Source organism: Aegilops tauschii, chromosome 1 (genome assembly GCF_002575655.3).
Source record: "Aegilops tauschii subsp. strangulata cultivar AL8/78 chromosome 1, Aet v6.0, whole genome shotgun sequence".
NCBI classification, from domain to species: domain Eukaryota; kingdom Viridiplantae; phylum Streptophyta; class Magnoliopsida; order Poales; family Poaceae; genus Aegilops; species Aegilops tauschii.
This window is the reverse complement of record NC_053035.3, coordinates 343,862,065-343,934,153: the sequence shown is the minus strand read 5'-3', so window position 1 is coordinate 343,934,153 and position 72,089 is coordinate 343,862,065. Positions and strand designations below refer to the sequence as shown.

General features: G+C 45.4%; 2 protein-coding genes and 1 pseudogene across 2 annotated transcripts; 1 reads left to right on the top strand and 2 right to left on the bottom strand.

Moving 5' to 3' along the window:
* Positions 1-681: 681 nt before the first annotated feature.
* Positions 682-7,199, bottom strand: LOC109761405 (UDP-D-xylose:L-fucose alpha-1,3-D-xylosyltransferase MGP4-like; annotated as a pseudogene).
* Positions 7,200-21,567: 14,368 nt separating this feature from the next.
* LOC109761403 (histone-lysine N-methyltransferase, H3 lysine-9 specific SUVH4) lies at positions 21,568-37,886 on the top strand. Its single transcript, XM_020320217.4, has 15 exons — positions 21,568-22,497; positions 22,652-22,717; positions 24,767-24,844; positions 24,921-24,975; positions 25,100-25,209; positions 32,136-32,315; positions 32,850-32,948; positions 33,397-33,495; positions 34,335-34,384; positions 34,488-34,576; positions 34,826-35,027; positions 35,220-35,325; positions 35,638-35,820; positions 36,253-36,483; positions 37,476-37,886. The coding sequence occupies exons 1-15, from the start codon at positions 21,700-21,702 to the stop codon at positions 37,587-37,589; spliced, it is 2,460 nt and encodes an 819-aa protein (XP_020175806.3). The 5' UTR covers positions 21,568-21,699; the 3' UTR covers positions 37,590-37,886.
* A 2,076-nt stretch (positions 37,887-39,962) lies between these two features.
* Positions 39,963-41,255, bottom strand: LOC109761404 (uncharacterized). The gene is made up of 2 exons (XM_020320218.4): positions 40,808-41,255; positions 39,963-40,721 (listed from the first exon to the last, which is right to left on the bottom strand). The coding sequence occupies exons 1-2, from the start codon at positions 41,162-41,164 to the stop codon at positions 40,269-40,271; spliced, it is 810 nt and encodes a 269-aa protein (XP_020175807.1). The 5' UTR covers positions 41,165-41,255; the 3' UTR covers positions 39,963-40,268.
* Between the last annotated feature and the right edge of the window lie 30,834 nt (positions 41,256-72,089).

Below are 72,089 nucleotides of genomic sequence, written 5' to 3'. Positions count from 1 at the left end.
CCGGATCCCACGAGATCCATCGGAGACAAACCTCCACACACCTTCCGACGATGCTTGAAACATTACCGGGACGGGGGCTAGGCGGGGAGGACCTTATTCTATCTTCAAGAAGCCGATGCCGCCTCGTCTTCTTGAAAATGGCACTCCACGTGATAATCCTGATGTTCATGTGTGTTGATTTTCGGCTGATGTTTTGAGTGGTTCACTTTGTTGACATATAAATTTATTGCCTAGTCTCTTTCATCAGATTGGTTTTTTGGTTGCATTGCCTAGAGCATGCACTTCTACATGGTATTAGAGTTAAGAGGTCTTGAGTTCAAGACCCGGCTCGTGTAATTAAATCACAGCCTACTTTCGGTCTACGTTTAGCCTCTATGCACTTGACCTCAGACACATATGAGTTGTGTTGTTTGAGATGAAGCGTCACGCTGAACAAAGAAAAATATTAAGTTTCGTCCTAACTTTCGACTAATCAAACTTGTTCCATACAAGTTGATGCATATGTTTCCTTTCATGACCGAGAAATGTTCAGGTTACGTTTGTTCCTCCGCAATTTTCAGATTATCTTTAATTGTGTGCCAATAATTCCCAACGTTAGGTTCAACATTACCGTTTTCTGGTTTGAAGGAAGAACGTTTATACTGCAACATTGCCACGGCCGCGCACACACACGCCTCCGTAAGAACAGAGAAAAATCACTAAAAGTTTCAATCATCTTTACAGATATTTTTTTACAGATTTTGCAATCTGGACGCGATCGAGCCACCACACAGTTGCATCATTACGATTCGACACATTATTTTTCTTCTTGTGGTAAGCTAGTAGTAGTAGTAGTTACACTTGTATATAATCCGCCGGCTCACAGCTTGTTGGTCTTGGCCAGGTACACGACGGCGCCGGAGGTGGCCACGGGGATGACGACGTCGTCGGAGAAGGACTTGAGACCGGGGACGACCCTCTTGACGAGGAGCGCGCACATCGGCGCGCCGAAGAGGACCACGAGCACGTCGAAGGCGGCTTTGCCGAAGCTGAAGCTGTGCACCGTGACGAGGTTCTCAGTGATCGTGTGGAACTGACCCTTGGTGAGGTTTACTCCATCCGGTTTCCTAAGAGCCTGCACGAGAGGGAAACAAAATCCTTAATACTCCCTCCGATCCATATTAATTGACATTGGTTTGGTTTAGTATAAAGTTATGATGGCACCGAAACGTTTTCTTTTTAGCCATTTCGAAAGATTTGAAACCAAAGAAAGATACTAAGCTCTGTTGAGAAGCTATGTCAAATAAAGCAGAGGAGCCTCCTTTATTCTAAAAAAGAAGAGGGTATATCTGACCTTGTACACTTCCGCGAGTTTATCTTTTGATGGCATCCTGTACTGCAGCTGCCCTTGTTCCTCACAAAACTGTCTGAAGTGGAATGCAAAATAACAGATAGAAATTGTTAGATATTTTTCTTAAATATAAAACACCATCGATGAGGTTTCAGCTGGCTGAATATGTTTGAAATTCTGAATGGATGAGGAACATTTCGGCATTGACGGCATGCTATGAATCTGACCAAAGGCTATTAGTACTTTCCCGCAAAAAAAAGGCTATTAGTACTACACTACTCCCTTGGGTACACTAGACGTTTTGGACATTGACTCATTTTTCAGAATATAACTTCGACGATTAGTTTGTACTGTAGTATATGTATCACGAACAACAAAATTATTATAATATTCAGAAATCACTTCTTGAAATAAAATCTATACATATGGCTTTCAAGTTCCCAAGCAAAATATTTCAAAGTTTCCGTTGTTTGACTTGAGATAACGTTGTTTTTTTTTCTGCGTGTACCGTTGTACCAAGGGAGTAGTACCTGTTTATACGCATGCGTGAACTTTTAATCCGTAAAGGCGTAGGAATCAAATGAGAATTCCTGCATGTATCCAATAGTAATTCAACTGTAATACTACTAATATGTAGGATGTAGATATACTAAAACAAAATGATGCGTTGTACTAGCAGCTCCCTAGCAACGCTCTCTAACTCTTGAGAAGAAGGCTTACTCGATGAGTTCGAAGATGGCGTGGTAAAACTCATCGAAGGTTTTCGTAGGCTCGACTTTATCATAGTTCTTATCCATAAATTCGATGAGCTGCTCCTTGGCGTTATTATGGTTGGCTACAGCCTTGCCGTCCTTGTCGGCCTTCTGCGTAGCCCGCCCGGCCTCTACCAGAAACATCACTCATGTTAGAAGCAAAACCAGCAAGCATTTGCAAAGATGAATGACCCGAGATCGCGCGACCGGGTAGATAGTGTTCGTCGATGATCATACCTTGCTTTGCCTTGGCGACGGCCTGACCCATTGATCTGATCTTTGCCGACGTAGGAGGGTGGGTTTCCTTCCTGCTGTGGTGAGAAGAAAGGAGGTTTCTTGTGCACATGCAAGCACGGGGGCTGGGGGGGAGTATATGTGGGGGGCGTGCGTGCCGCCGGTGTTCCTTGTGTGAGGCCAAGGCAACGGCGTTGCTCCTCCGGAAAGCAAAGCGGGGGAGGCATCAAGGAAAGGGTCCAACAACAGGACTTGTTCTGGCTCCCGGCGACGCTAGCTTAGGATTCTGTTGCTATAATTGGAGGCGTATCTGAAAGATGAGAATGTTGATTATGGAAACTTGCACGGTCACAAAATCAATATGCCCTTTATAAAGAAGCTGATAAGCAATAGTACTTGCAAGCGGTCTAGTGTACAAAAATGCTGCGCTTTTTAATAACAATAATGGTACAAAATTTTCACAAAACTACAATGCTATACAGACCCAGTGAATTAATCAATGGACTTACACTATACTCATGTCCACAAAATCTCTTCATTCATGCCTAAGATCTTACTGGTCTCCTCGACCAGCCATTTCCAGTTACAAAGATGTACTTCAGAAAGATGAACTGCATGAGAAAGCGTAGCCCCTGAGGGCCTTGATGTACAAATGGAAATGGAGTGCTCTGCCTACGGATCTGGTGTTCGAATTCGATTGTTGAATTCCATGTGGTGGATCAAACATCTGGTTGGGCAGACACCATCCACAAAACTGTGATGCTGCTGCAAGGATAGATGTACTCCAGCCTTTACAGCTTGCTCATATTTTACCAAGTGGTGACTCGTCACCGTGTTCATCCACCAGCCAGAGTTTATGATCACGGAAGCGTTTTATCTTCTTCTCAAACCCTGTTATGTAGTTGTTATGTATAATGACATGCTTGCCCTTTGTCTCCTTGACCCATGTTTTATTCTTGAAATATAGACCTCCAGTTGGAAAAGCGGACTGAGGTAATAGATACACATCCACCTGCAAGCAAATCTTATATTAGTAGTTTTACAAATGACATTATCTGTTGTGGAGGCAGCGATGCAGGAAAATATTCTGAGAAAACAGAATAAAACCCTTTGTCATGCAGCATGACTTAGAGAATGTAAACTAAAACTTAAACGCAGCAACGATATTGATAAAAAAACTGGTAATTATGTTACTCCCTCCGTCCGAAAAACCTTGTCTCAAGCTTGTCTCTCAAATGGATGTATCTAGCACTAACTTGATGCTAGATACATCCATTTGAGGGGCAAGCTTTTTCGGACGGAGGGAGTATGTTTATTGGGAATTTATAAACATATAGGTAACAGTTACGAGCTTCCTTGGAAAGGTTATTACTGAAAAAGTACATTTTAAACATGGCAAAGCTTAGTACAACCAATGCATGTCAACTTAAGTCCACATTAAAGATAACAGTGTAGAAGCTAAAACCATGCCGAAACAGTTACTTGGGTCCACATTTTAGATGAAGTACCACATGGAGATGGAGATGATTAAAACGGATATCGAGCAAAATGGAATCAGTCAAAGTTCAACTTCAACCACCTTCTCATTCAAATTTCAATCTATTAGGTGCCTTTTCATGATGTCGTTAACATATTTGTTGTTGTAATTCAGCATGGCATATGAATGATTAACTAACAATTGTAAGTGTTTCTCAAATTGTTCTCTATCTATCCACTACAGCAACTCCCATAAATGGTTGATGCTTACACAGCGAACTCTATTGTCTAGATAGTAGAAAAGTTGTCGGCAAATGTTCCACCGATAAAATGAGAAGTCCTCAACTCCACATTGCCCAATTGTGCCCCGTCCCAGTAAAATAACATGTACACGTGGATAACAGGACGTTGAGGTTGATAACCTTGGTTCTCTGCTCGAATGCACGGATACTTCATGGACCTAGCGTATCCGTATCGGATACCATATCCAATACGGATTCATCCCCGATACGTGCTGGATACATATCCTTCCGAGTATCCATGAATAGACGATTTAAAATAAAAAAGATACGCTGGTGCGTTTTGGATACGGCCCAGCCACCCAGCCCAGTTAAGAGGGAACCAGTAACCTAGTTCCCCAACACCCCATCCTTTCCCTCCCCACTTCGTTCCTCTCGAGCTCCACAACAGGCGGCGACGGTAACGAGCTCCTCCTCCTTCCTCACTGACTCCGTGTCGTCCTCTTCATCGAATACCCTTCACCCTCAGCCCCTCTCACACAGCACCAAGGTATGCTCTCAGCTCCGATGCTCCTGCAGTAACACCGATGTATGTGTCGCAGCTCACATGCTCGATTAGCAGCTCGAGGGCATGCAGGATCGAGCAGTAGCTCGCTGGAGGCAACCGGTGGTGGCTAATCCGGTGCTCCGTCTCCTCTCTCCTCCCCCTCTCTCATATAAATTTCTATCTAATGGGCAGCTATCCTCCCTACACTACAAGAATATCTGTTTTGGTGTTCTTCTGCATGATATTAATATGTAATCTGTACCTTGGCCATGTTTAGGAAAAAAAATCAAACTAATTTGTTGTTCATACTGCATAGTAAATAACTATTTATCATTATTTTTATTAAATTAGTCAAGCGTATCCCCGTAGTAGCACTTTTCAAAAATGATGAATTTACGTATCCGTATCGGTGCATTCTAGGTTCTCTGGCATTGCCGTGAAGGAGATAAGGCATGCAGGATAGAAGAAAGACTGGAAAGATGACTTCTTGCTAGATCTCAGGAGATCATTACCGCTTAGATATATATAATATCCATCTTCTAGACTGAATACAGACTAATCTTATCTCAGTATCCCAACCTCGCACAACAGAGATTTGAACTGTTCCCTACTAGCCTAGAGACTTCGGTGGATCAAAACTTGAGCACAAGTCAAACATCATTCTGTCCTCTATGAACCTACTATGCCTAGTGCCGTGGCGGTCGCGCAGTGTCCACCTGGACATGAGCTTGATCACTACCTCCCTCCTGTATGAGGCCATGGCGAATCTGGTACGACTCATATGCACGACATCTGACTCGAAACTCTTATCTCTTAGTAACATGACCTTGCACAATAAACAGAATTTAAACCAATCATGACTGGCCTAGGGAGTTTGTTCAACCTAGGACTTGAGCCTGGTTGGACAATTCGAGACACAAAGAAGTGAAGAACTTAAGTCCAAGTTCAACATGACTCCACCTAATGCTGCTACGTCATGTCCCTCAAGGATGCTAGTCTCTCCCTACCGCTTTCCTTGAGATAAAGAAAACACTGGCAAAAAAGATAAGATAACACATAACAACTGCAAGGACACAAGCTCACACAACCGCAATGATGTACATGTAGAGGTATATCCATTTAAGGCACACGGTATATTGATAGTTTGACAAACCGAAATAACACATTAGCACATGGCACCACACAAAAAATTATATATTAGAAGTTTGGAACATCAGTGCTATTTCTAAGGAATGTACAGGAAAGTATTGGTAAAGATTGTGTACATTTTTAAACAAGCCTATATACAATCCAGATTGATATCAAAATTTGAGTTCCTCGGTACTTCAACTGGTCTAGACTACAGAGCATACACGAAAATCAATTTCAACTTTAAGCAGCCCTGAACCCATTGACCAGATAACTCCGTGTCACTAGTTTGTTTAAGCGAAGAAACAAATGCATATGCTCAGTTCAAGCAAATGCAACGAAATAAAGTTCAAATTCAATTGCCACAGAAAACATTTAGACGTTCATGCCTAACCTGCCCAGCAGTCTTTAGTAAAGCCCAGTTGAATGCTGGCTGATCATTTGATTTCGCTTTCCTCGACCAGGGCTGTTCCTTGAGCTCCTCAATCCACTTCCTCATCAACAGCTTTGCCCCTTCTGTTGGCTGCAGGAAGATCATACAGCTGCAAATGTATGGCCGCCCCTTCTTACCTGACGGCGGCAGCGCATGTGAATGATTCAGTGGCTTCACCTGCACCAACAATTTCCACATCATCAAATGCTCTTCCAACAGCCCCAACAACAAACACAACAACTGTACGTACTTCAGTCATGTCGTCCATGAAGTACACGTCGTGGTTGCCGACTAGATATGGAAACGGGTCGGCAAGCCACACCATGTCGACGTCATTGTACATGACGCTGTACCCCAGCTCGAGAATCTGCAGCAGGTGTCGCGGCCGCCGCGAGGTGAAGTTAAAGAAACCCTGCACACAAGAGCAGGCAGAGTCACGCACATGGACATTTCATCAAACAGCTTGGGTTGGTGGTAACCGAGATTTCTCCCCACCTGTGACCCGAACTTGTGAGCGGCCTGGGCATCGGGCGCGGGGGGCACGAGGACGGCGTGGCCGGGCCATGCGGCATTGATGCGCTCGAGGGTCTCGTAGTCCTCGGCGATGACGAGCACCTGGTTAGCGCGGCCGGCGCGGCGGACGCTGATGAGCCAGTTGGAGAGGAAGGGGAGGTACGGCCCGGAGATGGCGGCGAGGATGATGGTGCCGTTGCCGGAGGCCGCGGCGAAGGCGGCGGCGTCTTGGAGCGTGTAGGAGCGCCACGGGGAGGCCGGCGCGGAGTGGCGGGGCGGCCCCCAGGGGAAGAGGAGGGCGAGCAGGAGGAGGAGCGCGAGAAGGGAGAAGAGGTAGGGGAGCGTGAGGAGGGGCAGAGGGCGGGAAGGAGCGGCGTTAGCGGGGCCCGTGGAGACGGGGAGGGAGTCGGCGCCCAGCGGCTTCTGGTGCGGCCGCTGGTGGAGTGACATTGCCGGAGATCGGGGTTTCCGAAGGTGGGGGGCTGGGGCTAGAGCGTGAACTGTGAAGTGGGAGAAGGAAGCACATGTTTCTCCGTTTTCCAGCAAAATACGTACATCTACCGGTCCTCGGGCTGTAGATCTACTTTGGTGCTGCTTTGAGAAGAGTTTTTTCTTGGGAAAATACTTTGAAAAAGTGAAGAAAAAAACACACTCTAGTCGGTGAATTTGTTCGACCATTCCATTTTGATCGATGTATACTCGGAAGTGTAAATTATGAAGCATGGTTGACGAAATATCTCTCGTTATGACCAATGTGCTCGAAACCGACTGTATTCGACAATGTTTCGTACCTGGACACACACCTCACACTGGTACACCGATCAATAAAATCCACAAAGTAACAACAATTTCTTCAGAAGAATTACGAGCTACAACTCCTACACTGGTTGTATTGGTACTTTTCACAAACTGGCGTCAATATTGATCTTGATATAGTCATTAGGGGAAGGTGCCCACAACACATGATCTTTTAACGGTGCATAATCAGCTACAACGCCGGGTCTCGGAGCTCGCGAGGGACTCCTGAAGGAAATATGCCCTAGAGGCAATAATAGAGTTATTATTTATTTCCTTATTTCATGATAAATGTTTATTATTCATGCTAGAATTGTATTAACCGGAAACATAATGCTTGTGTGAATACATAGAAAAACAGAGTGTCACTAGTATGCCTCTACTTGACTAGCTCGTTGATCAAAGATGGTTATGTTTCCTAGCCATTGACATGAGTTGTCATTTGATTAACGGGATCACATCATTAGGAGAATGATGTGATTGACTTGACCCATTCCGTTAGCTTAGCACACGATCGTTTAGTATTCTGCTATTGCTTTCTTCATGACTTATACATGTTCCTATGACTATGAGATTATGCAACTCCCGTTTACCGGAGGGACACTTTGTGTGCTACCAAACGTCACAACGTAACTGGGTGATTATAAAGGTGCTCTACAGGTGTCTCCGAAGGTACTTGTTGGGTTGGCGTATTTCGAGATTAGGATTTATCACTCCGATTGTCGGAGAGGTAACTCTGGGCCCACTCGGTAATGCACATCACTATAAGCCTTGCAAGCATTGCAACTAATGAGTTAGTTGCGAGATGATGTATTACAGAACGAGTAAAGAGACTTGCCGGTAACGAGATTGAACTAGGTATTGAGATACCAACGATCGAATCTCGGGCAAGTAACATACCGATGACAAAGGGAACAACGTATGTTGTTATGCGGTCTGACCGATAAAGATCTTCGTAGAATATGTGGGAGCCAATATGAGCATCCAGGTTCCGCTATTGGTTATTGACTGGAGACGTGTCTCGGTCATGTCTACATAGTTCTCGAACCCGTAGGGTCCGCACGCTTAAAGTTTGATGACGGTTATATTATGAGTTTATGTGTTTTGATGTACCGAAGATAGTTCGGAGTCCCGGATGTGATCACGGACATGACGAGGAGTCTCGAAATGGGCGAGACATAAAAATTGATATATTGGAAGCCTATATTTGGATATCGAAAGTGTTCCGGGTGAAATCGGGATTTTACCGGAGTACCGGGGGTTACCGGAACCCCCGAGGGTTTAATGGGCCTACATGGGCCTTAGTGGAGAAGAGGAGGGGCGGCCAGGGCAGGCCGCGTGCCCCCTTCCCCTCTAGTCCGAATTGGACAAGGAGGGGGGCGGCGCCCCCCTTTCCTTCCTCTCTCCCTCCTCCTTCCCCCTTCTCCCACTCCAACTAGGAAAGGAGGGAGTCCTACTCCCGGGAGTAGGACTCCTCCTGGCGCGCCTCCTCCTGGCCGGCCGCCTCTCCCTCCCTTGCTCCTTTATATACGGGGGCAGGGGGCACCCCATAGACACAACAATTGATCTCTTGATCTTTTAGCCGTGTGCGGTGCCCCCCTCCACCATAATCCACCTCGATAATATTGTAGCGGTGCTTAGGCGAAGCCCTGCGTCGGTAGAACATCATCATCGTCACCACGCCGTCGTGCTGACGGAACTCTCCCTCAAAGCTCGGCTGGATCGGAGTTCGAGGGACATCATCGAGCTGAACGTGTGCTGAACTCGGAGGTGCCGTGCGTTCGGTACTTGATCGGTCGGATTGTGAAGACATACGACTACATCAACCATGTTGTGCTAACGCTTCCGCTTTCGGTCTACGAGGGTACGTGGACAACACTCTCCCCTCTCGTTGCTATGCATCACCATGATCCTGTGTGTGCGTAGGAATTTTTTTGAAATTACTACGTTCCCCAACAGTGGCATCCGAGCCAGGTTTTATGCGTAGATGTTATATGCACGAGTAGAACACAAGTGAGTTGTGGGCGATACAAGTCATACTTCTTACCAACATGTCATACTTTGGTTCGGCGGTATTGTTGCATGAAGCGGCCCAGACGGACATTATGCATACGCTTACGCGAGACTGGTTTTACCGCCGTGCTTTGCACACAGGTGACTAGCGGGTGTCAGTTTCTCCAACTTTAGTTGAATCAAGTGTGGCTACACCCGGTCCTTGAGAAGGTTAAAAAAACACTAACTTGACGAACTATCGTTGTGGTTTTGATGCGTAGGTAAGAACGGTTCTTGCTCAGCCCGTAGCAGCCACGTAAAACTTGCAACAACAAAGTAGAGGACGCCCAACTTGTTTTTGCAGGGCATGTTGTGATGTGATATGGTCAAGGCATGATGCTAAATTTTATTGTATGAGATGATCATGTTTTGTAACCGAGTTATCGGCAACTAGCAGGAGCCATATGGTTGTCACTTTATTGTATGCAAATGCCATGTAATGCTTTACTTTATCACTAAGCGGTAACGATAGTCGTAGAAGCATAAGTTGGCGAGACGACAACGATGCTACGATGGAGATCAAGGTATCGCGCCGGTGACGATGGTGATCATGACGGTGCTTCGAAGATGGAGATCACAAGCACAAGATGATGATGGCCATATCATATCACTTATATTGATTGCATGTGATGTTTATCTTTTATGCATCTTATCTTGCTTTGATTGACGGTAGCATTATAAGATGATCTCTCACTAAATTTCAAGATAAAAGTGTTCTCCCTGAGTATGCACCGTTGCAAAAGTTCTTCGTGCTGAGACACCACGTGATGATCGGGTGTGATAGGCTCTACGTTCAAATACAACGGGTGCAAAACAGTTGCACACGCGGAATACTCAGGTTAAACTTGACGAGCCTAGCATATGCAGATATGGCCTCGGAACACTGAGACCGAAAGGTCGAGCGTGAATCATATAGTAGATATGATCAACATAGTGATGTTCACCATGAAACTACTCCATCTCACGTGATGATCGGACATGGTTTAGTTGATTTGGATCACGTGATCACTTAGAGGATTAGAGGGATGTCTATCTAAGTGGGAGTTCTTAAGTAATATGATTAATTGAACTTAAATATCATGAACTTAGTCCTGGTAGTGTTAGCATATCTATGTTGTAGATCAATAGCTCGCGTTTAGCTCCCCTGTTTTATTTTGATATGTTCCTAGAGAAAACTAAGTTGAAAGATGTTAGTAGCAATGATGCGGACTTGGTCCGTGATCTGAGGATTAACCTCATTGCTGCACAGAAGTATTATGTCCTTGATGCACCGCTAGGTGACAGAACTATTGCAGGAGCAGATGCAGACGTTATAAACGTTTTGACAAAAGCTCGGTATGATGACTACTTGATAGTTTAGTGCACCATGCTTTACGGCTTAGAACCGGGACTTCAAAAATGTTTTGAACGCCACGGAGCATATAAGATGTTCCAAGAGTTGAAATTGGTATTTCATACTCGTGCCCATGTCGAGAGGTATGAGACCTCTGACAGTACTTTGCCAATAAGATGGAGGAGAATAGCTCAACCAGTGAGCATGTGCTCAGATTGTCTGTGTACTACAATTACTTGAATCAAAGTGGGAGTTAATCTTCCAGATAAGATAGTAATTGACAAAGTTCTCTAGTCACTATCACCAAGTTAATAGAACTTCGTGATGAACTATAATATGCAAGGGATAACGGAAACGATTCCCAAGCTCTTCGTGATGCTGAAATCGACGAAGGTAGAAATCAAGAAAAACATCAAGTGTTGATGGTTAACAAGACCACTAGTTTCAAGAAAAGGGCAAAGGGAAGAAGGGGAACTTCAAGAAGAACGGCAAGTAAGTTGCTGCTCAAGTGAAGAAGCCCAAGTCTGGACCTAAGCCTGAGACTAAGTGTAACGCCCACGATGCGGCTATATCTCCCACGTGTCGAGGCACGACTTAGAGGCATAACCGCATAGTGGTTTTGTCGCAAGAAGGGTCATCTTCACACAATCCCATGTAATGAACAAGAATGGGATAAAGAGTTGGCTTACAATCGCCACTTCACACAATACATGAATAAATAACATACATCATCCAAAATACAATCATATAGACTGACTGCGGTCAAAATCCAGATGAAAATAAGACAACCCAAATGCTAGATCCCCGATCGTCCCAACTGGGCTCCACTACTGATCATCAGGAAAAGACACATAGTAACGACCACGTTCCTCGTCGAACTCCCACTTGAGATCGACGCCATCATCTGTACTGGCATCGTCGACACCTGCAACTGTTTTGGTAGAATCTGTGAGTCACGGGGACTCAGCAATCTCACACCCGCGAGATCAAGACTATTTAAGCTTATAGGAAAGGATGGTGCAATGAGGTGGAGCTGCAGCGGCAAAAGCATATATGGTGGCTAACTTGCGCAAATGAGAGCGAGAAGAGAAGCAACGGAACGGACGTCATCTAGCAATGACTAAGAAGAGGTCCTGAACACCTACTTACGTCATACATAACTCAGACCGTGTTCACTTCCCGGGCTCCGCCGAGAAGAGACCATCACGGCTACGCACGCAGTGGATGTATTTTTAATTGGGTCAAGTGACAAGTTATCTACAACCGGACATTAACAAATTCCCATCTGCCTCATAACCGCGGGCACGGCTTTCGAAAGATAATACCCTGCAGGGGTGTCCCAACTTAGCCCATCATAAGCTCTCACGGTCAACAAAGGATAAACCTTCTCCCGGAAAGGCCCGATCAGTCTCGGAATCCCGGTTTACAAGACATCTCGACAATGGTAAAACAAGACCAGCAAAACCGCCCGAATGTGCCGACAAATCCCGATAGGAGCTGCACATAACTCGTTCTCAGGGCACACCGGATTGTCCAAGCTTCCGATAGGCCAGCCCAGAGTTGCCCCTGGTGGCCACCGGCGACTGACAGTTTGGACCAATACTCAGAGGAGCACTGACCCGGGGGTTTAAAATAAAGATGACCCTCGGACTCTAGAAAACCCGGGGGAAAAAGGTATAGGTCGCAAATGGTAAAACCAAGGTTGGGCCTTGCTGGAGGAGTTTTATTCAAGGCGAACTGTCAAGGGGGTCCCATAAATCACCCGACCGCGTAAGGAACGCAAACTCAAGGAACATAATCCCGGTATAACAGTAACTAGGGCGGCAAGAGTGGAACAAAACACCAGGCATAAGGCCGAGCCTTCCACCCTTTACCAAAATATATAGATGCATTAATTAAATAAGAGATATTGTGATATCCCAACATATCCATGTTCCGACATGGAACAAACTTCAACTTCACCTGCAACTAGCAACGCTATAAGAGGGGCTGAGCAAAAGCGGTAACATAGCCAAACAACGGTTTGCTAGGAAAGGATGGTTAGGGCTAAAATGGCTAAAATGGGAGACATGATAAAGCAAGTGATAGGTAGCGGAGCATGGCAATAGAGCAAACAACTAGCATAGCAAAGATAGAAGTGATTTCGAGGGGTGGTCATCTTGCCTGCAAGATTCTCAGAGTTGTCGAAAGCTTGATCCTCGTAAGCGTACTCGACAGGTTCCTCGTTCACGAACTCGTCTCCCGGCTCTACCCAAGACAAGAACACAAGCAAGCGGAACCACAATCAACAACGAGAAATGCGCAAACAACATGATGCAAAACATGTATGATATGCAAGATATGATATGCGATGCATATGCGTGCTCCGGAAGGAAAATGATGAACATGGCAGTAACTTGGCAAACCAAGAATGCCACTGGAAAGATTAGATGATTTCGGTCGAAATCGATATAAAGATCACCGGAATCGGATGCACGGTTTGCAAATGGCAAGCAAAACAAGAATGACAAGAATCTGCGATTAACAGCATGATAGCACTTAAAATGCAACAAGTAGCAAAGCTACAGCACCCCAACATAGCAACAAAGCACATGGCAGTAATCTACAGGCGATGCTTGACAAAAGATGAACACTGAGCTACGTCTAGTTCATAACATATCAAGCTCAAACAAGCATGGCAAAAGTGCAAAAGATTACAGGTTCACAGACTTGGTGAAAAACTGGACATGGCAGAAAACAGCATCAGGTAGTAATGTTCTGAGCATGAAATCAACATGCTACAGGAACTTAACATAGCAAAACAAGGCATGGCAGTGTTCTACTAAATGCACATGACAAAAGTCCCTTACTGACCATAAGCCAAAAAGGACCAGAAGATATGATGGCAAGCATGTAAACATAGCAAGTTTCGTTATCAGTTTTCAGACTTAGCAGAAAACAGAGCATGGCAGAAATATTAATATGTAGGCCTCTTTGTGAGCTTGATGCACTCACTACAGAGCAATGAATGACAAACCAAGCATACCTACAGCAAGATGGCATGTTTATGAAGCTATCCATGGCAAGAACAATTGCATAGCATGTATGGATCAACTACAATAAGCTTGGCAAAAATGCATGTCATGTTAAGAATCTGCCAGAAATATTTTATAGCAAAAGTAGAGCAAGATTGAGTCATGCTATGGCACTCCATAATTGCAAACAATTGCAGGAGTGGATCAATTACAATAATATCTACAAAACATCCTTACTGAACATCTCCAAAATATGCATGGATCTCTCTGTAGCATCAAGTTTACATGGCAACAAAATTACAGCAGACAAGGACTCGGAGAAATCACTAAGTCCCTGAAATCAGAAATATTACGGGGCCTACTTTGCATGCTTGTGCTAGTCACCACAGAGATCACAAAAATACATGGACTATACCACTGGAAAGATGGCATGGCATACTTCAAAATACATGTAGAGCTCATGCTCATAAGATGCACAGATTAAATGATACAAAAATGACAAATCTCCAAGTTCTGATAAGAACCAGAGATTAACAGCAACTAGCCCTCTTCCAACGAATATTTGGGCATCAATATGACCTCTAATGAACATGGTGCAATTGAACAAAATGAAGAGCATCACAAGGCGAACAATTTGACATATTATACGCGCGAATCGGAGCTACATGCACGAAATTATCACATCAGGAACAGAGGCACATGCTGAAAAAAACTCAGGACTTAGAGAAAAAAGGAAGCGAGGGAAGTCAACGGGCACGTACTGGATCGATCGGATCTGGATCGAGAGCTCGAGCTCGGGCACCGGTGGCCGGAGCTCGCCGGAGGGAGGAAGGAGGGCGGCGCGAGGGCGGCGGTGGAGGCCGGCGGCGGGGACCGGAGGGGAGGCCGGCGGCGGGCGGCGGCGGAGATGGCGGGGCCGGCCGGCGGCGGTGGCGGCGGGCGGCGCGCTGGGCGCGGAGGCGGCGGCCGGCTCGGGCCCGGGAGGGCCGCGGTCGGGCTTGCGGGCCGCGGCGGCGGGGGAGAGAGAGGGTGACGTGGCGCGCTCCGGTTGGCCGGGCGGCGCGGCGGACGTTGTCCGGCCGGAGCGGACGCGTCCGGCGTGGCGCGGAGGGAGGAGCTAGGGTTTCGTCTGCAGTTTCGTTTTTCGGGATGCCCACATATAAATAGGTAGAGGAAGTTAGGAGACTCCAAATAAGGTGCGGTTTTCGCCCACACGATCGTGATCGAACGACCTAGAGCATGGAAGAGAGTTTGGTGGGTTTTGGGCTGGTTTTGGAGGGGGTTTTTTGCTGGGCACTCAAATGGACTTTGCGGATGCCCGGTTAGCCGTTGGAGTACCAAACGACCTCCGAATGGAACGAAACTTGACCGGTAGTCTCCGGGTGGTATAAGAAGACCACTTGACAAGCCTCGGACCATTCCGAGAAAGTTTGACACACGCACACGAAAGAAAACAAGAGGGGTGCACCGGAGGAGATAGGAGCGCCGGATTGAAAAACGGACAACGGGGAAAATGCTCGGATGCATGAGACGAACACGTATGCGAATGCAATGCACATGATGACATGATATGAAAATGCATGACATGACAAAATACAAAACGAAAGACAAAACCCGACAACGGAGGGAAACATATCACATAGCCGGAAATGGCAAGAGTCAGAGTTACAAATATGGCAAGTTACATGCGGGGTGTTACACTAAGTGCTTCTACTGCAAACGGACTGGTCACTGGAAGCGGAACTGCCCCAAGTATTTGGCGGATAAGAAGGATGGCAAAGTGAACAAAGTTATATTTGATATACATGTTATTGATGTGTACTTTACTAGTGTTTATAGCAACTCCGCGGTATTTGATACTAGTTCAGTTGCTAAGAGTAGTAACTCGAAACAGGATTTGCAGAATGAACAGAGACTAGTTAAGGGTGAAGTGACGATGTGTGTTGGAAGCAGTTCCAAGATTGATATGATCATCATCGCACACTCCCTATACTTTCGGGATTAGTGTTGAACCTAAATAAGTGTTATTTGGTGTTTGCGTTGAGCATGAATATGATTTGATCATATTTATTGCAATACGGTTATTCATTTAAGTTAGAGAATAATTGATGTTCTGTTTACATGAATAAAACCTTATATGGTCATACACCCAATGAAAATGGTTTGTTGGATCTCGATCATAGTGATACACATATTCATAATATTAAAGCCAAAAGATGCAAAGTTAATAATGATAGTGCAACTTATTTATGGCACTGCCATTTAGGTCATATTGGTGTAAAGCGCATGAAGAAACTCCATGCTGATGGGATTTTGGAATCACTTGATGCTTGTGAACCATGCCTTATGGGCAAGATGACTAAAACTCCGTTCTGCGGAACAATGGAGCGAGCAACTGACTTATTGGAAATAATACATACTGATGTATGTGATCCGATGAGAGTTGAGGCTCGCGGCGGGTATCATTATTTTCTGACCTTCACAGATGATTTGAGTAGATATGGGTATATCTACTTGATGAAACATAAGTTTGAAACATTTGAAAAGTTCATATAATTTCAGAGTGAAGTGGAAAATCATCGTAACAAGAAAATAAAGTTTCTACGATTTGATCGTGGAGGAGAATATTTGAGTTACGAGTTTGGTCTTCATTTGGAACAATGCGGAATAGTTTCGCAACTCACGCCACCTGAAACACCACAGCGTAATGGTGTGTCCGAACATCGTAACCGTACTTTGTTAGATATGGTGCAATCTATGATGTCTCTTACCGATTTACCACTATCGTTTTGGGGTTATGCATTAGAGACAGTTGCATTCACGTTAAATAGGGCACCATCTAAATCCGTTGAGACGACACCATATGAACTGTGGTTTGGCAAGAGACCAAAGTTGTCGTTTCTTAAAGTTTGGGGTTGCGATGCTTATGTGAAAAAGTTTCATCCTGATAAGCTCAAACCTAAATCGGAGAAAAATGTCTTCATAGGATACCCAAAGGAGACAGTTGGGTACACCTTCTATCACAGATTCGAAGGCAAGACATTCGTTGCTAAGAATGGATCCTTTCTAGAGAAGGAGTTTCTCTCGAAAGAAGTGAGTGGGAGGAAAGTAGAACTTAATGAGGTAATTGTACCTTCTCCCGAATTGGAAAGTAGTTCATCACAGAAATCTGTTCCAGTGATGCCTACACCAATTAGTGAGGAAGTTAATGATGATGATCATGAAACTTCAGATCGAGTTACTACCGAACCTCGTAGGTCAACCAGAGTACGTTCCGCACCAGAGTGGTACGGTAATCCTGTTCTGGAGGTCATGTTACTTGACCATGATGAACCTACGAACTATGAGGAAGCAATGATGAGCCCAGATTCCGCGAAATGGTTTGAGGCCATGAAATCTGAGATGGGATCCATGTTTGAGAACAAAGTATGGACTTTGGTTGACTTGCCCGATGATCGGCAAGCTATAGAAAATAAATGGATCTTCAAGAGGAAGACGGACGCTGTTAGTAGTGTTACTATCTACAAAGCTAGAATTGTCGCAAAAAGGTTTTCGACAAGTTCAAGGTGTTGACTACAATGAGAGTTTCTCATTCGTATCTATGCTTAAGTCTGTCCGAATCATGTTAGCAATTGCCGCATTTTATGAAATCTGGCAAATGGATAAACAAAACTGCATTCCTCAATGGATTTATTAAAGAAGAATTGTATATGATGCAACCGGAAGGTTCTGTCGCTCCAAAGGGAGCTAACAAAATATGCAAGTTCCAGCGATCCATCTATGGACTGGTGCAAGCATCTCGGAGTTGGAATATACGCTTTGATAAGTTGATCAAAGCATATAGTTTTATACAGACTTGCGGTGAAGCCTGTATTTACAAGAAAGTGAGTGGGAGCACTACAACATTTCTAATAAGTATATGTGAATGACATATTGTTGATCGGAAATAATGTAGAATTATTCTGCAAAGCATAAAGGAGTGTTTGAAAGGAGTTTTTTCAAAGAAAGACCTCGGTGAAGCTGCTTACATATTGAGCATCAAGATCTATAGAGATAGATCAAGACGTTTGATAAGTTTTTTCAATGAGTACATACCTTGACAAGATTTTGAAGTAGTTCAAAATGGAACAATCAAAGAAAGAGTTCTGGCCTGTGTTACAAGGTGTGAAATTGAGTAAGACTCAAAAGCCCGACCACGGCAGAAGATAGAAAGAGAATGAAAGTCATTCCCTATGCCTCTGCCATAGGTTCTATAAAGTATGCCATGCTGTGTACCAGATCTATTGTATACCCTACATTGAGTTTAGCAAGGGAGTACAATAGTGATCTAGGAGTAGATCACTGGACAACGGTCAAAATTATCCTTAGTGGAATAAGGATATGTTTCTCGATTATGGAGGTGACAAAAGGTTCACCGTAAAGGGTTACGTCAATGCAAGTTTTGACACTGATCCAGATGACTCTAAGTCTCAATCTGGATACATATTGAAAGTGGGAGCAATTAGCTAGAGTAGCTCCATGCAGAGCATTGTTGACATAGAAATTTGCAAAATACATACGGATCTGAATGTGGCAGACCCGTTGACTAAACTTCTCTCACAAGCAAAACATGATCACACTTTAGTACTCTTTGGGTGTTAATCACATAGCGATGTGAACTAGATTATTGACTCTAGTAAACCCTTTGGGTGTTGGTCACATGATGATGTGAACTATGGGTGTTAATCACATGGTGATGTGAACTATTGATGTTAAATCACATGGCGATGTGATCTAGATTATTGACTCTAGTGCAAGTGGGAGACCGAAGGAAATATGCCCTAGAGGCAATAATAGAGTTATTATTTATTTCCTTATTTCATGATAAATGTTTATTATTCATGCTAGAATTGTATTAACCGGAAACATAATGCTTGTGTGAATACATAGACAAACAGAGTGTCACTAGTATGCCTCTACTTGACTAGCTCGTTGATCAAAGATGGTTATGTTTCCTAGCCATTGACATGAGTTGTCATTTGATTAACGGGATCACATCATTAGGAGAATGATGTGATTGACTTGACCCATTCCGTTAGCTTAGCACACGATCGTTTAGTATTCTGCTATTGCTTTCTTCATGACTTATACATGTTCCTATGACTATGAGATTATGCAACTCCCGTTTACCGGAGGGACACTTTGTGTGCTACCAAACGTCACAACGTAACTGGGTGATTATAAAGGTGCTCTACAGGTGTCTCCGAAGGTACTTGTTGGGTTGGCGTATTTCGAGATTAGGATTTATCACTCCGATTGTCGGAGAGGTAACTCTGGGTCCACTCGGTAATGCACATCACTATAAGCCTTGCAAGCATTGCAACTAATGAGTTAGTTGCGAGATGATGTATTACAGAACGAGTAAAGAGACTTGCCGGTAACGAGATTGAACTAGGTATTGAGATACCGACGATCGAATCTCGGGCAAGTAACATACCGATGACAAAGGGAACAACGTATGTTGTTATGCGGTCTGACCGATAAAGATCTTCGTAGAATATGTGGGAGCCAATATGAGCATCCAGGTTCCGCTATTGGTTATTGACTGGAGACGTGTCTCGGTCATGTCTACATAGTTCTCGAACCCGTAGGGTCCGCACGCTTAAAGTTTGATGACGGTTATATTATGAGTTTATGTGTTTTGATGTACCGAAGATAGTTCGGAGTCCCGGATGTGATCACGGACATGACGAGGAGTCTCGAAATGGGCGAGACGTAAAGATTGATATATTGGAAGCCTATATTTGGATATCGAAAGTGTTCTGGGTGAAATCGGGATTTTACCGGAGTACCGGGGGTTACCGGAACCCCCGGGGGTTTAATGGGCCTACATGGGCCTTAGTCGAGAAGAGGAGGGGCGGCCAGGGCAGGCCGCGTGCCCCCTCCCCCTCTAGTCCGAATTGGACAAGGAGGGGGGGCGGCGCCCCCCTTTCCTTCCTCTCTCCCTCCTCCTTCCCCCTTCTCCTACTCCAACTAGGAAAGGAGGGAGTCCTACTCCCGGTGGGAGTAGGACTCCTCCTGGCGCGCCTCCTCCTGGCCGGCCGCCTCTCCCTCCCTTGCTCCTTTATATACGGGGGCAGGGGGCACCCCATAGACACAACAATTGATCTCTTAGCCGTGTGCGGTGCCCCCCTCCACCATAATCCACCTCGATAATATCGTAGCGGTGCTTAGGCGAAGCCCTGCGTCGGTAGAACATCATCATCGTCACCACGCCATCGTGCTGACGGAACTCTCCCTCAAAGCTCGGCTGGATCGGAGCTTGAGGGCGTCATCGAGCTGAACATGTGCTGAACTCGGAGGTGTCGTGCGTTCGGTACTTGATCGGTCGGATCGTGAAGACGTACGACTACATCAACCGCGTTGTACTAACGCTTCCACTCTCGTTGCTATGCATCACCATGATCCTGTGTGTCCGTAGGATTTTTTTTTTTGAAATTACTACGTTCCCCAACAACTCCTCTGCTGCACGGCATAGGCGTCGTTCCTCCCCGGCTCTGCGGTGGGGTCTAGCTTAGGATCGATGGAGTCCAGAGCGCGGCGGCAGTACACCTTATGCTCCCAGATCCCGTCGAGGGGACTCGCAGGTGCAGAGCGTGGTGACAGTGCACCCCATGCTGGTGTAGAGCGCGACATCAAGGGGACACGTAGGTGCAGAGCGGGCGTCGAGGGACGCGCAGGTGCAGAGCGCTGCGTTAGGTCACCCCGTGCTCCTAGATCCTGTCGAGGGGACTCTGGCTGCGGCGAGGTCCGATAGCTGGGGCTCTGCACGCCTAGCCTAGAGCGACAGAGGAAGCACCACCGTGTCTGGGACTCCGGCCGCAACAAGGTCAGGCGGTTGGGCGCTCTCTCCCATTCTGTCAAGGTGCTCTGGCGGCAGCCTGCTCGTCTTGCGTCACAAACCATAGCGACGAGGAGCGTCTGGCGTTCGAGGCGGCCTGCTCGTGCTGCTTGAGCAGCTGCGTCTCGGACCAGAGCGCGAGCGGGTGAGCACGGCGGAGGCGCTGCTCCGGCGTTGTCCCGGCGGCTACCTCGTCTCCCACGGCATGGTGGGTGGTCTACACCGAGATGGGTGGGTGTGTGTGTGCGGGAGAAGAGAGAGGAAAAGGTGGAGAGAGATGGGATGGTGGGTGAATGGTAGATGGACCCAGGTCGAACATGAGAGGACACATACGGACGAGGATGACACAGAAAATGTCCGATTTGTGTCCGCTTCGAGCCCAAATCGCGAGAAAATTTGATCCGAGTAAACACAAAACACCGGAAAAAAATGAGATGGATCGTTGCCTTAGACCGTCTTTTTTGTCAGTTTCGATCCAAACAAAGTAACAAACGCGCCCGAACGAAATTGGGTTGTGGGTTGGAGTTGACACAAGGTACATATTTGCTACCACTTGTAGTATAAACCAAACATACCCTAAATCCCCTCCGTTTCTTTCTAGGATCGATCCGACCCACCCAGTGGTGCTGGACGGCGATGCCGTGCCGTGCCGTTCGGGCTACTATGCTCGCGGCCGTCCGATCCGCACATCGCCCTTCCATTCAGACATCCCCAACGACATTCCATCGCGAGCTCGCGAGGGCAGTCTGGTAAAATCCCCATGTCCCCCAAGCTTTGCCGCAAATGGTTAAAGAGCAGTGTCCCTTCGTGGCTTCGTCCACCTGCCCCTCCCTCTCTTTCTCGTCGCGTCCGTGTCCTGTCGCGCACCTCGCTTCTCTCCGCCCTCACCCAATCCCTCACCCAATCCCTCCCAAAACCCTCGCCGCCGCCCCAAAGGAGGAGCCTGAGCGCGATCCCACCGGCGGCCGCCGTCATGGAGGTGCCGGGCTTCGCCGATTCTCCGTGCCGCCCGAGGAGCGCGCGGTACGCGGTGAAGGGGTACCCCAACTACGCGGAGGAGCCCGACTTCTGCGGCCCCGCCACGCCGTGCCGTCCGCGGACCGCGCGGCATGCCCGGAAGGGGTGCCTCGACTACGCCGAGCCGCCCGATGCCCGCGCCGTCCACGCGCCGTGCCTCCCACGGAGCGCACGGGACGCCGACAAGGGGTGCCTCGACTACGCCGAGCCGCCTGATGCTCGCGCCTCTGCCGCGCCGTGCCGTCCACGGAGCGCGCGGTATGCCGAGAAGGGGTACCCCGACTACGCCGAGCCCGATGACTTCACCGACTTCGCGCCGCGCCGCCCACGGAGCGCGCCGCACACCGAGAACGGGTGCCCGGACGACGCAGGGTCCGTCGGGCGCCTCGGGCACAAGAGGGACGAGGGAGGCGTCCCGGTAAAGAAGCCGGTGCTGCATTACGTAAGGAGGAAGCAGAGGGAGGCTGCCAAGGCCGCGGAGACGGCGGTGGACATGCTCGTTCCGTTGCTCCAGGGCATGGAGGTGGAGTCCGACGCGGGGGCGCTGGACGGGAGAAAGAGGCGCAGGACGGTCACCGCGCCCATGGCAACGGCGATGACTGCATGCGAGGTTTTAGCGCTGCCCAAGGACAACGAGGAGGTGGCGCCCGTGGATGGTGGGGCCGATGAGCATGGCGGTGGCGGCAAGAGCTGGAGGTTGCGTGTGAAGGAAACGCTGCGGGCTTTCAGCAGTAATTACCTTCACTTTGTGCAGGTCTCCCGGTCTCCTTAATTTTCTCGTTAACAAAAACATACTTCTGAATGTGGGCGCTGGGCATATTAAGGATTGTTAGTTAGTTTCTGAAAAAACAAAAGGGATTGTTAGTTTCCTATAGTGTTTTTAAGGCCTGGCATGGTTTGTGTCACAGGAGGAACAGCAAAGGGAGCAGGCTGTAAGGCAAGAGCTGAAGGCCTCCAGGGCTCTCAAGCGTCAGGTGTGGCATTCTGTATCTTCTATGATAAACGTACAGTTTTAGCTGTGAAATTAGGGTCTCTTTGACCATGAAAGATTTACATGTACTGGTTGGTTGAACGTACCATGAATGCACAGTTTGAGCTGTGAAATTCGGGAGCATGAATATGAAGTTCATTCAGTTTTTTCACGCCATTCAGCTGAGTAACCTCGTACAGTCGTACTGTTGGCTGTTGCACAGAAAGTAGTCCGGCAATCATAGTGTTTGCTAATTTTCAGTTGCCTGAAATTCCATAAATCCCAGTCACCTAGAAGTTGCACAATTGGAGTAGGGCCAGGAGCTACTAAAATTGCAGTAATATGTGCACTTTTAGTACTGTGATTTTAGTGCTATCAGGTCTTTCCAGCAAAATGATTTATTATATGATCATATAATAAAATGATCCTATGTGCATTTTTATATTGAATCTGTAGTAGCTATGTGTGCATACAGGAAATATAAGGTGCGCGGAGCTTATAGTTCCCTGCTTGTTGCCCTTTTTTCTTGATCATGTCTTCATTCTGAAACGTATTGCTTGTTTGCGTTACCAGGTTTTTTCTCCTAAAATATTTTGCAGTCATTGTGCACATGGAAGCATATTGCTGTGTTGATCTACTGATTCTTATTTGAGTGTTTGCTAACCTGTTTTATATAGGCTTCTCTTTTTTTTTCTGAGATCACAGAGGCTTCTCTTTGATAAAAACATGTTTGGTAGAATGTACAATATGTGGTGAGTTCTGTGTGTTAGGCATTTCTTTCTAAAAGGCTTTTGTATGATCCTATTTCCATTTGTTTCTAACATTTTGTACATCTCAAATACAAATCATATTAACCCTAAAAAATACAAATCATATTAGTAATAGTCCATGTTGTGCATGTGATTAATAATCGGGAATTATGATGCGCGGACGTGTGGCACCGAATCTTACAGCGCGTCGCACTCTCCAGCGTGTGATCGACCACACTGCCGAGTCTGTGCAGGCTGATAATGACGTGCTGACGGCCTGGCCGACGTCCATTGCATCCAGCGCATCTAGGGGATTCGGCCCGTCATGCCATAGCGCAGTCCTTAATAATTAGGTGCATTTTGGTATTATAGATGCTTTACATATTTCTGTCCTCCGTTACTTACTCCAATATACTTCATTCTAAAATTTTGAAATACAATGGTTAACTTGGGTCCATGCGCGCCCCTTATGAAAAGTACAAATTTAAAAAATAGTATTAAAATTTAGGGTAACAAACCTGGTCAATTGTTCTACTCACACTCTTTTTTCTTTCTTAAGTTAAGGAATTTACAACAAGTCTCTTGCAAAGAAATCCTAAGTATTTTTTTGGTCAGGCGACACCCAGATTTGAACTGGGGAAGTTTTGCAAAGAAATTATATCAGTTGTACTCTTGTCGGAAAAAAAAAACAAAATCGGACATCCAAATTACTTCAAACATGGTTTTTTAAGCACCCACTTTGTCTTTTTTTGCCAGAATACTGTGTCATTTCTTCGTGAAACTTCACACGTTGACAGAACATGGGTCCATGCTCACTCTATTTTTTTACTGTTCATAAGGGGTGCGCGTGGACCCATGTTCCAAAGGTCAACTCCTGAGAATTCTAGTATCTTGCAGTAAGTTTTCCTTAATTAAAATCTACATGGCTCCTCCCGTGTTGGAATTCGTTTATTATCTGTTTCCTCAAGACATAATTTACTTTGAGTGGTCCTGTCGATGATTTTTGTTTATTTCCTCATACAAATGTTTGATTTTATCACTTATGGAACAATAGATTCTGGGTAAATATGGGAAAACCAAGCCCTCGGCAAAGCATTAGCTCAAGAGGGTAAAAAATGCTAGGGATCGCAAATCAAAGATTGAAATATAAACTTTGACCAGTTATAACCCCCGTCCACACCGGCCCCTATCCACAATAAAATGCATTGCTGTATTTTTATTTTATTTCTGGCAGTTTGATACTTATTTCATCTATGAAATGCTTGGTACGATTTCGTAACCTTCTTTGCTTGTGAACATGGAAGGCTAACAACCAAGATGACGAAGGTTTTGAAGAAGTCAAACGGCCATCAAAGCGCCCTGATTTGAAAGCATTAACAAAGGTACCTTCTTATTAATGATACTTAGAATTGTGGATTATAAATATTGCAAATTTATGTGAACCTGGAAATAAAACAGATGCAAGCGACCAATGCCGTACTTTATCTAGAGAAGAGGATAGGGCATCTTCCTGGTTAGTCTTTCATTTATTTTCAAAGAGGAAAATATCTTATTGATTGATGAAACAGTTCTTGCTTACTTTCTTACTAGCTTTATAGAAATAACAATGTGAATTCGCTCATTGTCTTCTTTCTTAGGGGTTGAGGTTGGAGATCAATTCTACTCACGTGCTGAGATGGTTGTGCTAGGCATACATGGTCATTGGATGAAGGGTATAGATTATATGGGTTCGAAACATCAAGATAAGGTAAGGCTAGTGGCATGGATATTTGAAATTAGCTGATAACACAGTAACACATTCGATAGTTCTATAGTGACCATGACATATTGGCTCATTAAATATGAAATCGACATTCAACTTGGTATGCTCTTGATTTATTTGATCCTAACCAAATTTGATCTGTATGCACTTGATTCATTTCATAATAGAAACGATAGCCTGCAAAATTTCATCCAAAAATATGGCTATCTGTGTTCTACGAAAAAAATGGCAAAACGATTTTTATGAAACACAAATTTCATATGTTTGATGATTTTTCGCAGGTTCTCATTTTATAACATACACCCACACCCATGATTTTTTTTAGAATTTGCGGGGACACTGGGAGACAAAACCACCCTTCACACCGTGGCCCCGGATTTTAGGGCTGTTTGCACCTTCAAAGATTTAGAAAGAGTTGGGGAATATCTATAGACTTAGGGAATGCTACAAAATGAATAACTGATTAGAAAAAACATGACAATTTGTGTTCTGTATTCCTTACATTCACAAAAAATTCATGTGTTTTGGGAACTCCAAGATGCAAAAACAAGCTAGGGTACAAGTTAGACAATTCTAGAAATTTCAAGGTCTAATAACACATATGGTTTCATAGTTCAGTGTTAACTCGAACCAAGGACCATGATCTAGGGTTTCGGATGAACTTTTTTAAAAGGCTCCCTGACCTAGATGTAAAATTAAACTTCAGTTCAGTATTGAATACATAAGAAGACGGGGAAATGGTTGCTCAAACAGAATTCACCCATTTTTCTTAGCTACATGCCCAAAAAGAAGGTTTGAACAATACGTCGCTCCTCGACGGCTAAGCCATGAACTAATAAATGCAATTTAACCCCAAATGTGACGGTGTCACCCACAAATCTCGATTAAAAGCCGGTAGAAATTATTTGTAGCTTTAGTACTCCCTAACACATGCTGCATGGCTCCTCTCTTTTTCCTCCCAAGCTAGCCAAACCCTAACATATGCTGCATGGCTCCTCTTTTTTTCCTCCCAAGCTAGCCAAACCCCATATTGTGAAATTAACACGACAATTTTTTTTCTCGAGAAAACGCAGAAGATTTGCGTTTCATTGCATTGAAAAGGAAGGGGTTTCAGTTACCTAGGAGGCAATTATATAGAGTGAGGGTGCTGCAATTAATGTACATCCCAGGTCTGGGGAATGAGGGCACGTAGGCCCAACGCGCCGGCTCTGGCCCAAAGGGTCGCCTCCTCCTTGATTTTATCCAGTAGCGTAGCTATAGAAGGGCTGGCTCTGTCGAAGACGCAGTCGTTCCGATGCTTCCACAGCATCCAAGGAATGAGTAGTGTCGCCGAGGCGAGGCCCTTGCGCATAGGCTTGGGCGTGTGCTGCCGCACGGAGAGCCATCAGGTGTTGGTTGATGGCTCGCTATCAGGTGGGTTGCAGGGAACCCTTAGCCAGCTCAGGATTTCATACCATACCTGCCGGGAGAACGGGCAGGCGAGGAGGAGATGCCGGAGGGTCTCCGGCGCCTGGTCACAAAGTGGGCAGCACGCGGGGTGCTGCAAGCCGCGACGGGCGAGGCGGTCAGCGGTCCAACACCGGTCTAAGTGGGCGAGCCAATGGAAGAAGCGTACCCGGGGCGGCGCCCAGCATTTCCAAGTGAGCTTCCAAGCATCACATGCGGTGGATCCGTGGAACGTGGCAAGGTAGGCAGACTGCACGGTGTAGGTGCCTTTGGAGCTCCACTTCCAGAGTAGATGATCTGGCTCGGCGGAGAGCGTTGTGTGCTCAATCATGTGCCAGAGTTGCAGGTACTCGCCGATCTCTTGAATCCCAATGGTGCCCTGTACGTCGCGCGCCCAACTGTTGGCCTGAAGGCCATCCGCCACCGTCCGCAGCTTGCGGCGTCTCTTGGGGATGCAAGAGTATAACGCCGGCGTGATCTCACTGACGGAGCATCCGTCAATCCAGCGGTCCTCCCAGAACAAGGCGAGCTGGTCGTTGCCTATCTGCATGGTGGTCGAGGCAAAGAAAAAGGCGTGCTCGTCGGCGGAGAACTGCAGGTCAAGACCACTCCAAGCCCTGGCGTTGCCGGTGCGACTTAGCCACAGCCAACGTGTGCGGAGGGCGAGGCCTGTGCGCTCGAGGTCGTGGACACCAAGTCCTCCAAGCGAGATCGGCCGTGCGACGCGCTGCCAGTTGACATGGCAGTGGCCGCCGTTGGCTTCGGCGCGTCCGGCTCAAAGGAATCCCCTCTGTATCTTCTCCAGCGCCTTGATGATCCGCTTCGGTGGTGCTAGCGCCAGCAGCTGGTGGATGGGGATGGCGCTGAGCACGGCCTTGACAAAAGCAAGGCGGCCAGCCTTGTTCATGAGGCGCGCCTTCCAGGTAGGCAGCATGCCAGCAGTTTTGTCAACCACGGGTTGGAGCAGGGCAGCGGATGGGCGCTTGATCGTGAGCGGGATGCCAAGATATGTGATAGGCAGGTCCACGATGGGGCAGCCAAGTGCGTCGATGATGGGCGCCACGTCGTCAGCGTCGCAGCAGATGAGTGTGGCAGAGCTCTTCAGGAAGTTCACCTGGAGGCCCGACGCGCGTCCGAAGAGCTGCAAGACTCCTTTCACTGCCATGGTCTCGCCCTGGGTGGGGTGGCAAAATAGGATCACATCGTCCGCATATAGCGAGACAGCCGGGATTGGGCGCCGCGGGTGAAGCTGCTGCAAGATGCCCGTCTCGGTGGCTCGGCGAAGGAGACGGCTAAGTGTGTCGACCGCGAGGACAAATAGCTGGGGCGAGAGGGGATCGCCCTGTCGAAACCCACAGCGATGCCAAATGGTCGGGCCGGGCTTGCCGTTCAGGAGCACCTTGGTGCTGGCCGACGAAAGCAGAATGGCCAGCCAGTCCAGGAAGCGGTTGCCGAATCCGTATTGGCGCAATACCTCGAAAAGGAACGGCCAGCTGATCGAGTCGAAGGCCCGTGCCAAGTCGAGCTTCAACAGCAAGCGGGAGGCCTTGAGCTGATGGAGGAGGCGCGCGGACTGCCGGACGAGGACGAAGTTGTCATGCAACGAGCGTCCAGGGATGAACGCGTTCTGGTTCGCGCTGACGAGGGCATTGAGCTTGGGCGCGAGACGCAGCGAGAGGACCTTCGCGAAGATCTTGGCGACGAGGTGGATGAGGCTTATCGGCCTGTAGTCTCTGAGACAGCGAGAGTCCGCGCGCTTGGGCAGCAGCGTGAGCAGCGCCTGGTTAAGGCAGCTGAAACCACGGCCCCAGAGCGCGTAGAGCTGCTGGAACACGTCGATGAGGTCCTGCTTGACGATGGACCAACATGCGCGCAGGAAGTCAGCGGTGAAGCCGTCGGGGCCGGGTGCTTTGCGCGCGGGCAAGCGCTTGATGGCCTGCCAAATCTCCTCGGCGTCAAAAGGTGCATCAAGGTCGTCGAGATTGGCAGGCGTGATGAGGGCGAGGAGGTCCAAAGTGCACTCCCGGGGCGCGGCGGTGCCAAGCAGAGCGTCAAAGTGCGCGTAAGCTGCCGCGGCCATGTCTCCCTGGTCCATGATGATTTCCTCAGGCTGTGCACCGTGTTCTTCTGCCGCCTATATGAGCATTGCCGGTGGTAGAAGGATGTGTTGGCATCGCCGTCTTTGAGGTTCGCAAGGCGGGCCCGTTGGCGAGCGATGGATCGCTCCAGGGAAGCAAGGCCTAGGTAGGAGGCCTTGATCTGGCGACGCAGCCAGTCTTCGTGCGGGGACAAAGCTCTACTCTCCAAAGCAGTGTCAAGCCTTAGGAGAAGCTCGCGGGAGATTGCCAGCCTGAGGTGCACATTGCCCACGGTCCGCGAGCTCCAGCTAGTGAGCTGGCGCGCGGTGGCCTACATGCGCAACATGAATCGCCGGAATGGGTCCGCCACGTGGACGGAGTGCCATGCAGCCGCAACGACGTCGTGGAATCCGTCGAGGCGAATCCAGAAATCCTCGAAGTGGAAGCGCCGGTGTGGAGGTGCTATCGGAGAGCAGTCCAGGATCAGGGGGCTGTGGTCGGAGACGACGGAGGCGAGGCAGCGTAGGAGGCACGCGCTATGAAGCTCCTCCCAGTCCGTGGTGCAAAGCACCCGGTCGAGGTGGACAAGGGTCGGAGGCGACTGCTCATTCGACCAAGTGTAGCGTCTCCCGCTGAGGTACACTTCTTTGAGCGCTAGGTCGTTGAGCACGCGTCGAAAGCGACCCATCATGCGGTGGTTGAGGTTGAAGTCCCCGCGACATTCTTTGAACGGTATATGACGTTCCCGTTGTTTTTGTCCTCGTCGCGATATATGAGGTTGAAGTCCCCGCACAACATCCACAGTCCGGGGCACTCGTCGCGAATGTCGCGGAGCTCTTGCATGAAGGCAACCTTGTCGTCGTCAAGTTGGGGCCCGTAGACAACGGTGAGCCACCATGGAGTGCCGAAGCCAGACGCGGTGGAGACCTTAGCAGACAAGGCGTTGGTGGTGAAAAGAGGATCGGTGATGGCCACCTCTCTACTCTTCCATGCCAACAGGATGCCGCCACGGGTCCCGTCCGCGGGCAAGTACACATAGTCGTCAAAATCCGAGCCGTCTCAAGGACAACCGACGAGCAAACTAACTGCATCTTAGTTTCTTGGAAGCAGGCGATCGATGCATTGGTGGTTACAACAAGCGACCGAATGGCGGTGCGGCGAGCGCGCGCGTTGAGGCCGCGCACGTTCCAAACCAGAACCTTGGGGGCGTGATCCATGGAGCAGAGATCGACGAGCAGGCGCGCCGGCGTAGCTAGGCCCCGATCGGGCTGCCAGCGACCACCGTGGTGATCGGCGCAACGGCGGGGTCGGAGCGGAGCTCGCGGCCTATCAACGCGGCCATGGCCGAGAGGACAGACATAGGGAGAGGCGTCGCAAAGAGCCCCTCGTAAGTCTTCATCTCCGTGGCCGTGATCTTCTGGTCTAGCCCAACGATCCCGAGGGTGCGCAGTACGTGGATTTGCGCACGTCTTTCGGCGGTAGGTGGAGCAGCCGCCTTGCATGTCGAAGCCGAGCCAGATCTTCCACGTCGCGGGGCAAAGTTGGGCGGGCATCGCCGCTGACGTTTCCCGGGAGTTGGAAGTGCGGCGTCGAGCTGCTTGGTGGCAGCAGCGAGGAAGTCGCCAAGGGTCCAGGTTGTGGTTGTAGTTGCGCCAGCGCGTGACGTGTACGGCGCAGGGTCACTGGGGGCGAGGCGAAGCGCGTTGGAGTTCTCTCCACAGCGGGGCATGCAGCTTGGGTCGGGTGGGTGCATGCAGTCTGGGCCGGGTGGGCAGGTGGGCCGTCCAGGGGTGGCTGCGGCGTGGATGCGTTATCCAGCGCAGCCTCTCCCTCGTGTGGGGCCGCAGGGGAGGGGTCCATGCTTGGCGCGCATGGCGCGGCCGCGGGAGACTCCAGAAGCCCTTCCTCGTGGTCGCTTGGCGGGGCCTGCTCCGTGGCTTGGACCGGTGGGCCAGCATGCGCTAGTGGAGCAGGGTCCGTGGACCGGTCGGCGTGAGACAGCACCGCTGCGGGCGCTGACGGGGGCGAAACACCACTTTGCCCCGACAAAGGATCATCCTCGGGGGTGGGGATGGGCGAATCGGGCACCTCGCTGTCCAGCGACAAGTGGCCTGTGGGGCAGTCCTGGCCTGCGGGGCTGTCAGGATTGGCCTGGGCCGGCAGAGCTTTTGCAAGGCACCGGTCCTGCTCGTGAGGCGACAGCAGCGGTGCATGGTTCTCAGCCAATGGGGGCTGGCCATCAGACGTCGTCGGGCCCAGCAACTCAGGATCAGAGGACGGGCCAGCGGGCAGCGGTGCAGCCTTGGCGATCCTTGCCGCATCAGCAGCGCGCTTTTTCTTTCCACCGCGCCTCCCTCTTTTGGAAAGCCGACGAGAGCGCAGCTGCCCGCCTGCTGTGGGCCAGGGCTCCATCGTCCTTCCCTGGGTACAGGCATGCAGCGGCATGGCTGCGTCCGTACGACGACGTTGGGCGGGCCATCGGGCGACGACGGCGATCCCATCGGCGCGGCCACGGTGATCGGAGGCGCGCCAACCGATGGAGTCGACCGCCATGCCGTCCGCGCGGCCGTCGCGGGCGTCAGACGTGCGCCGTCGCTTGCGGCTACGGCGGCGGCCTCGGCCGCGACCAGACCCATCTCGGCGTGTCTCCTCACCGGCTTCGCCACCCGACGCATCATCAGTAGGGCCGCCGCCGTTGCCGACAGCAGTCGAGGCGGCAAGCGCAACGGCGCCATCGGTGACCATGATAGACACGGGGTAGCTCAGTGTGCGGATGGTCGGCAGCGAGCCGCGTCTGGTGGCGGGGACGGATTCCACGATCTCCAGGACGGCCGCGCGGCGGATGCTGGCCGGCTCGTGCGTGCGCGCCGTCAACCGGAATACGGCGAGGTCGGCGCGCGAGCGCGTGCTCGGGTGCAGTCGCTCAATCCAGCAGCTGGAACTGAAGTGAAATAGAAGTCAAGTTCAGTACCATAGTAGCCTACGAGTAAAATTTACTCAGGAGTGTTGCCTTTGTTTAAAAATTGGTATGTAAGTTGAAATATGATGCACTTCACGGCAATGAAATGATTTGACAGCATGCCATATAGAAATAGGTCATTGAACACTCATATAATGTCATTGTCTGTTTATATATATATACACACACAACATAAGTGGGTAAACATTTTAATGTCTTGATCGTACAAATATTTTCTATTTTTTGAGTAAGTTCATGTTAAATTATTTTATTTCACAGGACTTTGTCTAGCTGTTAATATCTGGTTGTATATTTTTTTCTTTCTGATGTATTATCTGCAAAGCTCTATTGATCATATTATTTGTTAATATATCTATTCCATAAGAAAAAATGATTTATGTGGTAGTGTTGATCACTTGATTAAGCAGCCAGGGTATCAAGATTTAATTTTCCCTCTTGCCACCTGCATTGTAATGTCGGGGGCATATGAAGATGATTTTGACAAAGCTGACGAAATTATTTACACTGGCGAAGGAGGGAACAATTTGCTTGGCAACGGTCACCAGAAAACTGAACAAACATTGCTTCGGGGAAACTTGGCACTGAAGGTTAGTTCCCGGGTTTCCTTTGATTTTTATATTGTGCAAAAACCTATCTTGTTGTTTCAGTTTTTCTTTCTTTCTTGTATGTATAATCTATAGTCACACTTCAATTATAATGTGCTCAGACTTATTATTTTCTTGTTCCCATATAACATTTGTTTTCTTTCTTTCTTATATTTTTAATCTTATTTGAGTTGATTTTTTTTTCAAAAGGAGGTTAAAACCCCCAGCTTGCATCATTGCATTGCACACAGCCATTGATTGCATCACCAAGTTTAGAGTAGCTTATGCTCATCCTTTTCCAAGAATTAGTTCTCTTCCAAATGCTAATAGTCGCCTCTTACTTCTATTAAAGGTTGAATAGCTTCCATTGCAATTACCAGTTCTCTTTGCAATCTACCACCTCCGTCTCAAAATATAAGACGTTTTGCGGTTCGTCTTATATTTTGGGACGGAGGTAGTACTTCTCACAGTTTTTGTTCTTCGTATTGATTAACCTTTTCTGCTGGCTCTTGAGTGACATAATTTAATATTGTGCAGAATAGCAAGGATAATGGCAACCCTATACGGGTTATTCGTGGCCATATAGAAAAGAACAGCTACACTGGAAAAGTGTACACCTATGATGGATTGTACAAGGTTTTTATCTCCTAGATAATCTTCATATCAAATATCTGTTTGGTACCAAGTGTATGTAGGCTGATAGTTTTGAGCTAATCATCTAAACTAGCGAATTAGTGTGATATTTTTATTTTGCCAAAGAGTCACCTAGTGTGATCTTATTATCAAATATAACCTCTGTCTGGAATTAACTGTCACTGAAATGAGTGTAGACGCGTTTCAATGTGTAGATACACTCATTTCAGCGACAGTTAATTCCGGACGGAGGGAGTATATGTATATCTATTCAAATATTTCTTCCATTAACTTCAGGCTCTAGTCTGAAGCAAAATTAAGTATTTCATCAGCGATAGTTGCAGTGATCTTGCCTCCTGTTATATGTCTTATCTTTACTGCTTCTGAAACTTGAACATGTCTCATGATTGCATCTTGAGTAACTTATTTTATGACTACAAATGTTACATAGGTAGTGGATTGCTTGTCAGAGAAAGGAGTGCGCGGGCATTTGGTTTTCAAATTCAGATTGAAGCGTCTTGAAGGTCAACCACCTTTGACAACTTCAAGGGTAGAGTTTACAATCTCAAGCTGATTTCAGCCCCCTATCTTGTTTTCGATATCTCTGTATTCTTCTTTTTGCAGTATAAAAGCATTTGTATCAACATTTCAATCTACTATAGTATTATTATTGACTGAACTAGGTTCCAAGATCATGGTTGTAATCAGATGCTCATTTGTGGCTGGATTTTTGTTGAATGCGTATGAAACAAAAATCATGCGGAAAGTAAAGAAAACTCGAAAATAACCGAGTTGACTGGGAAACCGCTGTGAACTCAGAAGCGTTCTAGGAAACAGGAGATATCATTTTTTTACTGCTATTGTTCTTACAATTCGGGATCACAGGTGTTCTTAGAATCCTGAATCACACATGTAGTTTGTGCCTTTTCTTTACTGTGTATTTTTCTCACAGAAGAACTTGTTGTGCTTGGATCTTTCAGTTCAATTATCCAGCAATTTCCTAGTACTTGATGCTGGTCAGGAGTCTGAAGATTCAGCTCCCCTCTATTAAATTTCTCACCCTCTATAAATAACATAATATCGACTCTCTTGACTGACAGACTATTGTACTCATGTTTCAAATCCTACGTTTGAAAAGTGATTTCCGTTCCACTTAGTTTCCTTTTACCATGATGCTTTCTTTAGTACTCCCTCCGTTCCTAAATATATGTCTTTGGAGAGATTTCACTATGAATCACATACGGATGTATGTAGATGCATTTTAGAATGTAGATTCATCCATTTTGCTCCGTATGTAGTCCATAGTGAAATCTCTACAAAGACTTATATTTAGGAACGGAGGGAGTACTTATTTACCTTTTAGCTTCTTATAAACACATATATGTGCAGGTGCTGTTTAATCGTGGAGATGTTCACATGCCAATTTCTGAATTACCTGGGTTTGTTATTTGAGCACTGACCATATTGATTTATCCTCAGTATTCATACTCTTTTGTCTTTTCCCTCCGGGTCTTACTATTTGTCTTTGAGTTTGTTCAATAGGTTGGTTTGTCGGGACATCTCTTATGGGCAAGAGAACATTCCAATTCCTGCTACAAATTTAGTTGATAACCCTCCTGTTCCTCCATCTGGTATGCTACAAACTTCTATTTATCCCCTTTAACTAGCTCTCCTGTCCATCGTTTTACCTGTTTTTATCATATATGTGATTTTGGCCGCTAATCTTCTGTTCATGCCGGATGCTTGCTTGTTGCTTTTAATGTTTGGAATTAGCTGATCTTTTTCTGACATGTGTTACTTGTATTGCTTGAGTTTCTTGCTTTTCACAAATATTCAGCACACACACTATAATGATTTTATCTGCGTCATGCCTTTTGTAGGCTTTGTGTACTCTAAGTCACTGCAGATTCCAGAATATATCAAGATACCAGCTGACAGTATTGGTTGCAACTGCAAAGGAGATTGTTCTAGCTCTACACACTGCTTGTGTGCTGTTCACAACGGTTCTGATCTACCATATGTGTCCAGACAAAAGAAATTGAGTGCTAAGCACGTGGATTCTACACATAAGAATATTGGAAGGTAAAATTTTGCATTGAAGATCATTGGGCTTTTAGCATAATGTAATGTCAAAAAACATGTTTATGGTAATATTTGCCTACAATGGGAGGTGGCAATGGCGCTTCAAGTTTTCAGGGAACGAAAAAGAATGTTTATCATGTGCTCTTTGTTCTTGGGCTGCAGCTCTTCTTTAATCAGTTGTGTAATCTTTAGGTTGGTGGAGCCCAAAGCAGTTGTGTTTGAGTGTGGTGCTAATTGTAGCTGCCACTGCAGCTGTGTAAATAGAACATCCCAGCAAGGATTGCAATACCACCTAGAGGTAATACTTTTCGTAGTCTCTTATTTTCTTTTATGTGTTACTCCGTGTATCCTTATTTCCTTCAGTCAGGTTTATAAGTCGAGCAAGGGTTTTAGGTCTTTAATTTGACTACCAAAACTTGTGTTATATGCCCACAAAATATATCTTCAGATTCGTCGTCGAGTGAAGTTTCTAAATATCTTCCTTTGGCATATTAGACATGTTATATGTTAGTCAAGTTAAAGACCTAAAATTTCATGCCTGACTTATATACACGACTGGAGGGAATATATTGCATTGCCTTGGAGATTAACAATCAAAATGTAAATTCAGGTGTTCAAAACTGAGCTAAAAGGTTGGGCTGTAAGAACGTGGGACACTATTCTTCCTGGGGCACTCATCTGTGAATACACTGGGGTATTGAGGAGGAACGCTGAAGTTGAAGGTTTGCTGGACAACAACTACATATTTGATATAGACTGTCTTCAGACCATTAAAGGCCTGGATGGGAGGAAGGTAATGCATTATTCTCTTCCGTTTGCTGGTTTCAACTTTGGAGCTGAATTGTTGTATGCTCAATGCCTCGATTTAATGTTATTTCTCCTAGTTGCCAACTTACCATAATAAAACCAAGGATATATTACTGTGATGCACTACTTCTAGTTCTCAATACAACTGTTCTCTGTTAGAAGGGAAAGGTGAAAGTGATATCATAATTGTCTTCGACTAGTAAAGTTGTTTACCTCATTGCTTGAAGCTTTGATTTGCATCTTTCTAGAGCTAGTAATTGGCCTAGATTTGGTTGGGACAGATGGAGCAGCATATCCTGTAAAATGATCTACTATAATGTCCTCCACCTGAAGCTGTCATTTTCTTCCCTTTCCACAGTGTCATGTATTGTGTATTAACATATCATTACCATGATATTTACTCGTTATTTTTCTACAGCAAAGGTCTGGCTCAGAACTGCATATGGCATCTCTTCAAGACGAGCATGACTCCGAGGCTTCTCAAGCCCCAGAGTATTGCATTGATGCTGGTTCCATCGGCAACATTGCGAGGTTCATAAATCATAGCTGCCAACCGAACCTTTTCATCCAGTGCATATTGAGCTCACATAGAGATATCAAGCTAGCAAAAATCATGCTTGTTGCAGCTGATACCATACCACCTCTTCAGGCGAGTCTTTGTGACTAAAACTTAATTGTTTTTTTCAAAGAAAGTTAACTCTGTAAGATGTTAACCATGAAATTCAGTGATAGTTGAATCATAACTATTGAAGCCTTATTGTTCAGTTATTTGACCTGTTAACCTTAATGTGTTGATTAGTTAGTAATTCATTCATTTTCCCATGGTACGTTTTACTTTTTGCCTGGTCATCCTAAGTAGCACGAACTTACTATATTGATGAATTGATATATCTGATAAACACATAGATGTCTTAGAGTAGAACCAACTCCCAGAAAGGTAAACTTGTGTTACTTTAAAACTCGGTGAGATAGTTGAATCACAATCACTCAAGCTTTATGTTCAGTTATTTGTGGTACTTATTTATTTTCATTTAGTAATTCATTCATTTTCCATGTTACATTGCTGCTCAACCATGTTTGTGGTATCTCAAAAAAAAACCATGTTTGTGGTAGATCATCTTAAGAAAATTGAACTGCTCTTTGCCCCTATTTGTATTATTAGTAAGCTGTTACCTCTGTCTAAAAAGATAGATGTTTCATGAATAGCACTGAAAACGTGAACATGGCCATTGCTTTTGTCAAGTATGTTTACAGAATTATGAAATAAATTTGTTTCAACGTCATCAAATATTTGGTGAAATGTCTACAGCATCATTTTAATATTGCCGACCCCAAAATTTCTAGATACACTAGAGATCAAAGTGAGACAATTTGATCATACACATTCTAAGGCGTTATGTTTTTTTAGATAATGGAAGCTTCTTTTTTTACTCCCGGCCTATGGACCATAGATACATGCACCCATACTAAGGCGATATGTATTTTATGAATTGGTTTTGCAAACTGCTGTTAAGTTGACCATTAGTAGATACTGAAACATAATCAATTATATCAATTGCACAAGTGAGGGCACATGACACCTTTTATCTTCCTGCTGTTTCACCTGCCTATGGATTGCTGACTTGACTGTACTTGTTGCAGGAACTCTCGTATGACTACGGGTATGGCATGGACAGTGTCATTGGTCCAGATGGCAATGTTGTCAAGTTAGCTTGCCACTGTGGTGCCTCTGACTGCCGAAAGCGGCTCTATTAGGTTATTTGACAGCGCCATAGTGCTTCATGGGAAACTCCAAGTTAGCTTGCTACTGTGGCACCTCTGACTGCCGAAAGCGACTATATTAGGTTTTTTGACTGTGTCATGGTGCTTCTAGGGAAACTCTTAACATTATTACTCTTCATAGGACGCCATGCCATGCTTGCTGTGTAGCGCAAGGGTAGTACCCAGGCGAAACATTTCATTTTGTGTAGATGACATGCTTGTTGTGCTACTTAACCGACATTCAGCCAATAGCATGACTAAATTAATATATTATGGGGTTTCCTTTTTCTACATTTTCTTTGCATTTCTTGTTTGCATTATTTATGTTTGTGTGATATATCTGTGATAGTTTTCTTTGCTTGGTCTTGTTTAAAAATGGGAGGGGATGATTAATGGCTCATAAGGAGACCTTTATACTGTCTCCAAAAAGGAGGAGACCTTTAGCCAGCATACTTTGATTTGTTGGAGCCAATACCATGTTATGAACAATTTCATTCTTCAGACTTTTAAGCTCCTGCCAGGCGCAAGGGTAGTCTGACTTACCCAAACTGCCCTCATGAGTAAATTTGTAGTAGTAGTACAAACTTGTACATGGTGTACCCTTGTATGGTTTGGAAGCCATATGTGGGTTGGTTCTGAAGCCCACACATTTGTCCTGCAACTGCAACTGCAACTGCAACTGTAAGAGAAGCCTTGATGATGGAAAAACATCAGATTAGTGAATCGCACTGCTGACCGTCGAAGGATCCAAGAAGTTCCTAGCCAGCTATGTGGATTTGCTCCAGACGGGCACTGGATGGGTGATGCCGCTGGCCAGGGCCATGGATTTGTTCCAGCGATGTGTGGAATTGTTCAAGAGCGTATGGCTGCATGCATCCCCACGGGTGGGCAAGCATTTGTTTCGGTCTGGCCTCCCCTCGCCGGCGGACAGGCGCTCAGGCGGTGGTGGTGATCTAGATTTTGATTGGCCTATTTAGTGGTGGATGCAAACTACGTAGCTTTGACCTCCTGCGGCTGCATGGCGGCTGTGGCCACTGGAAATCTTCGTGAGGGTTCATCTCTCCAGATTCGGTGCTTCGGCGATGAGATGCAAACTATGGATGGCGGCTTGACGCAGAGGAATGGTTGTGTAGCGGCAGTGTTCGTATCGCGTGTAGCTGCTCGGATTGCGGAAAAGTGGTGGCGACGTCACATGAATGACTACAATGGTGGTGCTTCTCGAGCACCTAGTATCGAGCTCCGGGGTGAAAGCCCAGGTTTGACCCGAGTTGGTTATACCTGGCAATGGCGACATTCATACGTCGTTACCTTGTTGAAGGCATTGCTCGGATATGCTCGGACCGTTTCTTCAGGATGAAAACCTAGATTCTATCCTTCGGTGGTTGGATCCGGTGACGCAGGCGCCTAAGCGTCGCTCCTTTTGTGAAGGCGTTGCTGTTGAAGAATCTCGTCGTTCACGTGTTGTCATGAGATGGTTGGTGCGGATATGGTCTTTCCTATAGTTTGCCGATCAAGGATCTGATCACTTAGTTTTATTTTTTTGCCTCGCATATGCATAGCTTTGGTCTTATATGACTTTGCTATTTGCCCGCGTGTGCTTTTGTGTGTGTTAGTATTGGTTGTGTGCATCCTAGTTATGCAGAGGCCGGGTGTGTGAAAATCCGCCCTTTATCGAAAAGCTATGTGGATTTGCTACTGATCATTGAGCAATTTCTACATGCAGAGGAAAGGAGGTGCTAAGCTGATACATATCGAAGGGCGCCACCGCCCTTGGACCTAAACTCACGAGGAAGTCGATGCGGGTGCCACTGCCACCGCCAGAAGATCACATTAATCTCAACGTCGACGGCCCCTTCCAGGCGGCTGATGGCACAGTGGACACTGGTATGATAGTGCGTGATCACCGTGGTGGTGCCCTGGCGGTCGTTACAGCTGTGTGCTGAACCTTGGTACGATCTGTGCAGATGACCCTTAAACTGATACCTCTTGAGGAGTCTCGATGATTCAGTCCGTGGATGTTCACCTCTCATGTTATGCATCCCAGGTTGCAGAGATAAAGGTGTTGCTCAATGGAGAGAGATGGATGTTAGCGTTAGGAAAATTCCTAGAAACCAAAACTTGGGTTATTGCTACTGTTCGTAGGTCTACAGGCTCGTACTGTCTGCTGGCTCGGCAATTACCCGCTGGAGCTAACTAACTGACGCGGAACGCATCCTCCTCCACGTTTGATTAATATCAAGGTTTCATCAACCTTGGGGGGAGGGGTTCAATGCATAAACATTAGGTCTAATGTAATCTTGTTCCACTTTGCACTAGGTAGCATCACCATGTTTTGAGCACTGTTATTTAAACGCTTGGTGGATGCTATTTTGGTTTTCAGGTATACAGAATCAAATTCAGTTCAGTTCAATGCATAATATGGCTTTCAGGTTCCAGGGAAAGATGGCAACAGGAACAAAGATACATAATCGCACCGACTACCAAGTACTACTACCAACGATGGCGTCCATTTCGGGGCCGAACAAGATTAGACCTAGACACGAAACAAGGAAGACAAAGACAGTAACTGAATGAAACAACGCGAAGGCACGAAATACCCTCACCAATCGTCGAGCAGGGCAGGCACATGGATACATCGAAACAGAAGCGCAGGAATGCAGTGCAGGCCGCGACCTAGTCGATGATTATGAAGGCAGTCTCCCCCTCGCCGCCGCAGAGCGACGTGGCCCCGGTCGCCTGAGGGGCCGCCGTCGCGCTCTGCTCGCCGCCCGGGGGCAACGTGGCCCCGGTCCCCTGAGGCGCCGCCTTCGGTTTCTCCTCGCCGTTGCAGTAGCCGAACGATTTCGTCACGCGGTCCAGGAACTCGTTTAGCCGCGGCTCCTGGACCGGCGAGTCCTGCACCGCCTTCGCGTTCTCCTCGCCGTCGCCGAAGCCGAACGACCTCGTCACGCGGTCCAGGAACTCGCTCAGCACCGGGTCGTTGACCGGCGAGTCCCGCACGCAGCAGACCTCGTCGACGCCGACCTCGTCCAGGCCGCCGCGTAGCGGCCCGTCCGTCCACCGCACCGTGAAGCGGCACGCGCACCGCTCCTCGCCGCCCACGGTGACGTGAGCCGCTCTTTTCACCTGCATATTTGGTCGGCGCTTGTTGATAAAGCATAACATACATGCGTGTGGAAGGAAGTGAGGACGGCGCAGCGCGAAGGGCGTACGGAATCAAGGACGGCGTCGTAGTACTTGCGCTCGCCGTTGGACATGGCGCGGAGGACGCAGAGCAGCTGGCCGCGGCGGAGGTCGCCGCAGCGGGCGTCCTCGAGGGGCGGGCTCGCCGGGCGGAACCTGGTGCGGAGCGCGGTCACGTCGCCCGGGGAGGCGAGGTCGGCCGTGTTTGGGTCGTGCCACTCGTCGAACTCCTCGCGGAATTCCTCGAACATGACGCGCAGCGAGTCGCCCTGCAGCGCCATGCGCGCGCCGTACCACGCGCCGTCCTTTGCGCGGTACTCCAGGCGGGGAGGCCGCCGGCGCGGCGGGGCAGGGGCAGGGACCTTCCGGTTTCGTGGCGTCGGCATTGCCGCGGTACGGTGGGAGTGGCGGCGCTTGGGGTAATTGGAGCACGGGGAGGGGGTTTCCCGATGTTTTCTAATCGTCAAGCGTCTCGATCTTTTATTACTCCCTCCTTTCTCATACAAGTGCACCTCCCTCCGTTCCTAAGGTGTGTTTTTTTTTCAAAAACACTAACGCCCACACGTGTAGGCGTCTGGTAACTCGTCCACATGCATGGATCCTCGTCCAATCAATTCTGCACGAATCTTGGCATGTTCTAACAGTTTTTATGTGCCACATAGGACTAAGCTGGTGTGTGGGCATTCATCCGGTCGCCCACACATCCTTTTTCACCACACTGGAGCTGGTGTGTGGGCGTTTAGCAATTCGCCCACACACCAGTTTTCACGCACGCAGAGGGGGCTGGTGTGTGGGTGTTTATCATTTCGCCCACACGCCCGTCTCCTCGCCCACACCCAAAGCTGGCAGTTGCCATGTGTTTCTACAGGGTACATGGCAACTGCCCTAGCTTTGCTTGTAAGCAGATGGCAACTCTCTTTCACCCGAGTTGCCATGTATTTTTGCATGGTACATGGCAACTGCCCTAGCGTGCACGTAAGCAGATGACAACTCTTTTTCTTTACATGGCAACTGCCCTAGCGTGTTTGTGAGCACATGGCAACTCTCTCTTTTACCCGAACATGTTTTTTTGCCACGCCTTTTTTAGTGCTACATGGCAACTGCCTAGTGTTAGTGAGTGGCAACTCCTAAAATTTTCAAATCATGGCAACTGCAGTATACCAGACCATATATGGCAACTGCAGGTGAGCAACCATGGCAACTGTAGTTGTCCGACATGGCAACCGAAGTTCAGCGACATGGCAACTACAGTTAAACGAACATGGACGAGGGTCTGGACCATGGCAACTGCGGGACGCACGATGACTGTCACGCGGGGCGTGCGGGACCACGAGGTACGAGGCCTGACGTACGGGGCATGTGGGCGTTATCTATTTCGCCCACACACACGCGTGTAAGAGGGATCGGGAGGGGAAAAAGAGGTGTGTGGGCATTACTTGTTTTGCCCACACGTAGGTGTGTGGGCTGTTCCTCTTATACACCACACAAAATGTGTGGGCAGACCCCCTAACACCCACACGTGTGGCACTTATCGGCATCTTTTTATATATAAAATTTCATTTCATAATATAAGGTGCATTTTTTCTAATTCCTCGAAATCTGATTTTAGCCATCTAGAAAAAGAAACGTATCTCTCCTTTGATTGCATGTATCTCTCTTTATAAAGGAAAAAAAGCAAAGTACCTCTCTCCCGATTGCGTGTATCTCTTACTTTACTAGTCTAAATAATTTACTTGCCACTAATCAATGATTTAGCGAAAGTTAATTTTATGCCTTAATCACCGTCCTAAGAATTATACACCTTACATAAAAAATGGAGGGACTATTATGCACGGGGAGGGAGTAGCATACTCTAAAATTGTATAAAAAACTGGAGTATATCATATTGTACTCCCTCCATTCCTTTGGTTATATGTAAGGTGTATTATTTTGATCATGATGAATAATGCACATAATTATACATAATTTAGAAGGAAATTAACCTTGACTAACTCACTCATTAGCGGCAAGTAAATCATTTAGGCTAGGAAAGGAAAGAATACACACAATCGAAAGAGATACTTTCTTTTTTCGATACAATGAGAGATACATGCAATCAGAAGAGAGATATTTTTTCTTTTTTTGAGGTCTAAAGACGGAATTATGAGAAATCTCTATATTATTATACTACTTAAAAATTCCCGATTCATCTTTCTTCCCATCACTCATTCTTCCAACCTTCCCCATATAATAATTAATCACTTTAGTTTATTTACCTTCTAAATCAATTTCATTTTTATTTACTTACCAAATTCTGATCAGAATATAAGATAAATCAGAAGCAGAATTTAATGAACATTTATTTACAGAATCGCATACTATGGGCAGGTAAATCAATTCTGACCAAAATATAAGATAAATCACGGACAGAATCTAATGAACATTTATTTACACAATCGTATATCACAAACTAACATACTAAAATATTTATATCCCGTTGGAACGCACGGGCATTGTTCCAGTAGAAAAAATGCATCTTAAAAAATACACCTTATATAAAGGATAGATGGACTAAGACAGAGGAAATAGCCTTTTGCATTGGTCCAAGCAATCTCTCTCTTTCCTGCATGGAAACTAAATCAATCAAAAACTAAAAATACAAAGAGAATACATATATGGGATGACGTGTTGGCTATGGGATCCTTATATACGCGTACATGTTGTATATAAGAATGTTTATGTAGTATATATAATACTTGTTAAGTACTATGTATCATATTTTGAGTATACTATTTTTTATGTATAAATATGTACGTATTTCACAAATAATGTGTGTGTGTCTATATATATATATATATATATATATATATATATATATATATATATATATATATATATATATATATATATATATATATATATATATATATATATATATATATATATATGGAATTGACTATTCGTCACCCTGGGTGAGGAATAGTTATTGTTCACCCCCCTCTATTTTACCACCAATGCACTGTAATTTTACGTTCCGTAAGTTTTGTCTTATTTCTAACATAAAGAGAGACCGTAAGAAAAAATATAATCACCGTAAAAAATATTTTATGTTATGTAAAATTACAAACGTATAAACATAGTGTAAAATATACATAAACTCCAAATTTTCTTGTCTTATGACCTATATTTTTATTTTCTTATACCAAATTTTACATAGTGAATCAATAAGAATGTAACTATTTGAATTCCAAATTTAATTTAGCTATGAAGTGATCATAAGATTACCTCGGGTGAAGAATAACTTATTCTGCACCCTGGGTGATAAATAGCATCACTATATATATATATATATATATATATATATATATATATAAAGTATGGAGTGTTTCTGCTTGTCCATTGTCGTACATTTTATAAAAAACCCCTGGTGTCCTTTTAAATAACCCGCGGTCCAGTATTAAATCCCTCTCCTTTCTTTTTATTTGTTGGGCTTCAGCCCAACTTCTGTAGCCACTGTTGCAGGCACCTGGGCGCTGGTTAGTATTCCACGTTAGTAGGTCCAGTTCACTCTGTTTTCAATCCGTTTAGGTCCCTGGTATTTATTATTTATAGAAAATATGTTAAAATGATCATGGTGCAACCGTCACTCGGATTAAAATAATTTTTATATGTAATTTGACCCAAAAAATGCTTAATTTCCAACCATGCTATTAGTCGTTCCTGTTAACTAATATAAAGTTCTTTTTAGGGCATAACCTTAATTAACCTAATTAATTGCTATTGAATATTAAATGTTTTTACCTCATGTGAATTGGCTACATAGTTAAATAAAGTATGTTAAAAGGGCATGCAGTGTACCTTTTTTACTGACAAGGAGCAGAAGGAAATGACAAGCGTTTTCAACAAGGTATTTTTTGCAAGCACTGAAATTATTGGTAACGGATAGTTTGATAGCAAGATAATTTGTAACGAGCAATAGGTAGTAACGGTAACAAATGTGCAACAAGGTAGCTCAATCCTTTTTGTAGCAAAGGGCAGGCCAGAATATAATAAGCACGACTTTCATCATGTTTGTTTGATTCACGTTTGTTATTTTCATAATTTGATATGTGGGTGGACTGGTGCTTGGAGTGTTATTTTACTTGAACAAGCCTCCCACTTATGATTACCCCCTCTCGCAAGCATCCGCAACTATGAAAGAAGAATTAAAATAAATCTAACTATAGCATGAAACATATGGATCCAAATCAGCCCCTTACGGAATATCACATAAAATAGGGTTTAAGCTTCTGTCACTCTATCAACCGATCATCTAATAACTACTACCTCCGTTCCCCAATATAAGTCATTTTAGAGATTCCAACAAGTGACTACATACGGAGCAAAATGAGTGAATCTACACTCCAAAATATGTCTACACACATCCGTATGTTGTAGTCCGTTTGAAATGTCTAAAAATACTTATATTTAGGAACGGAGGGAGTGCTCCACAATGCCTTCCCTTAGGCCCAAAGATGGTGAAGTGTCATGTAGTCAACGTTCACATGACACCACTAAAGGAAGCAACAACATACATATCATCAGAATATCGAATGAATACCAAATTCACATGATTGCTTATGACAAGACTTCTCCCATGTCCTCAAGAACAAAAGTAACTACTCACAAATCATATTCATGCTCAAGACCAAAGGGTTATTGAATAACACCAAGGATCTGAACATATAATCTTCTACCAAATAAACCAACTAGCATCAACTACGAGATGTAATCAATACTACTAGCAACCCACAAGTACCAATATGAGGTTTTGACACAAAGATTGAATATAAGAGATGAACTAGGGTTTGAGATGGGATGGTGTTGGTGTAAATGTTGATGAAGATCGGGCCTCCCATGATGATAGGATCGTTGGTGATGACGATGGCTTCGATTTCCCCCTCCCAGAGGGAAGTTTCCCCGGCGGAGTCGCTCCGCCGGAGAGCAAAAGTGCTCCTGCCCAGGTTCCGCCTTGAGACAGCGGTGTTTCGTCCCGAAACCGTCCTTCTGATTTTTTTTCTAGGTCAAATGGCACCACATAGGAGAAGATGGGTCCCGGAGGCCTGCCACGGGCGCCACAAGCTCGGGGGGCACGCCTAGGGGTTAGGGCGCGCCCCTAGGCTTGCGGCTGCCTGGTGGCCCCCCTCTTGTTTTTCTTTCGCCAATAATTTTAATATATTCCAAAATAATTCTCTGTCAATTTTCAGCTCATTTGGAGGTGTTCAGAAAAAGTGCCTTTGATATAGCCCATTCTGGTCCAGAATTCCAGCTGCCGGCGATCTCCCTCTTCATGTAAAACTTGCAAAATAAGAGAGAAAAGGCATGCAAATTGTATTATAAAGTGAAATAATAATCCATAATGCAATAAATATCAACATAAAAACATGATGCAAAATGGACGTATCAACTCCCCCAAGTTTAGACCTCACTTGTCCTCAAGCGAAAGCCGAAATCAATAATCATGACCACATGTTTAGAGAGAGAGAGGTGTCGATAAAAATAAAATACGGACATGGGAGCATCATGGTCATTATTATAACAACAATATATCATCATAAAACATCTCATGCTAGAGTAACAATTCATTCACAATCTAAAGTATGGAACATAAACTTTATTGGATACTAATAAACTATGTTCTCGGTCATTGAAACAATCACAATCCATCATATTTTCAAAAAGAGTCTATGTAAGAGCTTTGCTTAGCAAGTTCACATACTCGACCATCATATAGTCTTCTATGATTGCTGACACTCAAGGCATATTTATAGAGCAAAAGTCTTAGTCAGACACATAGAAAGATAGGGCCTTATGATTTCACCTCCCAACTTATATATATGTTTGGATCTATCTACCACATGATGCTTGCCACTAGAGAGTACATAGAGAGGAATAGGGACAAACACTATTGACTCTTACATAAAAGTAAATACATGAAAGTAAAAGATAGGCCCTTCGCAGAGGGAAGCCGAGGTTGTCATGCACTTTTTGTTTTTGGATGTGCAAAGTCTTAATATAAAGGAACCTCACTTTATATTGCCCCTTGTGATAGCAACCTTTATTATGCAGTCTGTCGCTTTTATTTCTTCACCATCACAAGATCGTACAAAGCTTAGGCCCTGTTTGGTTCATAAGTCCTAGGACTTTTTCTAGTCCCAACTAAAATGTCCCTAGTCCCTAAAAAAGTCCCTCCCTGTTGTTTCCAAGGACTAAAAAGTCCCTAGTCCCTCCCTAGAGGTTATTAAATGACATATAAAAGACCATGTTACCCCTAGTATATAGAAAAATAACAACCAAACAACACCATGGGACGGCGGGGCAATGGGTGCAGGGAGGGGCATTGTTGGAAAAGTCCCAAAAAAGACTCTCCTTGAGAGTCTTCTTCATTTAGTCCCAAAAGGCAACTTTTAGTCCCTAGTAGTCCCTCCTGTTTGGTAAAAATGTCTCTAAGAGGGACTTTTTCTAGTCCCTACACCAAAAAGTCCCTGGAAACAAACACCCCCTTACTTTCCCTTACAATAAAAGATCATAAATATTTATGAGCAATTTTTATTGCTTTTGCACCGATGACAACTTACTTGAAGGATCTTATTCAATCCATAGGTAGATGTGGTGGACTCTCATGACATGACACTGGGTTTAAGGGTTCTGGATGCACGGGTAGTATCTCTACTTAGTGCGAATGTTTGGCTAGCAAAAGATCCTAAACAAGCACCACATGTTAGAAGATCCATAACAATATAACTTCTATGTGAATGTCAACAACCATAACTCATTACGTTGTCTACCTTGTCCAATGTCAACTAATTTACATAGAATATTTGATGGGGCTCACAATCATAAAAGATGTCCAAGATAGTATATCTATATGTGAGACCTCTCTTACTTTATTACTTTTTCATGGATTGCACCAATAACCTATGCTATGCTTGTCAACTTCCAACAAATTTTATCAACTATACTTCTTTTATGTGAAGTCATTGCTCCCCATCAGAGTAGCATATGATCTTTTTATTATTTTATTTTCCATTGCTAAGATTGAAACAAGAAGGCAAAGCAAAACTCAAACTACTCTTTATTATGTATCTCGCACACGATTACATAGATAGATAGATCACTAAGCAAGCACTCGAAAATATATCATACTAAATCTTTATTCTTCTAGATCATGAAATAACTAAGGATCAAACTAAGATACATAATGATGATAAAAGTGGTGGTGATACGATACCGGGGCACCTCCCCCAAGCTTGGCAGAAGCCAAGGGGAGTGCCCATACCCGTGTACTCAAGTCTCCTTTGGTGATGGCCGTGATGATGAAGTAGTAGGCTTGTCCTTCAGCCTTGGCAGATACTCCAGCGTACGGTTGATACTCCGAAGGGTGATGTCTTGCTCTTCCAACAAAATAAATTCATGAGTGAGAGATGTATTTTGAGCGCAATTTGTTTCAAAGACTCCTTCAAAGCACAAGGACCTCCTCCAGCTATCGGCACGCGCGACCGCCCCTCGAAGGTGCATCACGAGCCCAAAGAGGCTGGTTGGAAGGGCTTTAGCAGGTCACGGCGAGATGCAGAGGTCTTGAAGTGCCGGTCTCACCATGTGAAGTAATTCCACCAGCTGCTTCATTCAATGATTCAGCAGCTGCGATGATGGAGACCCCGAGAACTGCCCCCAGAAGGCCTTCTCCTCCTCATGACCCGCCAGCTGGTCGAAATGCACAACACAATCCACCATGCTCTGCGGGAGGTCCGTGAAGACTTCTATGGAATGCCACAGTTGAGTGAGCTTGATGCACCCTTTGCTCCAACTGCTGGAGCACCTCGCTATCTGCGCGGGCCACGATCTTGAGATCGGAATGGGCAAGCTGGAGCTTTTCAAGCTCCTCCTTCGTCCGCTACCCTCCGCCTGAAGCTTGTCACATGCTACGAACACGCCCTTCAGGGTCTCCTCGACCTCAAGGACCCGCGCCCGGTCCTTGTCCCCAACCACCTTCTCAGCGACTCGGGCCTCCTCCGCCTTTGCGGCCGCAGCTTTATGCTGCTCGACCTCTTGCTGAACCTTTTTGAGCCCGGCCTTGAGCGTCTCAAGGTCGGCTAACGCTGTTGTCATCAAAACAATTCGGCCTTAGTTTTTCGCCCAACATAGATCTGTCACAACCTTTCCTGTGCAAAATCGCTTACCTTGAGACTGCTCGAACCTCTGGTTCACTAGGTTGAGGTCCTACTGGGACCTCTCGAGCTTCCGGTTCATCTCCGCAATCTCCTTGGAGACGGAGGCCAGAACCGAGGTCGAGACATGCCAGCAAAAACCCTTGTTACAAAGCCCGCAATCAAACTGTTGAAATTCCAGGACGACTGCCTTAAGCAGTGCCCTGGGGCTACACTACAAGCTCCTAACAAAGATATACGACCCCAAGGCTGGTTTCTTGAAACTAGCTTTGGGCTCGGGAGCTAGTCACTCGCTGCTCCGTTTAGAAGGTCGTGATATCATGTCCTCGGACCAATACATAAATCGAAAAGCTCAAACAAACAAGTTAATTTGGTGCAAAGATAGAAGCATACCTCGAAGCTTGTCACGAGGTTCTTGAAAACCTCATGCAGGCCGGCCCCCGTGTTCACGGGACCCCCATGTCCACGGGCCTCACGGACCCCGTGCCCACGGGCTCATGCGTCAGGTCTTTGGATACCCCGTGCGCACGAGCTCCACTTACCCTGTGCACACGGGGGCCCCTGAATGTTGCTGCGGGCTTTGCCCATGTAATGTCAATTTCTCCCTTGCTTACCCCTTCATCCCCTAGGACTACATATACTCCTTCATCTCCTCCATTTAGACTTAGCTAAGAATAGATCTAGACATTAGAGCTTAGCTCATGTACCTCCCCTTGTGGGATTCCTCTTGAGAGAGAGAGAGACACTCATGGAGTTCAAGGCCTCCATTGGAGAAGATCCCTAGGGATTCAAGACCCCCTTGAGGGAAGGATCTACCAAGATCACCAAGATCTCATCTCCTTTGGATTTGAGATGAACTTTACCATGTACCCATGTCCTCTTGTTGTTTATGTACCTTTGTGGATCTTGTGTGGATTTGAGTCTAGTGGATGTGTGATTGGATTTGTTCTTGAGTGTTCTCTTGTGATTTCCCCTTTGTGTTCTTCTTGTTATTGGGGATTTCCCCTCCAATTCATGAAAGATCCACTTAGGGTTCCACCCTACAACATCTTGGTATCATGAGCCATGGTTTCTCATGAAATTGGAGCCCCCCTCCTTGTTTTCTAGCCTAATTTTGCTTGTTCTTGCCCAATTTCGAAAATCCCCACAAAAAGAGCCGTACCAATTTTTTTGTGATTTGTTGTTCCTTGTGAGTTTTTGTTGATTTCAATCCATGGATCTGATGTATAGCAAGTAGATCCACCTCCAATTGCGTCCCCATAGCCTAATTTTTCTTTATCCCTCTCGAATCTGACTTTGAAATCGTGAAATTTCCGCCTACCCCGTGCCCACGGGCCCCTGAAAATTTCATGGACACCCCATGCCCACAGACCTATACCGTGCGCACGGGACCCCGTGCCCACCGCCTCCTACCCCCGTGGACATGGCCCCCTACAACAGCCGCCACCGATTCACCGGTTCGGTCGTAACTTTCGCGTCTGGAGTCTGTTTTTGACATTCTTTAGCTCGTTGAGTAGCTATTGACACCCCCATCCATCTAGATAGGTTCCCACACCATTTGACTCCATCAAATTTTGTCCATTTTTGCATCTTTTGGATAGGCCTTCCGCCATAACTTCCGCAAACTAACCCATTTTGGTTCCTTTGGTATTTGTGGTTGTTTGAGTTGTGATTTGAGTCTCCTATGGTGTTTCGGCTACTTAGGGACGGTTACATATTCATCACCACCATGTGGAACGACACGAGTAACGCCTAATTCCATTGACTACATCCACCACGAGCTTCCACATCGACGACGACCATCCATCCTTTGACACCATCTTCAACCGGAAGCAAGGCCGGTTACCCCCTGACTTCGTGAAAGGTTAAGTGTAAGGAAGGTATCCATTATGTCATAAAATTTTCCTTCCTTGCCATTACATCTTGATAGCCCCACCATCTTTGCGCACACCTTCATACCTATTGAGACTAGTTATCCGAGTATTGCCGGGCTTCGCGAAAACTTGTGCACCATAGCGATACGATATCATATTGTTGCATCATTGGATATATCATATAGTGCCATTGCTTGCTCCCGTGCATATCTTGAGATACTTATCTCATGTGTTTGGTTGAGGCTCAATAAGCATAGTGGAAAGGAAGAGAAGAGCAAAATAAAAAAAGTCAAAAAAAGCTTTTAAGCAAGAAAAGAAAGATCATAAGCTTTGAAGCAAAAGAGTGTTGAGCATGAAAAGAGATACTTGTGCATGAGGATACATGGAATAGGAAACATTTAGCTTGCATACAAATAGGTTGGTGCCAAGTGGTGAATCGTGCCCAAGTGTGCAATCAAGCTAGTGCTCTCCTAGTGTTTGTGCAACACGAGCTTAGTCTTCGTTAGGCAATTTTGTATTGCTCATCCCTATAGTTGCACAGACCCCATTATCCCACCGTGTGTGTTTCTTCATTGCCCTCCTCTATATTTGTGATCACTTGCTTTGCATTTTGAGTCCTTTGGATTTATTTCAACATTTACAATATCTTGGACTTCAATTTGCATGAATTTGTGCCACTTATCCTAACCAAGCCACCCGATAAGCTTTACTTTGTAGGTGTGAGTGAACAAGTCCGGTACCAATTCCACTATTCTTTCATTTCACATTGAGTGATACGAGATACATTCTCAACTTTGGGAAAAGGTAGCTTGGTATTGTTTATCTCATTTCCTACTCAACTTTGCTCGAGTCTTGTGATGGATAGGCAAAGAACATCATCTCCGGTCTACAACCACCACGACGAGTTCGATGCTACGAAGAACTTCATCGAAGCCAAGATGGAAAAGCACATGAGGATCTCAAGGTCATCATCGACAACCGCAAGCAGTCTTCCTCATCTTCGAGAAGACGCTCAAGTGCAAGGGTTCAAGAACTACCATCTTCGGCAAGTACACCGGCATCGATACCGACAAGACCATGAAGAGCAACCTGCTGGACGAGAGTTGGCTTCTCTGCCACACCCGTGCACACGGCCTCCTGCACCCCGTGTGCATGGGCTATACAGAGCCGCGACATCAGCCCCAAGACTACAACTTCTTCAACAACATTGGCATCTTCGCCAAGTGACTTCAGGGCATCTTCGCCTTCGAATGTACGACATCTTCGCCTACTCCACGAGCTCAAGTCCACTACTTCCACGAGCTACTTCGAATTCACCGACGATGATGAGATTCCATTCTTTGGGACTCATGACCCCGAAGAGTACCTCAAGTGGGAGTGCAAGATGGACGACCTAAAGCTACACCAAGTCCCCTCCGAAGATCAAGTGAAGTGCGCCACAAGTACCCTCCATGACTACGCATCAACATGGTGGCTTCATAGACCTTCAACAAGCTTCACCATGACATGGCCCACGATGAAGAAAGTGATGAGGCGAGAATTTGTGCCTTCCACCTACATGGAACATCGTCAACGCCAATTGGAGAACACCATACAAGGATCCAAGTCCCTCGATGAGTACTTCAAGAATGTGAAGAGAGCCTTGCGACGAGCCAGTGTGGACGAACCCATTTGGATGAAGTTCTACTTCATGATGGGATTGAACAACGACATCTCCAGGACTATCTTCCTCGAGAACTAGAAGTCACTCGATGACAACTACATTGGTGCTCTCAAGGCGGAGCAAGAACTCATGAAGGCCAAGTCTACTCGACCCCAAGCACACTTCGCGACGACCACGCTCCAAGATGGCGAGCATGAAGTTAGTACCACCGAGATGTCCAAGCCCGACGAACTCCAAGATGACATTCCCAAGTTCGACTTCACCGCCATCCCTCTTTGTGGCATTGATGATGCCGAGTCTACTACGACTCTTTTTCAAGACGGTGCGACGACGAGTACGACTACAAAGCAACTAAAGGACCAAGATTTGGAGGCAAGCGACACGGTGACGAGCAAGGATGATGCTTCCATATTTGGAGGCGAGATTGATGATGTGCCATCTTTGGGATTCATCCAGGACGAGAGTGATGATATGCCATCTTTGGCCTTCATCCATGACGAAGACTACGAGATGGTTGATCATGGGATTTTCCCTTCGACCACGACAACGTATGATGACTTGAGTGACTTGTGCCACCATATTGAGAGTGAGAGTGACTTCACCACTAGCCCCATATATGAGTTGCCCCAATTCCCATGTGAGGAGAGCCACCACCACCACTACTTGAGTGATTTGAGTGACTCCACCATATGTGACATTGAGTGCACCTACCTTGAGGGAGTGAGTGAGCCACCACCACATAGAGACAGTGAGGTAGTTGATAGGGCATGTGAGGCCGTTTTGATTTCTAACAACTTAACCTCTACCTCTATTGTGTCTTCTCATTTGGTGCTAGGTCCCATATATGATGACGCGCCGATCCACGACGACTTCGTCCTTCCTTTGGACAAGACGATGGGCATGGTGGACTATGATGCACCCCCACATGGTTCCATCCTGATACGTCTCCAACGTATCTATAATTTTTTATTGTTCCATGCTATTATATTGTCCATCTAGGATGTTTTATATGCATTTATATGCTATTTTATATGATTTTTGGGACTAACCTATTAACCTAGAGTCCGGTGCCAGTTTCTGTTTTTTCCCTGTTTTTTAGTATCGCAGAAAAGGAACACTAAACGGAGTCCAATTGACCTGAAATTTCACGGAGATTGTTTTTGGATCAGAAGAAGCCCACGGAGTACCGGAGATGGACCAGAAGAGTCCCAAGGCCACCACGAGGGTGGGGGGCACGCCCTACCCCCTGGGCGCGCCCCCTATCTCGTGGCCGCCTCGTGGACCCCCCTGACTTGTTCCCGACGCCAACACCTCTTATATATCCCCAAACTTCCAAAACATAACCTAGATCGGGAGTTCCGCCGCCGCAAGCCTCTGTAGCCACCAAAAACCAATCGGGACCCTTTTCCGGCACCCTGCCGGAGGGGGAATCCCTTACCGGTGGCCATCTTCATCATCCCGGCGCTCTCCATGACAAGGAGGGAGTAGTTCACCCTCGGGGCTGAGGGCATGTAACAGTAGCTATGTGTTTGATCTCTCTCTCTCTCTCTCTCTCTCGTGTTCTTGATGTGGCACGATCTTGATGTACCGCGAGCTTTGCTATTATAGTTGGATCTTATGGTGTTTCTCACCCTCTATCTCTTGTAATGGATTGAGTTTTCCCTTTGAAGTTATCTTATCGGATTGAGTCTTTAGGGATTTGAGAACACTTGATGTATGTCTTGCATGTGCTTATCTGTGGTGACAATGGGATATTCACGTGATCTACTTGATGTGTGTTTTGGTGATCAACTTGCGGGTTCAGTGACCTTGTGAACTTACATAGGGGTTGGCACACGTTTTCGTCTTGACTCTCCGGTAGAAACTTTGGGGCACTCTTTGAAGTACTTTGTGTTGGTTTGAATAGATGAATCTGAGATTGTGTGATGCATATCGTATAACCATACCCATGAATACTTGAGGTGATATTGGAGTATCTAGGTTACATTAGGGTTTTGGTTGATTTGTGTCTTAAGGTGTTATTCTAGTACGAACTTTAGGATAGATCAAACGGAAAGAATAGCTTCGTGTTATTTTACTATGGACTCTTGAATAGATTGATCAGAAAGTTTAACTTTGAGGTGGTTTCGTACCCTACAATAATCTCTTCGTTTGTTCTCCGCTATTAGTGACTTTGGAGTGACTCTTTGTTGCATGTTGAGGGATAGTTATATGATCCAGTTATGTTATTATTGTTGAGAGAACTTGCACTAGTGAAAGTATGAACCCTAGGCCTTGTTTCAATGCATTGCAATACCGTTTGTGCTCACTTTTATCAATAGTTACCTTGCTGTTTTTATATTTTCAGATTATAAAAACCTATACCTACCATCCATATTGCACTTGTATCACCATCTCTTCGCCGAACTAGTGCACCTATACAATTTACCGTTGTATGGGGTGTGTTGGGGACACAAGAGACTCTTTGTTATTTGGTTGCAGGGTTGTTTGAGAGAGACCATCTTCATCCTACACCTCCCACGGATTGATAAACCTTAGGTCATCCACTTGAGGGAAATTTGCTACTGTCCTACAAACCCCTATACTTGGAGGCCCAACAACGTCTACAAGAAGAAGGTTGCGTAGTAGACATCAAGCAATTTCTGGCGCCGTTGCCGGGGAGGTGAGTGCTTGAAGGTATATCTTTAGATCTTGCAATTGAATCTTTTAATTTCTTGTTTCATCACTAGTTTAGTTTATAAAAGAAAACTACAAAAAATGGAATTGAGGGTGCCTCATATGCTTCATCTTTTTAATATCTTTCGTGAAAATGATGGAAAGGAAAATTGTGCTCAAGTGTTAGAAGAAGAATGCATTAAAATGTTTGGCACTAAATATTTGAATGATGAGCATGATTGCAATGTTGTTAGTATGAATTCCTTGAATATCCATGATGCTAATGATATGCAAAGCCACAAGCTTGGGGATCCTATGTTTAATGAAGATGATATTTTTAGTCCCCCAAGGTTGATATGCAAATTTATTATGATGATAGCATGCCTCCTACTTATGATGATTATATTGATGTAAGTGGGTTTGGAAGAGTGTCAACTTTAGGAAGTAATGATCCCACTATTTTGGAGGGTGTTGAATCTTATTGTGACAATTATGAAAGTGGATTTAGAGAGGTCATGACTTTATTTAGTAATGATTCCACTATCTTGGAAGAGGTTTCAATTGATTATGATGAGAACAAAGTTGCTACTTATGATGATTATTGTGATGACACTTATGCTATAAAAAGTAGTGATGATTATATTTATAAAACTTGTCATGATTATGATTACCCTTTTTCTGAACATTACTCTTTTAATGTGGAAACAATTTATAGTATTCAAGTTTCTTATGATACTCCCACTATTCCGAATGAGAAGAATTTTGCTTATGTGGAGAGTAAAAAAAATTATATGCTTGGGGATCATGAAAATAATGCTTTATGTGATGGTTATATTGTTGAATTCATTCATGATGCTACTGAAAGTTATTATGAGGGAGGAATATATGCTTGTAGGAATTGCAATAATATCAAGTTTCCTCTCTATGTGTTGAAAGTCTTGAAGATTTGCTTGTTTTACCTTCCTATGCTAGTTGATTCTTGCCATAAGTTGTTTGCTCACAAAATCCTTATGCATAGGAAGTGGGTTAGACTTAAATGTGTTAGTAATATGCTTCATGATGCTCTCTTTATGTTTCAATTCTTATCTTTTATACGAGCATCATTGAAATCATCATGCCTAGCTAAAAAGGCAATAAAGAAATGCGCTTGTTGGGAGACAACCCAATATTTACCCCTACTGTTTTTGTGTGTCCACGTGATTAAGCTACTGTAGTAATCATGTTTTATAGCTTTTGTTTCAATAAAGTGCCAAGTAAGACCTTTAGGATAGCTTACGGTGATACTTGTGTTGATCCTGCTGAAAATCAGAAACTTTTGCGCCCAGTAAATTAGTTTTGATAATTCACAGAAACGTGTTTTTGATCTGATTCTTTTTGCTCTCGATTGGTACACAAATTTCTCAGGTTTTCCTAATTTGGTAGGATTTTTGGATTTACAGAAGTATCCGGGAGTTACAGATTACTACAGACTGTTTTGTTTTTGACAGATTCTGTTTTCTATGTGTTGTTTGCTTATTTTGATGAATCTGTGAGTAGTATCGGAGGGTATGAACCATAGAGAAGTTGGAATACAGTAGATATTATGCCAATATGAATTTAGAATGAGTTCATAACAGTACCTAATAAGTGGTGATTTATTTTCTTATACTAACGGAGCTTACGAGTTTTCTGTTAAGTTTTGTGTTGTGAAGTTTTCAAGTTTTGGGTAAAGATTCGATGGACTATGCAATAAGGATTGGCAAGAGCCTAAGCTTGGGGATGCCCAAGGCACCCCAAGGTAATATTCAAGTACAACCAAGAGCCTAAGCTTGGGGATGCCCCGGAAGGCATCCCCTCTTTCGTCTTCATTCATCAGTAACTTTACTTGGAGCTATATTTTTATTCACCACATGATATGTGTTTTGCTTGGAGCGTCATTTTATTTTATTTTGTTTTGCTTGGTGTTTGAATAATATACCAAGATCTTAAATTCTTAAATGTTAGAGAGTCTTCACATAGTTACATCATTATTCAACTACTCCTTGATCTTCACTTATATCTTTCGGAGTAGTTTGTCATTTGCTCTAGTGCTTCACTTATATCTTTTTTAGAGCACGGCGGTGGTTTTATTTTGAAGAAATAGATGAACTCTCATGCTTCACTTATATTATTTTGAGAGTCTTTTAGAACAGCATGGTAATTTGCTTTGGTTATAAAATTAGTCCTAATATGATGGGCATTCAAGATGGGTATAATAAAAACTTTCATATAGAGTGCATTGAATACTATGAGAAGTTTGATACTTGATGATTGTTTTGAGATATGAAGATGGTGATATTAGAGTCGCGCTAGTTGAGTAATTGTGAAATACTTGTGTTGAGGTTTGCAAGTCCCGTAGCATGCACGTATGGTAACCGTTGTGTGACAAATTTGAAGCATTAGGTGTTTCTTTGATTGCCTTCCTTATGAGTGGCGGTCGGGGACGAGCGATGGTCTTTTCGTACCAATCTACCCCCCTAGGAGCATGCGCGTAGTGCTTGATTTTGATGACTTGTAGGTTTTTTCAATAAGTATGTGAGTTCTTTATTACTAATGTTGAGTCCATGGATTATACGCACTGTCACCCTTCCATCATTGCTAGCCTCTTCGGTACCGTGCATTGCCCTTTCTCACCTCGAGAGTTGCTGCAAACTTCGCCGATGCATCCAAACCCCGTGATATGATACGCTCTATCACACATAAGCCTCCTTATATCTTCCTCAAAACAGCCACCATACCTACCAATTCTGGCATTTCCATAGCCATTCCGAGTAATATTGCCATGCAACTTTCCACCGTTCCGTTTATTATGACACGCTTCATCATTGTCTTATTGCCTTGCATGATCATGTAGTTGACATCGTATTTGTGGCAAGGCCACCATGCATAATTTTTCATACATGTCACTCTTGATTCATTGCCCATCCCGGTACACTGCCGGAGGCACTCATATAGAGTCATATTTTGTTCTAGTATCGAGTTGTAATCCTTGAGTCGTAAATAAATAGAAGTGTGATGATCATCATTATTGGAGCATTGTCCCGTGTGAGGAAAAAAAGAGAAAGGCCAAATAAAAAAAAAGAGAAGGCCCAAAAAAGGAGAAAGGCAAAAAAAAAGAGAAGGCCCAAAAAATGAGAGAAAAAGAGAGAAGGGGCAATGTTACTATCCTTTTTCCACACTTGTGTTTCAAAGTAGCACCATGATCTTCATGATAGAGAGTCTCTTACTTTGTCACTTTCATATACTAGTGGGAATTTTCGTTATAGAACTTGGCTTGTATATTCCAACAATGGGCTGCCTCAAATGCCCTAGGTCTTCGTGAGCAAGCAAGTTGGATGCACACCCACTTAGTTTCTTTTGTTGAGCTTTCATACATTTATAGCTCTAGCGCATCCGTTGCATGGCAATCCCTACTCACTCACATTGATATCAATTGATGGGCATCTCCATAGCCCGTTGATCAGCCGCGTCGATGTGGGACTTTTTTTGTCTTCTCCACACAACCTCCATCATCATATTTTGTTCCACCTATAGTGCTATGTCCATGCACTACAAAAAAATACACTTCCGTGATGATACGTGTTTGTCACAGTAGGTCATGTTTTCTGTCATGCATGTACATCCATGACAAATTTATGACAAAATCAAGATAGTCATACCTGTGCTATCGTAGAAGTGTTCCATGACATTACCAAAATTATCATCACGGAAGTGTCCACTTCCATGACGATAAATCGCGCGTCACAGAAGTGCTTTCGTTAAGGGTGATCGACACGTGGCATCCACCGTAACGGAACGCCGTTAAGCTATCGGGTCCGGTTTTGGATCCGATAACCCGTTAACAGCCCTGACCAATGGGGATTTTCCATGTGTAAAATCATCATTGGCTGGAGGAAACACGTGTTGGCTCACCGTTGGGACAGACGTCATCCACTCATTGGACCCAAAGCGCCTATGATACGTCGACACGTGGCCCAGCCCAACAGAGGCCCATATAGGTTAAAAAGGCCGGCCCAGTCAAAGGCCCGTAGTACTTACTCAGGTACTAGTGGGCCAGCCCAATAACGACCTGCTTAATAAAGGCCCATTTACGGCCCGAAGCCAGATCTGGCCCGTTAATTGTTCGCCGAATATTTGGGCCCATTTATGGCCTGAAGCCAGATCTGGCCCATTAATTGTTCGCCGAATATTTGGGCCCAATTACAGCCCAGTGACTTTCGGCCTGTTAGAGGCCCGATGTAGACATGGGCCCTTTTCAGCCCTGTGTGACTTTCGGCCTGGGAATGGCCCATGCTGCCCATGGGCCATATATGGTCCGACAGGACATCGGGCCCACTAACGGCCCGTGATAAAGGTGGCAACAGTTAAGCCCAACGTGACTTTGGGCCTGTTAAAGGCCTGTCGCATAATTCAGCCCGTTGATGTCTGTACTAAGCTTTCGGCCTCTTAAAGGCCCATGATATCAGTGGGCCAACTAAGGCCCGAGATATGTTTCGGCCTGGTAACTGCCCGTGATATAACTGGGCCCAAAAAGGCGTCGTCTACATTTCAGCCTGCTGAAGGCCCGTCGACGACTAGTGAAAATTGAGGCCCAATATGCATTTCGGCCTGCTAAAGGCCCATGGTTTCATCTGGGCCGTAACAGGCCAGTACAATATTCAGCCTGTTAATGGCCCAACGCTACCTGGGCCAAACTAAGCGCTGGGTCCACAAAAGGCCCAACTAAAATATAGGCCGGTGTAAGTTGTGGGCCTCACGCAAAGTGTGAAGGCCCCAATGATTCGGGCCCAAGAAAGATGCAGGCCGGCCCAATTGTGGCCCGCTAAACACCAGGCCCGTTAGAGGCGAATGTTTCGGCCCGGTCGATGTAGCGACCAGACCTCAAATGGTCTGTGCTGCTGTGCACCAGTGTCATCCCTGGATCAGTAATGCTGACACGCACAGTACAAATGGAGGATTTATAACAGAGTAGCAATCACACACTTATTACATCGAATATCTCCAAAGAGATTAAGTATGATAAATATGGCTTAAGGCCATCTAAATACGATAACAGCGGAAGACTTGGAAGATAAGTGAGTCCATCAACTCCAGCGGCATCACTGAGTATAAGACCACGACCTAAGGCACCTTACTCGTCGTCTGAAAAGTCTGCAACATGAAACGTTGCAGCCCGAAAACGGGTCAGCACATGGAATATGCTGGCAATGTAACACATAGAGAATAATGAACAATAATAATGCTATACTACATGCATATATGGCTGGTGGAAAGCTCTACGGTTAAGTTTTTGCGAAAAGGCCAAATTTTCCCTACTTCAAAGGAATACATTTTATTTAACTATCACGGTGGTTGTTGAACATTGAGATGGTTGACAGCATCTCAATCCCAATTAAAAGTCATCATTACCCCAACAAAATTAATTACAAGTAACATGGTGATGAGATTCAAATGATAATCCAGGTACTAGATACTCAAATTGTCCATAACCGGGGACACGGCTAACCATGATTAGTTTGTACACTCTGCAGAGGTTTGCGCACTTTTCCCCACAAGACTCGATCGCCTCCGCTTGATTCTCGCACTGCATGATGTTTGAGAAACGGATGACCGAGACACAGTCTTTCAGGAACAATCACTCTTTACTCCGGGTGGACCGGTACACCTACTTTCCCCTACATCTGCTAGCCCACCTCTTCAAGAGATCATGTAACCTACTCAACTACGCTAGAGCCCATAATAGCTTGTGGCTGCACACGGAAGTTTCTAGCATGAATAATCTTATGATCCCTTTGAGCCTGGGTGGCGGTCCTTATACAAACAGACAACACTGGATTCTCCAGGTGCCTCAATTCACCCAGATGTGAGTTTTAGTTGCCACCTTAGGTAAACCATTATTAACAATCTCACATCTGTCATGAATATCTCTCAAACCCAATCCACGTCTACGAGCATAGCATGGCAATATAATAGCAACGTAGAAGTAACTCCCAAGGGTTTGATAAGAGAATAGGTAATAGGTACTACCTCAACTACTTCCCAATTCCCACAATTTAATTAGATCCTAACCATGCAATTGTTTGAGGAATAGATCTAATGCAATAAAACTGGGTATGGAAAGTATGATCAAAGTGTTACTTGCCTTGCTGATGATCCGCGAAACCTAGCGATTCGAAGTAACAAGCGGCACACTCCGGGTACTCTATCGCAAACAAACAAGCAAACAATAAGTACTCATCTAATGCACAGGTAAAACTCGAATGAAAGATCCAACCAGAAAGTTCAACTTAAGAACTCCGGTTTGCAAAAAGAATCAACTCGAACGAAGCAACGAAAGTCAAACTGCGAAAGAAACAAGCTTCGTTTACTAATCTGGATCTAGGTCAAATTTTACAGTAGCAAAAACTTGTTTGAGTAGGTTAAACGGAAAGAGAATTTCGAGACGAAACTCTAGGCGCTTGAATCGCCTGATTCCGATAAACGAGCGAAAAGTTAAACAGAAACGAAGATTCGATCAGAAATCGAGATCTGAGATAATCGCGGAAAAATCCGACGAAAAAGAAAAACGGACGAACGGTTAAAGAACGGACGTTCGTTAACAGAGAAAATCCGACGAACGCGTTCGTTAAAATGAACGAGTCGGTGAACGCTCACAAAATAACAAAACCAAAGAAATAAACCGATCTAGGGTTTTTTTAAACGAACGGTTTTTTTTAAACAAAACCGGCAAACGACGGCGAGGTACCTCGTCGGGGCGGGCTCCGGCGGGGATCGGCTGGCTCCGGCGAGGGGCGGCGGGGTGCGGCGGGGCTCGGGGCGGCGAGGGGCGGCTCCGGCGGCGGCGAGCGGCGAGCGGGGCGGCGGCGCTAGGCGGCGGCGGTGCGGGCTCCCAGCGGCGGCGGCTCGGGCGGGCTCGGGGTGAGAGGGAGGGCGGCGGCGGCGGGGTATTTATGAGGGGGGGGCTGGTGGCGTGGGGGAGGGGGCAAGGCGGCGGCGGCCGTGCTCGAGGCGGACTCGGGCGCGGTGGCGGCGAGCGGCTGCGCGAGGGAGACGGCGGGGTGGGCCGGCGGCTCGGCTGGGCCTCGGCCCGGTCGGGCGCGGGGTTTTTTTTAAACGTTCCGCCGAAAAATTCGTAGAAAAATACATAAAAATCCAAAAAAGATAAAACAAATTTTCCCCGTCTAGTTAGAATATTTAGAACAGGATGAACATTTTTTTGACACAAAATAATTTTTTTGAAAACATGCTATATTTTTTAATGCAATTAAAATTGCAAATAAACTCCGAATAAAATCCAATAAATGATTTTAACACTTTTCCTAGAATATTTCAATTGTTTTGGAGAAGTCATATTTTCTCCTCTCATTTATTTTTAATGAAATATTTTTCCCGGAGAGAAAATAATTAAAACCAAAAATCATCGTTTTATTATTTGATGGAAATCAAATATGAAAATTTCGAGAAAATCCCCAACTCTCTCCGAGGGTCCTTGAGTTGCTTAGGATTTATCGAGGATTTGTCAAAATGCAATAAAATATGATATGCAATGATGATCTATGTATAACATACCAAATTGAAAATTTGGGATGTTACAAACCTACCCCCCTTAAGATGAATCTCGCCCTCGAGATTCGGGTTGGCTAGAAAACAGGTGGGAGTGGTCCTTTCGTAGATCTTCCTCTCGCTCCCAGGTGGCTTCATCCTCCGTGTGGTGACTCCACTGGACTTTGCAAAACTTGATAACCTTACTGCGGGTAACTCGGCTGGCATACTCAAGAATCTTAACTGGTTTCTCCTCATAGGTCAAATCAATTTCCAGCTGAATCGCTTCCAGCGGCACAGTATCTCTCAGTGGTATCTCAGCCGTTTCTACGTGGCACTTCTTCAACTGGGAAACGTGAAATACGTCATGAACTCCAGACAATCCTTCGGGCAATTCCAGCTTGTAGGCAACCTCTCCCATACGTTCCAAAACTCTGTATGGTCCGATAAAACGGGGCGCGAACTTTCCCTTAACTCCAAAGCGCTTCACTCCTCGAAGTGGTGATACTCGAAGATAAACTCGGTCTCCGATTTCGTGAACTGTCTCCTTTCGTTTAGAATCAGCATAACTCTTCTGCCTGGACTGGGCTACCTTGATCCTATCGTGAATCAACCTTACTTTCTGTTCAGACTCCTTAATCAAATCTGGTCCAAACAACTGACGGTCTCCAACTTCGTCCCATAACAACGGTGTTCTACACCTCCTTCCGTACAAGGCTTCGAAAGGGGCCATCTTCAAACTGGTCTGATAACTGTTGTTGTAGGAAAACTCTGCATATGGCAAATTGTCGTCCCAACTAGATCCATAATCTAGTGCACAAGCTCTCAACATGTCCTCCAAAATCTGGTTGACTCTCTCGGTCTGTCCATCTGTCTGTGGGTGAAAAGCTGTACTAAATTCTAGCCTGGTTCCCAATGTTTCATGTAACTGCTTCCAAAACTTCAAGGTAAATTGGGTTCCTCTGTCTGATACAATGGTCCTCGGAACTCCATGCAAACATACGATCCTGGTCATGTATATCTTTGCCAACTTAGCGCTGGTGTAAGTGGTCTTCACTGGGATGAAATGAGCCACTTTCGTCAAACGGTCGACTACAACCCATATTGAGTCATAGCCTGAACGAGTCCTGGGTAATCCCGTGATAAAATCCATGCCTATTTTATCCCACTTCCATTCGGGTATCGGCAATGGTTGTAGCAATCCTGCTGGCTTCTGATGCTCTGCCTTCACTTTCTGACATACATCACAAACTGCTACATATTCTGCAATATCCTTCTTCATTCCGGTCCACCAGAAAGTATTTTTCAGATCCAAATACATCTTGGTATTTCCTAGGTGAATCGAGTACGGTGAATCATGGGCTTCTTGCAAAATCAACTTCCTGATCTCCGGATCATTTGGCACATATACTCGGTCCTCAAACCATAAGGTATCGTGCTCATCCTCACGAAATCCCTTGGCTTTTCCTTTGCTCATCTTCTCCTTTATCTCTTCAATCTCCTTGTCTGTCTTCTGAGCTTCTCTGATCCTTTCCATCAAGGTAGACTGAATCTCCAATGTCGCTAAATAGCCTCTTGGGACTATCTCCAAACATAGCTCGCGAAGGTCCTCGGCTAACTCCTGAGGTAACTCTCCTGTCATGAGGGTGTTGACATGACTCTTGCGGCTCAACGCGTCTGCTACTACGTTAGCCTTTCCTGGGTGATAATGCAATCTCATATCATAATCCTTAATGAGCTCCAACCATCTCCTCTGTCTGAGATTTAACTCCTTCTGCGTGAAAATATACTTCAAACTCTTGTGATCCGTATACACCTCACAATGGTTTCCGATGAGAAAATGTCTCCATGTCTTCAATGCATGCACCACGGCTGCTAACTCCAAATCATGCATAGCATAATTCTTCTCATGGGGTTTAAGTTGTCGTGAAGCATATGACACAACTCTTCCTTCCTGCATAAGCACTGCTCCAAGTCCTCGACGAGAAGCGTCGCAATAAACTTCATAATCCTTGCGTTGATCTGGCAGAATCAACACTGGTGATGTAACCAATCGTTTCTTCAACTCTTGGAAACTAGCTTCACATTCCTCAGGCCAATTGAATTTGGTGTCCTTCTTCAATAGCTCAGTCATGGGCTTAGCAATCCTCGAGAAATTCTCGATGAATCTCCGGTAGTATCCTGCAAGTCCAAGAAAACTCTGGATTTCTCCAACTGTCGTGGGTGATTCCCAACTTGTCACTGTGTCAACCTTGGCAGGGTCTACTGCTATTCCTTCTCCAGAAATAACATGTCCAAGGAATCCAACTTCCTTCAGCCAAAATTCACACTTGCTGAACTTGGCGTATAACTGATGTTCTCTGAGCTTCTCAAGTACCAATCGCAAATGCTCCTCATGCTCTTCCTCATTCTTGGAAAAGACTAAAATATCATCAATGAACACCACGACGAACTTATCCAAAAACTCCATAAACACTTTGTTCATCAGGTTCATAAAATAGGCAGGTGCGTTAGTCAGACCAAATGACATAACGGTATACTCATACAATCCATATCTGGTGGTAAAAGCCGTCTTAGGTATATCCTTCTCTCGAATCTTTAACTGATGGTATCCTGATCGTAGATCGATCTTGGAAAATACTTTAGCTCCTTGTAGGCGGTCAAACAAATCATTGATCATCGGCAGTGGGTACTTGTTTTTTATGGTCACTTCATTCAACCCACGGTAATCAACAACCATCCTCAGCGATCCATCTTTCTTCTCCACTAGAAGTACTGGTGATCCCCAAGGTGACGAACTTGGGCGAATATAGCCTTTATCCAGTAACTCCTTGATCTGCTTCTTAATTTCCTCCAAATCTTTTGCGGGCATCCTGTACGGTCTCTTAGATATTGGCCCTGTGCCTGGCAAAAGTTCAATCAAGAACTCAATGTCTCTATCTGGCGGCATGCCTGGCAACTCTTCTGGAAATACATCCGGATAATCCTTCACCACTGGTACTTCCTCCTGTACAACTCCTGATAAGGAATTCACTTGAGTCCTCTTCGGCATATGCCGGGATACATACTTTATCCTTTTTCCTTCCGGGGTGGTAAGCAAAATCGTCTTGTTGGCACAATCGATGTTTCCTCCATACAACGATAGCCAATCCATTCCCAAAATCACATCCAAACCTTGCGACTCCAAAACTATGAGGTCTGAGGGGAAAACATGTCTACCAATGGCCAATGGTATCTGAAAACATCCTTGGCTTGCCATATACTCTGCTCCTGGCGAGGTTACTAACATAGGGGTTTTGAGAACTTGGGTGGACAGCTTAAACTTATTCACAAATCCCCTTGATATGTATGAATGCGATGCACCAGTATCGAAAAGAACGGTTGCAGTAAATGACTTAACCAAAAACTTACCTATTACTGCATCAGGCTGAGCTTCAACCTCCTCCACGCTCACGTGGTTCACATGTCCTTTGTTGAACGGGTTCGGCTTCTTCCCAGAGCTTCCATTGCCATTTCCATTTTGGGCTTCAGGACAATCAGTTGCATAATGTCCAGTCTTCTGGCACTTGAAACAAGTAACATGACTTAGATCCCTCTTGGCTGGGGTAGATGGGTTGGTACGGTTCTGTCCGTTGCTTCCTCCATTCCCATTACCATTCTTGGAGCCATTATGGTTGTGCGAACTACCTCCTCCATGGGTATGCTGAAACTGTCCTCCCGGTTTCGGGGCAAATCGTGGCTTCTGCTGAGCTCCAGAATTGTACTTCCCTTGTCCATACTTCCTCTTACGGTTTTCAATCTGCTGTTGCTTCCCTTCAATCATGAGAGCTCTATCTACCAGCTCCTGGTAGTTGTTGAAGGTTGCTACCATCAACTGCATACTCAGTTCATCATTCAGTCCTTCCAAAAATTTCTCCTGCTTGGCAGCATCTGTAGCAACGTCATCTGGTGCATAACGTGCTAACTTACTGAAATCCTCCACATACTGGCCTACGGTGCGTCCTCCTTGGCGTAGGTTGCGAAACTCGCGCTTCTTCATAGCCATAGCTCCTGCTGAAACATGAGCTGTACGGAAAGCTTGCTGAAACTGGTCCCATGTGACAGTGTCAATAGGGTGCGTGGCTGTATAATTCTCCCACCATGATGCTGCGGGTCCATCAAGCTGATGTGCGGCAAAACGCACTCTTTCCGCATCTGTGCATCCTGCAGTGGTCAACTCCCTTCCAACTTTGCGGAGCCAATCATCTGCAACAATCGGCTCGGTGCTACTGGAAAACACCGGCGGGTTTAGCCTCAAGAAACGGGCTAAGTGATCAACAGGTGGTGGTGGCGGTGGGTTGTTGTTGTTGTTGCCTTGGTTCTGCACTAACACTTGCATCAGGGCATTCTGTTGCTGAATCAACTGGGTGATCTCTGGTGGGAAAACAAATCCGGTGTCGCGTCTCGGAGGCATCTGATAGGTTAGAAAAGATGAGAGTTAAGAATAGAATGAGGTCTAGAGGGAAAACACTACCCATATGCTCATGAGACAAATACAATCAATATCACTCAATCAATTCAAACAAGGCATAACAATCGATCTAACTAGCGTTACAAAGTGCTTGAACTATACTATTAAGTGGGGGAAAACTACTACTGATATGGTGGTCTACTAGAAATTCTGATCCGTTGAAGACTCCATGATGTCTGCTCCAGCTTCGTCAACAAAGTCATCTTCACTTGGTTCCGAGTCAGTGTCGTCGATGATGATGTAGTTATCCGGACAAGTGCATTCGTCATCCTTTGCTTTTGGCATTGGATTTCCCATGAATACTCCAATCTTCTTCTCCAGGTCGTCATTCTTCCCTACTAGTGCGATGATTTCCTCCATATAATCCTCGCGTGTAGCCTTAAGTTCTTCCTCCAGCTCCTTGCATCCGCCATTCCTAAAAGACTAGAAAAGTGGAGAGGGGTCAGAAATGAGAAGAGAGAAGTGTTCTAGGGCTTAGGCTTAGTGGTCGTGTCCTACAGTCAGCGTGTGCTCTGATACCACCTTTGTAGCGACCAGACCTCAAATGGTCTGTGCTGCTGTGCACCAGTGTCATCCCTGGATCAGTAATGCTGACACGCACAGTACAAATGGAGGATTTATAACAGAGTAGCAATCACACACTTATTACATCGAATATCTCCAAAGAGATTAAGTATGATAAATATGTCTTAAGGCCATCTAAATACGATAACAGCGGAAGACTTGGAAGATAAGTGAGTCCATCAACTCCAACGACATCACTGAGTATAAGACCACGACCTAAGGCACCTTACTCGTCGTCTGAAAAGTCTGCAACATGAAACGTTGCAGCCCAAAAATGGGTCAGCACATGGAATATGCTGGCAATGTAACACATAGAGAATAATGAACAATAATAATGCTATACTACATGCATATATGGCTGGTGGAAAGCTCTACGGTTAAGTTTTTGCGAAAAGGCCAATTTTTCCCTACTTCAAAGGAATAAATTTTATTTAACTATCATGGTGGTTGTTGAACATTGAGATGGTTGACAGCATCTCAATCCCAATTAAAAGTCATCATTACCCCAACAAAATTAATTACAAGTAACATGGTGATGAGATTCAAATGATAATCCAGGTACTAGATACTCAAATTGTCCATAACTGGGGACATGGCTAACCATGATTAGTTTGTACACTCTGCAGAGGTTTGCGCACTTTTCCCCACAAGACTCGATCGCCTCGGCTTGATTCTCGCACTGCATGATGTTTGAGAAACGGATGACCGAGACACAGTCTTTCAGGAACAATCACTCTTTACTCCGGGTGGACCGGTACACCTACTTTCCCCTACATCTGCTAGCCCACCTCTTCAAGAGATCATGTAACCTACTCAACTATGCTAGAGCCCATAATAGCTTGTGGCTGCACACGGAAGTTTCTAGCATGAATAATCTTATGATCCCTTTGAGCCTGGGTGGCGGTCCTTATACAAACAGACAACCCTGGATTCTCCAGGTGCCTCAATCCACCCAGATGTGAGTTTTAGTTGCCACCTTAGGTAAACCATTATTAACAATCTCACATCTGTCATGAATATCTCTCAAACCCAATCCACGTCTACGAGCATAGCATGGCAATATAATAGCAACGTAGAAGTAACTCCCAAGGGTTTGATAAGAGAACAGGTAATAGGTACTACCTCAACTACTTCCCAATTCTAATGCAATAAAACTGGGTATGGAAAGTATGATCAAAGTGTTACTTGCCTTGCTGATGATCCGCGAAACCTAGCGATTCGAAGTAACAAGCGGCACACTCCGGGTACTCTATCGCAAACAAACAAGCACACAATAAGTACTCATCTAATGCACAGGTAAAACTCGAATGAAAGATCCAACCAGAAAGTTCAACTTAAGAACTCCGGTTTGCAAAAAGAATCAACTCGAACGAAGCAACGAAAGTCAAACTGCGAAAGAAACAAGCTTCGTTTACTAATCTGGATCTAGGTCAAATTTTACAGTAGCAAAAACTTGTTTGAGTAGGTTAAACGGAAAGAGAATTTCGAGACGAAACTCTAGGCGCTTGAATCGCCTGATTCCGATAAACGAGCGAAAAGTTAAACAGAAACGAAGATTCGATCAGAAATCGAGATCTGAGATAATCGCGGAAAAATCCGACGATAAAGAAAAACGGACGAACGGTTAAAGAACGGACGTTCGTTAACAGAGAAAATCCGACGAACGCGTTCGTTAAAACGAACGAGTCGGTGAACGCTCACAAAATAACAAAACCAAAGAAATAAACTGATCTAGGGTTTTTTTTAAACGAACAGTTTTTTTAAACAAAACTGGCAAACGACGGCGAGGTAATACCTCGTCGGGGCGGGCTCCGGCGGGGCTCGGCTGGCTCCGGCGAGGGGCGGCGGGGTGCGGCGGGGCTCGGGGCGGCGAGGGGCGGCTCCGGCGGCGGCGCTAGGCGGCGGCGGTGCGGGCTCCCAGCGGCGGCGGCTCGGGCGGGCTCGGGGTGAGAGGGAGGGCGGCGGCGGGGGGTATTTATGAGGGGGGGGGGGCTGGTGGCGTGGGGGAGGGGGCAAGGCGGTGGCGGCCGTGCTCGAGGCGGACTCGGGCGCGGTGGCGGCGAGCGGCTGCGCGAGGGAGACGGCGGGGTGGGCCGGCGGCTCGGCTGGGCCTCGGCCCGGTCGGGCGCGGCGCGGGTTTTTTTTAAACGTTCCACCGAAAAATTCGTAGAAAAATAAATAAAAATCCAAAAAAGATAAAACAAATTGTCCTCGTCTAGTTAGAATATTTAGAACAGGGTGAACATTTTTTTGACACAAAATAATTTCTTTGAAAACATGCTATATTTTTTAATGCAATTAAAATTGCAAATAAACTCCGAATAAAATCCAATAAATGATTTTAACACTTTTCCTCCAATATTTCAATTGTTTTGGAGAAGTCATATTTTCTCCTCTCATTTATTTTTAATGAAATATTTTTCCCGGAGAGAAAATAATTAAAACCAAAAATTTTCGTTTTATTATTTGATGGAAATCAAATATGAAAATTTCGAGAAAATCCCCAACTCTCTCAGAGGGTCCTTGAGTTGCTTAGTATTTATCGAGGATTTGTCAAAATGCAATAAAATATGATATGCAATGATGATCTATGTATAACATACCAAATTGAAAATTTGGGATGTTACAGTCGACTACATCTGATTATTTTTCAGATAGCGAATGATGGCAGTAACTAGTAAGAATTAAGAACAAACCTACTCTATACAATAAAGAAATTACGGCATAGTAACTAAGAATAAACCTACACTATACAATAAAGGATTTATGGTATATTACATCCACTGGGCATCGAAGTTCGCCACCAGTGATCATAACGAGCAACGAAGAAGCAGATTACAAAAACTGGGCACCATTGCAGCGTAACAAAATAATACTGAACCGAGACCACTTCCAAGACAGTTCAAGAAAGGTTAGCCTTGCGCGGGAACTGCTGCGCAAGCTGCTGAGCAAGGCTGTGAGACCGAGCTAGCATGTCGGTCATATCTTCCAGGTGTAGCTGTTTAGCGATGAGGTTCTCATTGGTGTTCTCCGCAATCTTTCTTAGAAATAGGACTTCAAGTCGAAGTTGAGTTGCAGAATGCCTTTCTGCTAGAACTTGGGACTGAAGAAGTCGAAGTGATTCAAACAATGAATTCTGTGAGCTTGTCTAACTGCTAGTCACAAGTAACTTGAACACTGCATCAAGACAAGACTTTGGGGTTGTCTCGCTATCTTCAAGATGTTTTGCCTTCTTTGCTGCAATATATGTTGGGTTTGTCTCACAGCCTTCAGCAGACTTGTGCATGCAACCAGGCATATCACCCTGAAACAAAGCAGAGAGATGACAGGTTTTGCACGTGTATAAACAAAGATGATAACCGTGCTGTCAATTCCATCCAATTTCAAATTAGAAAATAAAGAGTAAGTTCAAAATATCAATAGCATAATTTGGCATTGTTCATAATGCGGGGAGCTTCACCACACTACTGGATTACCATGTCAACATAACAAGCATAGATGAAGGGCAAAGAAAATCATTGTATCTATTTTGGTTAATGTGCATGGCATGTTGTTCATATCATCAGCCACATCAGTAAGATAAAACAGGAGATGACAAGGTGCAAACGTGGGCTGCTTCACCACACACTGGATTATAGATCCATAAAAACAAGCATACATATAGGGAGTATTGAGTAATGTGCATGGTATGAATAAGGAATTTGGTTTTACAAGTAAAACTTAGAACTTACGGTTCTTGCGAACATGCATTTTGGTAGAAACAGCAAACTAAACAGCAGTAAACGATAGGGAGTATGCGCAAATTAAACAGCAGTTGAGGATAAAGGCTTTAGAAGGACTGACTTACATTAACAGTTAACACCGTCTTTATAATGCCCTTCTCCATGTCAAGGGAGGGATAACTCAAGAATTTCAGCACATAATCTTCTTCGTAAGCATTGCATGTACTCTACATTTTGTAGAGAGTAATTATAGATATGATAATACTGGAAGGGATAGAGGATAATGAAGATAAGATGCAGATTGATGCTACATAATCAACTACCAATCCCTGGAAGTACAAGCATTACAGGACAAAATGTACTGACAAGAGCAATGGGCTACACTTCTGCACTGGTATTGTCTGTGTATTCTACTTTTTGGTAAGATTAAATATAGATATGATCTTTTTTAGTAAATGGTGGGCGAGGGAGATAAGATGCAGAATGCTACACAATGAACCAATCCCTCTTCCCATAATACAAGAGTGTTTTGAACACTGGTGTACTGTACAAAACGTTCTTATATTATGGGACGGAG

Bases quoted from the DNA above. Each gene is read 5' to 3' on its own strand.
- LOC109761403 (XM_020320217.4), top strand. From the start codon at position 21,700: ATGGAGGTGCCGGGCTTCGCCGATTCTCCGTGCCGCCCGAGGAGCGCG. The intron at 22,498-22,651 runs GTCTCCCGGTCT...TTTGTGTCACAG, and splicing joins ATTACCTTCACTTTGTGCAG to GAGGAACAGCAAAGGGAGCA. The intron at 35,821-36,252 runs GTAATGCATTAT...ATTTTTCTACAG, and splicing joins AAGGCCTGGATGGGAGGAAG to CAAAGGTCTGGCTCAGAACT.
- LOC109761404 (XM_020320218.4), bottom strand. From the start codon at position 41,164: ATGCCGACGCCACGAAACCGGAAGGTCCCTGCCCCTGCCCCGCCGCGC. The intron at 40,722-40,807 runs GTACGCCCTTCG...CCAAATATGCAG, and splicing joins ACGACGCCGTCCTTGATTCC to GTGAAAAGAGCGGCTCACGT.